We start from the raw sequence: 59352 nt of genomic DNA, 5'->3' as shown, positions 1-59352 counted from the left end.
TTGGTGTAAAAAGGGAATCTGGTTTTTTATTTGCCTTCACTCCTCAGGAAAATAAACATTGTTTGGTTTGATGTTGGATTTCTGTATCTGGCAGATGTGTTCCTCACCTCTTCTTACTCCTCTGCAAATAATTTATGTCCTGCTGTAAAAACAAACTAAGGCACTTAACACAAGGGGACAGCTGAGTTGTGACAACCCCAAAGACCCACAATAATGAATCCCATCCCCTCCTTAGGTTGTCATTTAAGATCAGTAGATCTGAGGATGTACATTTCTTGTGTATTTGGGTCAGTGTGAGCTGGATCCTCACAACCTGCAGGATCCACACTGCAGTTTTGGGTCAGAAACACTGGAATTGTCAATTGGCACAAATAACACCATGATGGGTCCTGTGCAGTTTTTGTTTTACGAAACACCTTCTGTATTTTGTAATTTGATCCATTGTTCAAATGTCTAGTTATTAAAATTACAAAGAATTTTAATAGCTATCCACTTGAACAGTAGATAAAATGTTTACATTATATTATTACATTGAACACTTCTTGTTTACTGTCTTGCAAATTAATGATGTCAGAACAGTAGATTGGAAACAAAATATCCTTTTGTCCCTTTTCTCACACTTTTGTGTTTCTGGATGTTCTGTACAGCAAAGAAAGCATGGGTATTTCTTTCATGAGGACTATGAGATGAAGGCTTGCATTTCCTTTCTAAAGAATTTTTCTGCCCATACCTGCAACTTCTTAATTCGTGTTTGTATTTTGGTTTTGCTTTATGGTGTTTAAATTTGCCTTGATGGAGACAAGTCCTATCCTCACCAAAATTTGTCTTAGCTTGAGTGTGAATTTTGACTAAGGAGTACAAGAATTAAATTACTCTTCGTAGATGAAAGCAATAAAACAACCTAATATCTCCAATGGGAATATAACATAAGTAACTTTGTTAAAGTGATTGAGATGCCTTTCAAAGTCACTTTAAAGAGAAGGGAAAGGCTTTATCCCTAGGTCATTGGTATTTTATATCCCACTTGACCCAGGAAGAAATTAGAGTCATTTCACTCCTAACAATATATGAAACTTGGGAATCCAAGGCAGAAGGAATGCCAGGGTGGAAAAAATTCATTTTGAAAGCAAAATACCTTTGCCAAACTTCTTCAACTTAATGGACAGGTCATACACTGTGCAGGCATAAATACTGGGTTTTATTCTTATGATTTCTGACAGATTTTCTTTTTCCCTGCTCTTTCTGTTGGGGCTTCAGGCCATACAGACCTTGTGCTGTCTTGCTCTTGAGAGGCCTGGATTTATAGTGCTGCTTTGTTGATGAAACTGGCTGGCAATTACACCAGTTTTGGGGATCAGTGGAATTTTACAGCATTTCCTGGTACTGCATCTCCTTGCTGGTTCTAGGTGTTCTGCAAGTGAAAACTTTCTGCTGTGTGTTTCTTGCAGAGTTCTGATGTTCTTTATGTGCAAAATGTCATAGGAAAAAACAAAGTTGAAAGCATAAAATGCTGCCAAATGTGGATGAGGAAGCAAAATAAGAATTTTACTCTTGTTTTAACACCTGGTTTAGGTCTGGGAGCTCTGGGTGTTGCACAGAGCAAGGTGAGAGCTGCCTGGATTTTTCAGTTGAGTTTATTGCAGGCTTTGATTTGGAGAGGTGAGGTTTGAGAGGAGTGCTTCTAGAATTAACTTTAGTGCCATAGCTCCAGGCTAAGACATTCCTGTTGTGAGTGGGAACAGCTGACCTCATGCTCTGACCTCAACAGGACCTAAGTGGATTTATTCATGTGTTTAAAGTCAGCATATGCTTCTGCACATTGCTAAGCCTCAGCCTTGGTGACAAACAACTCCAGATTAATTATATAACAAGGGTGATTACTTTAAGTTAAGGGTGAATAATACCACTTCACTCAGGATATCCAAACTGCTACTATGCAAGGTGCTGGCATGGTGTGAAAATAGCTGGGAAGGATGATCTGAGGTCTTTCCAGTATTATAACTCTGTATTTCCCAATGATGTATTATGCTCTGTATTATTCCAGGTGGGGTAAAACATTTTTTTTTTTAGCATCAACTGTCATAGTCACTTCTTCTGTGGTGTGTTTTTCTTTCTGTGCATACATAAACTCAAGTTGGTGCAATTATAAAATCTATGATGTACAGATTTATTATATCACTACAAAAACCTAAGAGGATTTTTTTAGAGAAGTAACTCCTGCTGTACATACAATAAAAGCCAATTGTCTCTGTGTGGTGTGCTGTCCTACATACCCAGGTGTAACAGATGGTTTTTTACCCTCCCTCACTAGTGTGACCTGTTGCTTAACACAGAGCATTTAGCTGTTTGTTCAGGAGCCGAGTTCTTTCCTGATAACCCCAGCCTATCAGGCAGCCCCTTGGTGCTTGAGAAATCACCTGAAACACAGATTGGGTGGGGAATCTAATGGCAGAAGGAATTGTGGACCTCATTCTGATTACTCAGTATTTTTTTCTCTCAGTTATGTTGTAATATCCTAAATTAGGGGGGAAAGCAGGGGAGTTTTAGGGCCTGGATCCTATGGGAAAGACACCAGTACTAGAATGAGCACAGCCTGGGAATTAGGTTCCCTTGTGATGATTTTACTGAAAAGGTTATGTTATAAATCAGTGCTGCCACAAAGCCCTGTCAGACTGAGGGGAAAAAACCCAACCCCAACATTGAAACTACCACAACAAAAAACCCAACAAACAAATAAAAGACATTCATGTGAAAATAGCCACAGTAATGTTTCTATTTTCCTTCCAAAGGTGAGGGCTGTACTCTCTTTTACAAAGAAATGTTACATTCCCTTACTGGGAGTTACTGCCCACATGTTTATTTCATATCATTGAAGTGCTTAGCTCAAATTTCCTGATAGTCTCCCATTAACAAACCTTCATCCTTTGCCTCCCTGCTCTAATCTGTGGTGAGTTTTTTTTTTACCATGAGCAATGCCATTCCTGTACATTAGCAAAAGTGACAAGGCCTGTCAGAAGGACAGCAGGAATGGGTGTAGCTCCAAGTGTGGCACCACACTCTTCCCTCCAGTTCATCATTCTTAAACAATAAATATAAAGGATATTCAATTTTTCACCTCTCTACTCAGGTGAGCCTGGCATAAGATGCAATTTCACAGTCTGAGGTTAATGCTGAAAAAAATAATTATGGAGCTGCAGGATCCAGACTCACATGCATTGTAAATGTTCAGATAAATATACTGAATTAATTTATACTTATTGTGACAAAGTGAATGCTACTGCAAGTAGGATTAACCCCTCTGGTGTGCTGGATACTGGAGAAAACCAGGCAGAAGTCCATGTGAGTATGCACTGAAATATACAGGGAAAATAAGTAAAAGCAGACTATACAAAAACTACCAGTCAGCTTCAGTCCTTGAAAAAGCAAATAATTTGTACATGCAGTTAGATCCTTACAAAAAAACTCCCCTTACTACTCCTGTAGTCATTTAAACCTTCTGGTGGGTATTTTTGAAAGAAGAAATGGTTCCCCATCCTGAAATGAACACTGTTTTGCCAAGAACAATATTTTGAAAATGCAAATGCTGCATTGTTTCAGTTTCCCACAAGACAGTCAGTATGGCCATGGTGTCCTGGGTACATCAGGAAGAGCATTGCCAGCAAGTCAGGGGTGATCCTGTCCCTGTGCCCAGCCCTGGGGGCACCTCTGGCTGCTGTGCCCAGCTCTGGCTCCTCAGCACAGCAGGGCCAGGAGCTCCTGGGGAGGTACCAGGGGAGGGTGACAAAATAAGGGACTGGAGCATCTCTGCTGTGAGGAAAGGCTGAGGGAGCTGGGGCTGCTCAGTTTAAAGAAGAGAGGGGACCTCATAAATGTGTATAAATAGCTAAAGGGGGATGGCCAGAGGATGGATCCAGGCTCTGCCACAGGATGAGAGGAACAGGCAGAAACTGATGCACAGAAATTTCAGCTGTACATGAGGCAGAAGCTCCCTGTGCAGTGACCAAGCCCTGAATAGATTGTCCAGAGAGGCTGTGGAGTCTCCCCTGCCAGAGTTATTCCAGAACCATCTGGACACAACCCTGTGCTGTGTGCTCTGGGATGGCCCTGCTGGAGCAGGGAGATGTGACCTGGTGACCCACTGTGGTCCCTTCCAGCCTGACCCATTCTCAGAACACTCTTTACACTTCTCTTTTGAAACTGATACTCGGGTTTGTGGGATGGGTAACAACTGAGAAAGGCTCGGGCCATTTCCAGCTGTTAAAGATGTATCCAGATGTGAGAAGAGCACATTCCCAGGAGAAAACAGAGCTGGTGCCATCTTCCCACCACCTTTTGATCTCCAGTGGTGTTCTTACAGTGAAGGCTGAGCAGTCACACCATGGTGGCAGGGAGCACTGCATAAAGCTTTGGGGGGACTCTACTGCAGGCAACACTCCTCAGCAGAGCAAGGAATTGGGTCATCTTGCTTGAATTCAAAAAGCCTGCGTGCTTCCTGCCCTGGCCACTGCCTGGAGTGCTGGAATAACCTGAAGGTTTAAATACTCCTAAATGATTTCTGCTGGCAGGCACAGCAGGGCTGGGTGCTGACAGATGCTGGTAATGCCAGAATGTGAGATTTAGGAATCATAGAACCATTCAGGTTGGAAAACACCCCCAAGGTGATCGTGTCCAACCCTTGACTGATGCCCACCTTGTCCCCAGCCCAGAGCACTGAGTGCCACCTCCAGACACTCCTTGGACACCTCCAGGGTTGGGGACTCCAACATCTCCCTGAGCAGCCCCTGCCAATGTCTAATTATGCTTTATGTGAATAAATTCCTCTTAATGCCCAACCTGAACCTCCCCTGGTGCAAGTTGACACCATGTCCTGTCATCCTGGAGCGCTGAACCTCAGAGAGGCTTGGAAGGGAGGCACGGGCCATGTACATGGCCAGGGCTTGGGCCACCGAGAACTTGATGTGGCTTTTGTCCAGAGAAAGGGAATGAAGCTGGGGAAGGGTCTGGAGCAGAAGCTCTCTGAGGAGTGGCTGAGGGAGCTGGGGGTGCTCAGCCTGTGGAAAAGGCGGCTCAGGGGTGATGTTACTGCTCCCAACAGCTCCCTGACAGGATGGGGCAGCCAGGTGGGAACTGGGCTTTGTTCCCAGGGAACAAGGGATAGAGAAATGGCCTAAGCTGTGCCAGGGCAGGGTCAAGTCGGACATCAGGAAGAATTTCTTCACTGATGTGATTTAACACATCAGTGTTAAATGGGCAACTCAGGGATGTGGTGCAGTCCCCACGCCTGGATGCGCTTAAGGAAACACTGGATGTGGCACTCAGTGCCGTGGTCCAATGGACAGTGTGAAAAACGCCAATCACATGTTTTTAAAATTTTAAGTTTAATAGTAATAAAATGGTTATAAAAATAGTAATACAAGTAATAATAATTTGGACAATCTGAATTAGGACAATATGAGACAATAGAGACTAAAGAGTTACGGACGTCTGGGTACCTTTTTCTGGGCAACAGAAAAAGGACCCACGTTAACAAAGGATTAACCCTTAAAAACAACAGCCTGTTGCATATTCATACACCTCATCCATGATGCATAAATTCCATTCAAACACAGGATTCTGTCTGGTCATCATCAATTCTTCCTCTGGATCCTGACAGCGCCTTTCAGGCAGGAAGAAGTTTGTTTCTTCTGATAAGAGGGCAATAAATTCTTTTTCTCTGAAAGATTCAGGTGTCCTGTGGCTGCTATCTCGCTGAGAGTCCTTTTTTTAAAAAAAGCACCCTACATAGCATAGTTTCTATTTTAACATTTTTTATAACCTAAAACTATATTTAACACACTATTTAAGAGAATTAATACAGCATAACTTTCTAACGCAACACATATAATACTCATTTTAATATTTGAGAAAAGCCAATCATAAAACACGCTTTTTTCACAGACAGGGTGGTGTTGGGTCATAGCTTGCACTGGATGGTCCTGGAGGTCTTTTCCAACCTATCCGATCCTGTGATTCTGTTTCTGCCAGCCCGCTCCCCGGCACTGCCCGTGAGGAGCCGGCAAACGCGGCGAGAGCCACCCGGCTGCTCCGCCACCTTCAGCGCGGCCCCCCCGCCTCCAGCCCGGCCCGGGGAGCCGCCGCCAAGGGCTGCGGGGGCTCAGGGGTGGGGAGGGATCCCGGATGGCGGCACCACGGGCCCTGAGGCCGGGCCATGGCCGGGGACGCGGCCGGGGTCAGGGCCCGCGCCGGCCCCGCCGCACTACACTTCCCGCCCTGCTCCGCGCCCGCCCGCGCCGGCTTCCGCTGGCGCGTGGTTTCCGGAGCGGATCGGAACCCGGAGCGCGGATCCGATCCGGGTCTGGCCATTCCCGGGGCAGGTAACGCCGGCTCCCCGCGCTCCTCCCGCCGCACCCCGCGCCCTCCCCGCCACCCCCGCCCGGGACCCCCCGTGCCCGCCCCGCCGCGGCTCCTCCCGCCGCTCTTCGGGACGCGCGGCGGGGCCGGGGCGGGCGCGGCGGCCGCTCCGAGCGCTCCCGGGGCGGCGGCGGTGGCTGCGGCCCCGCCGCCTCCTCCTCCTCCTCCGCCGCCGCCGCCTCCTCCAGGCCGCCTGTTCTTTGTTACAGCGGCCGGGAGGGCGGTAGCGAAGGGGGCGAGGCGGGTCCGAGGCAAAACCCGGCGGAGCCGCTCCCGGATCCCGGGCCCCGACGGGCTCCGGGCGACAGCGGCGGCGGCGCGGTCCCTGAGGGGAGGGCGCGGAGCGGGCGCGGGGCGATCCCCGCGGGCTCGGCCGGGCCGGGCACGGAGCCGTGGCGGCCACGGGGATGCGGGGCCGGCAGCGGGGAGCGCCTCGGCTTGGCCGCAGGGGGTTGGGGATGGAGGGGGGTGGGAGCTCCCAGGTGCGAGGGCGTGATCCAGAGGGAAGAGGCTGGGAGCGGGAGGAGGAGGGAGGTGCGGGGATGCTGCCCTGCCCCGGTGTGTGCCCTGGGAGAGGGTGCGGTGAGAGCCCGAGGAGACAAAAGGAGCAGAGCCGCGGTCTGCGGGGCTTCGCACACGTGAAATTTCCTGCAGTACGCTCGTTCTCTGCTCAGGGCCATTGAACTTTGCGCGTAGTTTATTCGCACGATCGCGGGAGGTGCTGGGAAGGGCAGGTGGCGCGGACCCCGCCAGCTGCTGTGTTACTCCATACCCCCTGACTGGCCTAGAAATCGTCTCCCTCCTCAACAATAACTGATAGAATGGCCCTAATTTTTTTAAAAAAATACAAGGCCTCGCTGTAGTTCACCAGATGTTCTGCAATTCCTTTGAGTGGTGGCATGAACAAGTTTTACTACATCATGAGGAAAATTGCATTTTTAAGCACATCCTTCCACATATGTATGTGCAGCACCCGTCTGCTTGTGCTCTCAAGTTATTCACTCTCATAGAAGCACATTCCCAGACTGAAGAAAGGGGAATTTTAATTCAACCTTGTTGATCATGAAGTTCAAACACAGATTTTCAGGCATTCCATTAATTTTTCCGACCTACTTTTTTTTTTTTTTTTTTTTTAATCCATTAGCAAGATCAATTTAGCACTTGAGTGTAATTTCTTTCTTCAGAAAGTGTGCTTTTACATCCATTCTTAAATTTTTACAGCTCAGGTCGTTCCCTGACAGTGTTTTTGCACATACTGGGCTGCAAGCAGGTACCTGTGTTGCTGCAGCTCCTCAGTGTCTTAATTTGGGTTCCCTCAAGTTCCAGATGTGCTCCAAGGCTTGTGTTGCAGCTGGAATTTTTGTGCATAGCTGTGTGGCTCTACTCTTAGGCATAAAATCACTCTCATCTAATTAGAAAAGCCAAATAACGTGGTTTTCTGCTCTTTTGCTGCCATCAGAATTAGGCTTTGTACCTGGTCTAGTTTCCTCTGTGTGGCTTTTCTCCTGATTATTGACTGCTGATGATTACTCTCTGTTTTATGTAAAAAATACCTGCAACTCCCAGAAGCTTTGCAAGCCAAGAACGGAATTAGGAGCAGTGGGATGAGTGACTTCATGGAGTATTTTTCTGTTACAAATGTTTGAAAAGAAAAAAAAAAATAGGCCCTGTGGCCCTTAGCAACAGCAGATGAGGGCAAAAACAATCCTGCAGCCTGTGTTCAGTGCCACCATGTGAGTGGCACATCGTGACTCTGTTTACAGCTGGGTGGCATCGTGTTGTGTGGTTTGTTTCAAAACCCCTGGGAAATACAGCTGAGATCAGGGAGGAGGGGCTGTAAAGCCCGTGGGTGAGGGGGGTGTAAATCAGAATTGTAAAGCAGGCAGCAGTGTTTGTTTGGGAGCAGGGGTGAGGCTGGATCAGGAGTGTTGTGAGTGCAGAGCACCCGGAGTCCTTGCTGCAGAGAGGGAGCTGCGCTAATGCAGATCACTGAGGCTGCCTGAGGCACCTGTGAGGGCCCTTCACGCTTCCTCCCCATCACCTTGAACAACGCTGATGATTTCTCCACCCCTTTGTTGCTATTCTCATCTGAAGGCTCCTGTAATGTCACTTGTCCCCAGTCTGTTTGCCAAGGATGCGACAGAGGGACGTCCTGGAGGCTGAATGCCTTTGGTGGTGTGGCTGCACTGAGCTTCTGAACCATTGACCAAGGGCATTGTTTGTTAATTCAGCCACATTTAAAGTTTTGTCAGGACACAAACTATCTAAAAACAGCTGGGCATACCCCTCTTGAAATAGAGCAAAGTATCAAAAAATAGAAGTGTTGGTTAAAAAGCAAAGCAAACCATTTCTGACATCAGCTTACACCACTTGTTTTTGCAGCGTTGTGCTTGGACTCCCCTAAATACCTGTTGCATTATTCAGGAGAAGAGCTTTTGGGGAAATTTCCTGAGTTGCTGTTCCTGCTCAGCATTGGGCTTTTGTATAAATGTTTGTTCTGTTGTTTGAGCTTAGACCCCAAAAACTGCAGCCCAGAAAGGCCCAGCTTGTGCCACGGATGGGGAGTGTTTGCCCCTTAGAGCAGTGAGTGTTGGGGAGGGATCCTGCTGCTATCAGGGGGAGTTGGGGAGGGCAGTGCTTGAAGGGTCCTGATCCTGAGCAGTGCCTGTGCTCCCACATTTCTGGCTTGGCTTTTGTTGCTTTATCTATTTTCAAACAGGGCTCTGCGAGTTTGGTGTGTCATGTTTCCTCTCCCTCTCAGAGATCCAGGCTCTTACTCCTTCCTGTCCTCCTCTTGCTGTTTTGCAGCCTCACCTCTCTCAGACTTGGGTCATAATCTTTGTGTTGCTTTGCCTCTCTGCTGGGGCATTGGCAAAATTGCTTATTTGAGGAGAAGAGCAGGTTTTTTGGGTAGAAAAGGGAAAAACTCTCTTCTAGGTGCTCATGTTGTGGTCTTAGCCATACATAATCAGACTTTGTGCCAACCATAGTTTAATTGTTGAGGGGCAATAGTGTTCATGCAAGTTTTTAATACAAACTGACACTAATGAAGTGAATATAGATTAACCTTATTAACTGTGGAATCAAATTGTTTAGTTACCATTTCATGGAAGGCCGGTGACAGAGACAGGATTTTATTTCCCCAGGTTTTCTGGTGCTCAGTGCCACAATATGCCTCTGGAAGAGATCTGTGACTGTATCTGCAGTTTTTAAGATTGCTGTGTTTATTAAATGAGTTATCTGCCTTTCAGAGATAATTTTTTAAACTGAATAAAATGTTGCAATGTTCAATAAAATGTTGCACCGGGCCTTGTTCCCGCAGTGGTTGCTGCTGACCTGGATTATCCTTTGGCCCTGCATGTTCTGAGGCTCCAGAGGAGCTTTTTAGCAGGGGATGCAGGAGTGGCTGGACGTTTGTCAGAGATGGGGAGCAGCAGGAGACAGCATTTCCTCACAGAGAAATGCCTGAGAACCCACAGACATTGAGGCTTCCTTGGTAGTGATGTCTGCAACACATGTAATGATACAACAGTCTCTGGGGCTTTTTAAAAACTTTAATTTCTTTATTTTCCATTGATACTCCTGCAGGGACATTAATGTGTTTGTGTGGGCTCTGGCTCAGTCAGCACCATTACTTCACAAAGGAATGTTTATATGATACAGAAAGTAAAAGTCAGTTCAGAACTAACTTTATCTTTTGTATTTTGGCAGGTTTAAAATAATGGCTGAAGATGGCAGTGAGGAGATTATGTTTATTTGTAAGTATTAGGAAAAGGATCTAATTCTCACTGTGTGTGACTTGTCTACTCAGAATGCTTGAAATTAAACCAGACTTAAGATTTTATTTAGAAAAATTGCTCTTTGTAAAGGAGGCTCAAACATCTAATAGGTGAATAGAGAGGAGGTTGTGCAATTTAAGCATACACATTCTGATGCTGTTGGCAAACACACAATGAAACCTCTGAATGTGAGCGAGCAGCACAGCTTTTTCATGGCTGAAGTGAGTGAGATTGAAGGTCTAACCCTCGTGTAAGCCCTTTGTTTATACAACCAGCTCTAGCAGCCAGGGGTGTCTGGGGATAACTCTGACCTCTGGCCTGCCTTGGGGATCTGCACCTCCACAGCAGGGGCAGGCAAACTCATAATTCTTTCGGAACAGGTTTGAGATGCACCAGCTGTCCTGGCAGGTTTCACTCATGGCATTCACTGCCTGTGCAGGCTTGGGTGCCACACTAATCCTCTCCTTTGTCAGCAGCCTGGGCATGCAGGACCTGGTGTCACAGTGGAAAAGAGTTAAGGGATGTAGAGTCCTTGTGTGAGCACAGAGGGCCCAGATGTTGTGGATCCAGTCAGGGCAGAGCAGAATGGAGCACATCCTTGGTTTTAGGATCCACAGTATTTTACCTCTGATGGTTCCACAGCTGCATTTATGGCAACTGTCAGAAAGTTGAATTTTCTCCCTCCACCAGCTTCCTTCAAAACTAGTGTTGACTGTTTGCCTTTTTACTGAGATGCAGATACCAACAGTGGATACCTTTTCTTCCCCTTCATAAAAGGATTCTGGTGGACAGCAAAAAGAATGGGGATGTGATACCACTCCTAATTAGATGGAAGGTGTCACACAGCATGATTTTATCCCTTCCAGTGGGGGCTGTGGTCACTGGGCTTTTTCTTGTGCTCTCTGCAATTAGTTTTTCCCATGGAATATGGGGACTGTTTATGTTCTGAAAAAGTGAGTTGCTATAAATGGCACTGTTCACTTCCAATGATAAACACCCTTGAATATGTATTTCATAGACAAGAGAATTTGGGAATTTTTCTTTTTATTAAGTATGTGAATATACTCTCCCTGGGATATTTTTTTAATATCCCCATGCTTGTTTTTGTGTTTTTCCTGTGGCTGTAATCTCTTGCAAGTGTCACATATGGTGGGTGTAACAGCTTTGGCTGCTGTAGGGCATCCCTTGGATATTGAGCTGTGCCACACAATGTCATTGTCATATTCCCCTGGCTTTGCTCATTCCTCTGCAGAGGAGTGAGAGGAATGTGTGGCTTTTTCCTGCCTGTAGCTGTGGCCAGTGCTGTCTGCACCTTTCAGAGGCTTGTCTTTGCAGAAGTGAGGAATGCCCTGATGCAATCAGGAGATGAGGAAAATGACAAAGTGCTTTTTTCTTTGGACAGTAAAGCCTATTGGAGAAGCTGTTAGTCAGGCTATTCCTTCTTGTCCCCTTGGTTATGACAATCCTTTATGGATGACAGTCCATTTCTTTTCAGCAATCAGGTTTACACATTCCTCTGTCATTCCTCTGCCCTCTCTGGTTTGGGAAATCTGCTTTTAGCCCAGATTATTTCAGTAATATTTTCAGTAATATGTCAGCAGTATTATTCAGTAATATTATTTCAGTAATATTTTTCAGTAATAATTTCAGCAGCCTGGGCTACAGGCACACCTGGAATGGTGGAACAGTGAACAGCTGTAGGCTGAGCTTTGGTGCTACTGCTCTGTGAGTAGTACTTGCCCAATTTTCTCTGGTACAGCAAGCCAGGCTGGGAAATTCCTTCTTCTGAAAAATCATGTGAAGAGCTGGTTGTTTCATTCCTTGGCTCAGCAGAAGGCAGCACAAACAGGAGGCAGTGACCAAGCTTGGGGGCTGCACCAGCCACAAATGCTGTTTGTCAAATATATGTATTTTTTCACTACTAAGCTGGTTTTGCTGCCAGAAGAAATGTGAAGCAGTTTGAAATCCCTTGTTTTAGAAATCCTTTTGTTCACTGGGATGGGTAGAATCTTCCAGTTGGGAGCACAAAGTAGCTTTGCCAGAGGGAATATAGCTTGGAATGACTTGGCTTTTGTCATGTCTTCCCAAAAAAGGTGTAGTGACCCTTACATTACACATTTTCAGGGGTTTTCCTGAGTTGCCCTTTAAGCTTGGGGCTCAGATGCAAAAGGCAGCACAGCAATATAACCCCTGTGTGATGATCTCTCCTGAAGCTGTGTCAGCAGCTGACCAGGCAGGGCAGTTTGACAGCTATTTTTTTCACAGCGAAGCAGTGTATAAGCATTTGGAATCCTGTTAAGTTAGCTTATTTTAGAAAGCCTCAAATTATCCTTGTCTGAGAATTGTTTCTTAGGAACCACTCAGTTCTGGGTAATTTACAGCCACTTAAACTGAAAGGTAATTTAGCTAAGCTGACAGTGAATTAGATGGCCAGAGTGTGTTGTGCAGCAGCTGACTTGCCTGGAAAGGCACCAGGAGGTACCTTGGAGGTCTCTGTCCTGCCCTGTGGGTGAGAAGTGTGTGTGGCCAGGCAGAGCTGGCCATGCTGGTGCCCTGCTGAGCCCTGTGCCAGTTCTGCTGCTGGTTCTGGGTTTGTGCCTCCTGTCACTGGAAGAACCACACTACCCAAGCTGTTCAGAACAGCCCAGCTCCTGGGGAAGGCAGTGATGTGGTTTTCTTTAGCTGCTATGTGTTGCAGCACTTTATCTGAAGAATAATGCCATCTTTAAGCAGAATATTTACTGTGGGTGTAAGGCATTTATTTGCCTTTGTGAGAGAATTTAAACAATTGTCTTCTGATGCTGCTGATCACAGTGTGTGTTATCTCACCTACACAGGTGCCAGCTATCCACTCAGTGTTTAATTATTTATGTTCTTCTAAGCAATATAAATAAACATCTGCCTATTTATGTATGTATTTTACCTGGTGCTAGGTTTCTTTTGAAAAAGGGAGGAAACTGTGCTACAAAAGTGTTTTCCACCAACCTTTTCTGTCTGGTTCCTTGCAGGGTGTGAAGACTGTGGGCAGTACCACGATTCAGAGTGTCCTGAGCTGGGCCCAGTGGTGACAGTCAAAGACTCCTTTGTATTGAGCAGGGCAAGGTAAGGAATGTTTGTGTTAATCCTGACTAACTCAACAGCCATATTAGTCCTTTAAAGTATATTTGCTGTTCAGTGGATGTCACGCTGACAGCTGGAAACTGAAGTCCCAGAGGATGACAGAAATCTATGGAAAGCACATGGCCTTGATTAAATAGAAAAATTGATGCACACACTTAAGTGCTGCACTGAATAGAAGCCAAAAAAATAACTTGCTGCTCATCAGGAATCTGTTTCTTTGCTGAGGTTTCTGGCAAGAAGTCAGGGTGGTGCCAGATGGGGTGATGATTTCTGTCATGGTTGAGTACCTGCCCCTTTTATCCCCCTTAGATACACCAGATTCATTTCAGAGAAGTGTGTGAGGATTTCTCATTCATGTGTATGAACTCTCTCATTCTTCCACTTAGAAGCAAAACAAGTTGTTCTCATTATTGTGGGTCTTTGCAAACGATTAGGGGTAATAGTTCTGTCAGCAAATCTGTGACAGCGCAGCAGAAACACTCGTGTTTGCCAAAAGAAACAAATAGACTCAATCTAGTTGGGAGAAAACAACACTGAGTAGTGATTTTTACAGGGAAAGACAATCAGGCACTGTCAGCAAAATTCATATTAAGATGCAGAACGTAAAGCTAAGGAAAAGAACCAACTATTGTGAAGGTGTAGTAGAGATCCAAAAAGGGAAGCGTTCAGATGGCTTTGTGTGTTATATAATGTGTGCAAGGCTTCCATATTTCTTCTTGGGAAGTCACAGGCAGAAAACAGGCACGTGGGCAGCAAGTCTGGCACATCCTGGCTGTGTAGGTTGTGCTGTGTATTCCCAGCATCATTTTTGTAACAAATACTGATGTGCTGGATCTGCCCCCTGGGTGCCATGACCCCTTGGCCAGGGCAGGAGGCTTTTGGTGTCCCAGCAAGTACAGTGGCTGCACCTGTGCAGGAACTGCCCCTGCTTTTCTTGGCCTTCCCAGAGGAGGAATTCCCCTGCAGTTCCTGCCAGGCACTGCCTTCCTGGGGCTGGAAACCTCCCTGGATGATCCCCTGCAGCAGCTGTTAATAGATAACAGCCCTGACACTACAGGTGCTTGAGGGTCATTTAAAAATACCCCTTGGAATAATAGAAGCTGGTGAGGGAGGTGCTTCTATTATATGCAAAAAATGGGAAGTGCAGTAAGTCTCTAGCCTGTACTACACACATTCCATGACAAACTACTATTTCCTACCTTTTTTCTGTTTTTTAACTTGCACTTTCATGTCCAGATGTTCCAACTGGGAATGTTTGCCAGTATGGTGCATGCACTGGTTTTCAATCTCCTTTTGACATGCAAATGCAGAGTTTTCCCTAGTGGAAGTGTGGGCTGCTGGACCACAGACTTGAAAGCAGAATTTTAAATTTACGTTTTTACAGATAAATGTATTTATTTTCCTGAAGAGTTTTCAGCTGAAATCAGGTAAGATAAGGAAAGAAGAAATTTAATTGTAGCCTTTACATGTGGAGAGTAGTAACTGAAAATAAGTTTATCTGAGGTTGAGGCCAAGTTTAACCACAAACTGGATATGAATCTTTTAAAAACAGTCTGCTTGCTTAACCATGTTTGTTGTTCTTCTGTCTTACTGAAAAGATCAAATGGATGTTTTATGGTTAGAAAAAAAGTGCTGAGAAACATCTGCTGAACTTCTCTGTCTCTAACACTGCTTCTTGTATGTTTCAAGCTAAAAGTATTGTTTTCAATTCATTTGCTTATCACTATGATTGCAATCTTTTTGTATTTCTCTTTATCTAGGCAGTAAAGCAGTTCTGCCAGTGTCAACCTCAGGGTAGTCAGTAGCCTGTCTGATTATTTTTAGCTTTTTATCTGTTAGGACAGACCTAAAAAAACAGAATTGCATTTGGTTTGTAAAACCAATACAGTGGGGCCAGTCTAGTGAATTTTTGGGAAGCTGTTCTCTGTGTATTATACATAGTAACACTATTTGCTACATGTAGTTTTCTCAGAAGCTTGTTTGGGAAAAGTGAGAAGCTGGGAGCACAGAAACACTCGTGTTTAATGCTGACTTCTTTCTTCCACGGGTTCCTGCAGTGCATAACTGTTACTGAGCAACGTGGTGTTCAACCAAAGGTTGAACTTGCTGGTCTTGGAAGTCTTTTCCAACCTTATCAGTTCTATGATTTTTAATTTTTTTTCTCAATTCTCTCTTAAATTTTTAGATCATCTCTTCCTTCTAATTTGGAGATAAGACAGCTGGAGGATGGGACTGAGGGAGTGTTTGCTCTGACTCAGCTGGTGAAACGTACACAGTTTGGCCCCTTTGAATGCAAGAGAGTTCTCAAGCTGGAGAAAGAATCAGTTTTTCCCCTGAAGGTAAGACACAGAATTTGTAAAGCAATAAATAGCAAGGAGTCATGTGAGGAATTAATGCTGGCTAACACTATGAAAACAAAGATATGAAGGGGGATTATTTGGAACATCTTTGAGGTGTGCCCTGTAAGAGATGAGCTAAACAAACATTCTCTGGGCAAAGAACAGAAGAACCAAACTAGAAGCTCAGTTCTTTTTATGAGTCTTTTCAATTTGATTGAATTTTCCTAATGAGCCACATATGCATTAGGTTTATGGAACAGGCAGAATAAGTGAGTTTTTTTCTGTCTTGCATTTCTTTTATTCCTCTCTTGACAAGTTTTGGTAGGAAAAATGCTACATTAAGAATGGAATTCAATCTTAGTTTCCATTAATACCTAATGCCTTCAGAAGTAAAGATTTAGAAATGTGCCTTAGGCTGATGACTGTTTGGGTACCCTTCCACTCATGTATGCAGTAATTTTTTGGGAAGCTGGTGGCTATAGCAAGAATTCTTGGGATGATTTTGTTCAGTTTGTTCCTATCTTGCTCCTGGTTGTCTGTCTCATCTGAAGGTGTGACTAAATAAAAGATGCCTGATGCAGGACTTGAGGCTTGCTTCATCCCTGATGCCCATTGAAAAGAAACCACTGCAAAAGCAGAAAATCATGTATTTCCCCTTAACTTTATATCACTTCTCATGGTTTTTATTCTGTGCACATTTTGCTTGGCAGGTGTTCCAGAAGGAAGGGCCCCTGGTGTATTTTGACACCACAAATGAAGATGATTGCAACTGGATGATGATGGTGCGCCCAGCCACCGAGTATGAGCACCAAAACCTCACAGCCTTCCAGCATGACAATGACATTTACTTCACCACCTGCCAGGACATCCCCCCAGGAACTGAGCTGAGAGTGTGGTATGCAGCTTTTTACGCCAAAAAAATGGAAAAGCCAGTGCTGAAGCAGGTCACTAGTGTTGCCAATGGTATGTGTGGGGGCCTTTCTTCCTTCCTAAGGGCCCAGTGCTGGCAGGGACTGATAGTCCCTGCCTGTTGGAGTTGACAGTGCTGTTTATCCACTAGGTTCTTATCCTGCAGAGTCAGGCCAGCCTGCACACGTGGGTGCCCTGCAAGAGGAAAGTGTAGATTCTTCATCATGATACAGCCAGGCTTTTTTTTTAAACAGGTGGCCTATTTAATGATTCAGCCTCTTCAGAGTGGACAGACTGGATAAATAGTCCTTAACTAAAGATTTGGTGTATTAAATCGTTTGTATCAAATAATTTCTGGGTAGAACAGCAAAGGAGCTCAATTATCAGAGAAATCTGTTTACAGATTTGCTAAAGAAGCCAGCCATATTTCAGTTGCATTGAAAATGGTTTGGTTTTGCACAGAACTGTTACAGAGTACTAAAAATCTAGATTTCTATTAAGCAGCCTCACATGGGACCCACTAGAGCAAGATCCACGTGGCTGTGCATTGGAAAGAAGGGCAGCAGATATTTTAGAACCTGAATTAGAATTGCCACAAGTTCCAGTGTTTTCCCCTTTGTTTTCTCCTACTTTTCCATTTCTACAGCTGAAAGGCAAGATCCTTTAGCATTGCAAGGGCGTTTTCTTCCTGCTCTTGAGCTGGGAGTACTCCCTGGATGTTATTACTGCTCTGCTGGGTGTAATTTGGGGTGACAAATTTAGGAGGAAGCCATTGTCACCAGCTTTATAGCTGCCCTTGATCCTAAGCAGAGTCTCAAGTGCTACAGCTAAATCAATGCAGTTGACATGTTTCTGAGCTCTGAGATGCTTCCACTTGGTATTAACTGAGAGGTTTCATATTTTCCCTCTTTAATTTAACCTGTTCATGTTTTTTGGGGGGAGATTATGAGTATTTAAAAATACTGTTGAAATATGCCCTGCATTCTCTGTTCAGCACTTCACGGTTCACTCCAGAATATTTAAGGCACAGTGGGTGAGATTCAGCTATAAGAATGCCCTGGTTAAAATTTTCCATGAGAATGTTATTTGCAGGCCTGTTACAGAATAAAACTTTGACTGTTGTTACTGCCCTCAGCACAGAGCAAGAGTCAAAGGGTCTGGGCAGTAAAGAACATGAACTCTTTTTCCTCTTCACAGATACATCCTTGGTAGCAATGGAGTCTGATAAAGAGGGGAATAATAAAGTCTCTTCAAAACCTTCATCTGCTGTCTTACCCCATAAAAAAAACAAGAAATCCAGCATACTGGCAGCTGATCCAGCAGGTATGCAAAATTACAGTGCTCTTAAGGAAGATAGAGGAGAGATACAGGTGTGCACAGCTGTTAGGTGTAACACTCCTGCGTGTGTATTATGGAAATATAACTTCTGGCAAACACTAATTTAGAGAGGATTTGAATGCTTGATTTTTTCTTTTCATTTTCATGGGCACAGTGCTTAAAGTACATACACAGGTTAAAAAGTGACAGAGGGGGCAATAAACTTTTAGGCAGATTATTTTCATGAAAACCACAAATGCTCCTGACTTTGGAGATGGTTAGTGTTGAGATGGGGGTGATCCCCAAGAAAATCTTCATTCTGCCTGTGCAAAGTGTAGTAAATAATCAGGCCAAGTTCTAGAAGAAAACATTTCAAATATTTGGAAATGACGAGAACATTAGTCATCCCTAAATTACAACAATTCCACAGTATATGCCACTATTAGAGTTCAAACTGTTCTAAATTACAGAAACTCAAATTTCAATAAACTTACAAGCAATACATATCCTCTTGGCAAAGAACACATGGCTGAGGAAATACCTGGTAGTGCCATAGGAACTCTGTCCAAGGATTCATTACAAAGCAGTGCTCCCCTCACCCAGTCTCAGCAAAGTGCAACAGTGAAATTAAGAACCCACTTAACACAAATTTCAAAAATTACACTCAGAGTACACAAGATCAAAAGAAAACCATTCTAGGTGTGCTCTTTGAGAGGTTATTTTCCTAAAGTTTGCTTATTAAAAGTAGCTAGGAGGAAAGGAGAGGAGTTGTTGCAGACGTGTACAGAGCAGTTGATCAGAGGATCCATTTGTCAGCTTGGGTTCTGTCACAGCTAAACTGTGAAGTTGACTAAGAAGTTGTCTTTCAGTTTGGCATTATCGATTTTTCCAGAGGTAAAATGAAGAATTGGAACAGCCCCTCCTATATCCTTCACCCTACTGCCTGAAAGTTCAACTTCAGTAGAAACAAAAAGCTGCCTTTTATATTTTGGGAACCCTGAGGTGTTCCCACTGATTTGGTGCTTCCAAAACAAAATTTTCTTCTTTTGATTTTGTTTGCCTCAAGTCACATACCTCAAGCAGTTGCCAGCTGTCAGATCTGTGGTTCCAAGTCAGCCAGGTTGCCCTGCAGCTGCCCTGGAAGCCTGAGGAAGTGGGAATTTAAGAAGGACCTGTCTCTTCCTGACAAACCAGTACAAGGAGCAGGGGAAGTGCAGAGTCAGGCACAATTAACTTACACAGAATCTTGGTTTGCTGCTTTTGTCCCCCTGGACAGAGCCCTCAAGAAGTTCTTTATGTAGCCTGTGAAGAAGGAATTTTTGTTGCTATATTGCCAAGTGATTTTTTTATTAATTTATTTATTGCAGCATGGATGAGATCACATCTCTGTAGTGTGGAGTGTTGAATGTATCTCCTGTAGCAGGAAACAGCCTCTGCCTCAGAGAATCCTTTATTTTGGTTCAAGAGCCAACACTGAAAAGAAGGAAGAACTTTACTGTCCCTTTACAGATGGGGTCTTCAGACAGAGAGAGATGAGCTGGCATGTAATGACCATCTAGGAAATCTGTGGCAGAAACTGAGGCACAATTTGAATTCCCTGTGCAGCCATTCACTTACCCTGACTTCAGTGTCATCCTCCTCTGCAGAAGGAGTGTTACTCCGCTTTTTGTGTGCCAAAAAAATCTCTGAAATCAGTCCAGATTTATCAGATCCTCTTGACAAATTTAAATATATCATCTAAGGACTGAAATACAAAGGACTGTGAACAGAGTTACTCTTCCTGTTTTATTTTTTTTATTCCAGTTTCATTTTTGCCCTAATTTCTTCACCCTTCTTGAGCTGATGTGTTAATTAAAGTATTAGTATGGTGATTTCATAGCACATCTAATTAATGAAACTGCTGAAACACAGGTTTTCATTGTCCTCACCCTTACTTCCATTAATCCAAACGTTCTTACTCTGCAATGCCCTTCACAGAGGTTTGTCCTGCTTCTGTCCTCAGCTAATCCATAAGAAGACTGGTAACTCTGGTTTTAAAGGTGCTAAAATTTGCTTTATGCCATGCCTTTTATGAACACAGTTCTTTAGAAAGTGATAAAGGAGCCCTCAGGATTTTACAAGGGCACTGATATTCTCTCCTGGCATCATTTTTATCTTCCAGTAGTTCAACTCTTCATGTTTGGAGAATCCTGAAATAGTCCCAGCTGCCCCCAGGGGCCTCTTACTGCTTAAATTATACCTTGTGATACTCAGGGAGTTACTGCAAGTATAAACAAAGCTACAGGGGTTTACCACCTCCCCATTTTCAGAGTATTTCAGTATTTCTTGTTGTGATTTAGTGAACACTCCAGAAGGCAGTGGAACAGCAGAAGCAAAGCCCAACCAGTGGACGTGTAAAGTGTGTTCATCTGCTTTCCAAGAGCCCCAGCTGCTGACAGGTAGGAAGTGCTAGAAATTCATGGGAGAGCACTGAGAATCCTCAGCAGAGTTCTGCTCTCCCATGGCTGTGAAGCCATGCACCACCCATGGTGCAGCAAGATAAAAGTTTTAAATTTTGTGTTCCTTTAAGGAAAGCAGTAGTAGGGAAGGTAGAACAAGGATATTTTGACCATGGCAGTGTTCTGTCTCTGGACAAACAGCTGTAATGTTGAATCTAGAAGAAATAAAACTGTGATCTAGAAGATGATGTGGCTGTCAGGAAAATCAAGGATAGAGAGCTGCATGAGCAGTGTGAAGGTCAGTGATGCCAGGTTATACTTTGTGATATTGTCCATCTGGTGTTTATGGCACAGATGTAGTAAGGGTAATGAAGTACATATTTTTTTCTGCATTTCATTTGCAACTATTTTATGCAGTTTTTCAGAAGAGCTTAAAATTATTTAGAATCTTTGGCCATTTGCTGGATCTTTTTTGAAAAGAGGACTTCGGTCACTAAATAACTTGGGCATTTGGAAAAATGTACTCATTATTAGAAACACAAACTTTTTACTGTGATATCAACAAATCTCCTTAAAAATTCAGTTCTTGTGACTGTTGAATAAACTGTAGGCTTTGATTTTTGAAGGTATTGTGACTGCTTTTGAAATAATTTGAAGTAAGTCACTGCAAAGTGAAATGGACCTGACAGATGGCCTTCAGCAAGTTCCTTGAGTATTTTAAGGATAATTTCCTCCTTACTCTCCTGTTCTTCCTTATCCACCCAGAGCACTTGCTGAGTCACCTGGAACAAGCCAAAGGTGCCTCCCCAAGCAGCCAAAATGATGCTGAGAAAGCAGAGAAAGCAGCAGAGGCTGTGCCAGCAGATCAACCAGTGGCAAGTGATACAGCCAGTGCCAGCACAGACTCGAGGAGAAAGGCCAGGAGGGGAAGAAAAGCCAAAACAGCAAAAGTGGAAACACCTCTTGTAATTGATGAAGAGAAAGATTCTGCAGGTAAAACAGAAATCTAAAAAATGCTAAGCAATATATCTGCTTTTACATCTGTGATGGTGCCTTTGCAGAAAGGCCTAAAAAGCAGCAGAGGCAAGATGGAGGTTTTTAGTTAGATCACTAAAGCTTCCAATTTACAAGTTTTGTTAGTTATTTCTGAGGGCCTTAAAGGCAGCACCTGCAGCCAGTCACCTGCCTTCTTCTGTGATGTTTGTAGAGAGCCCCAGGGAAACACAGGGTATGAGAACTGCAAGAAGGAACAATAGAGGAAGCATCCTTCCCCTTAAGAGGACAAATCTTTCTCTCTTTCCCTTGAGTTTAGAAAGGGCTTTACCCTCCTTGAAGGGATGTTCTAATAGGAAATTTCATGATGCTTGGTCAACTGACCCTGCAGTAAAAGCTTGGAAAGGTAAGAAGTTAGAAGAAGGTGAGATGTCCCTGCCCGTGGCACGGGGTTGGATTTGATTTTTAACAGCCCCTTCCAACCCACACTGTTCTATGATTCTTTGAATTCTTTCCTTGTGGACAATTGATTTGTCCAGTACCACCTCTTATTACAAATCCTGCATTTGAGGTTTTGCTTCCAGCTGTCCACATTACTGCTGTATTTATTTCTTTGGTGTGTGTGCAGTGGAACGTGTGGCTGACGCTGTCCCTGAGGTCCCTCCAGAGGAAGTGGCCCTGCCTCCAGCTCCAGAAGAGAGCATCATGGATCTGGTTTTAGGAAAGATGCCCAGCACCACAAACAGCATCAGCTCAGTGACAAAGTAAGTGTTCTGGGATACACAATTTCCTCTTACTTGTATCTAAGATGATGTAGCATGCAGTAGTTCTGCTCAACTTCTGGGCACACAGATGCTCTTTTTTATCAGCATAAAATTGTGTGATGCTCCTGCTTCAAGAGGTGATTTTGAGTGCCACTTGTACACTGGTAGGATTTTGGAACATAACATAAATGAAGATTTCTTTTTTCATCATGTTACTGCTTTTATTCTGTTTCCAAAAGCCTCCTGCAGCTGCAAGGTGAAATTTACTCCCATTGAATGTTGGTGATAAGACAGGCAAAGAGATGTTTTTCTTTCAGAATATGTTAATCATTTTTATTATTATTCAGTCTTGCTTGTCATCTTAGCTCATGAGCTCATGAATGACTTCATGTTGATTTTGCTGTGATACTCCAGATTTGGAGCAGTAGGAGGGGAAAACTTCAGTATAACAGAACCTCAGGGAGACTTTTAAGTATCACGTGATTAATTTTGATTCTTTGTCTTGGTAACATTGGCATTTTGATTTTTTTTTGTATAATAGAGCACTCAATTTTTATGAATTAGCTAGTAATGGTATATATTGAAGTCCTTAGCAGACACAGAGCCATCAAAAAGTCATTTCAGCAGGTGGTTGTGCTGGGAAATGGCACAGTCCTGCTTGGCACCCTGCTGCCCTCTGCCCAAATACAGCTTTGACGTGGGGGCTGCCAAGCTTCTTAAGCTGAGCTAGTGCTGATGTTTTCAGAGCAGAACAGACCCTTTCTGTTCCTCTGATGGGCCTGCAAAGAGAATCTCTGCTGCTGCTGTTTGCATCATTGGTTCTGGGTGAATAAAATTTGGAATGAGTGACATCTGCAGCTTCCAGGGGGTGGCCAGGGGAGCACCTTGGAGCTGGGGAAGCTCCATCCAGGCCCCCTCCCTCCTGCCAGGAGCTGAGTTTAACACTCCTCTAGTTTTTACTAGCTCTGTTGCAACCTTTGGGCTAGCTTTCAGTCCCTGCCTTTCTCTCTAATCCAGTAGGTTTGCTCATCACCAAAACACCATGTCCCTCAAAAGAAGTTTCATTCTCTCCAGTAGACACGGGATTCGGCGGAAGCTGATAAAGCAGCTGGGGGAGCACAAGAGGGTCTATCAGTGCAGCATCTGCAGTAAGATCTTCCAGAACAGCAGCAACCTCAGCAGGCACATCCGTTCTCATGGTGGGTTGGCTTTTCCCTTGCCTGGGATTGATTTTCTGTCTTGATTTTCATTGATTTTATGTCTTGGTTCCACCTTTGAGTTAAACAGCAGGGCTCGTTTTAGGGATTGGGATATGTATTTATAAGAGCTGGTTTTGATTTTTTTCTTTCTTTTAAGTCTCTATAGGAAACTTAATTTTTCAGACCAAAGCATGAGAAGATATCTATTCTAAGATATAGAAGATATCTATCTATCTAAGTTGCCTATTGCAATAGATAATGTCGAATTGAAGTTGAAAGTATTTAAAATTTGAATTAGGTACATCTTTTAAATGAGGGCAAGGATGTGATATTTTTCCCCAAAGCTTTTATTGCCTTTAAATTGATACATAAATATCACCCCCACCTTCACAGGCACGTGGGTAACATAGCTGTGTAAATGTCAGGTGTTTTTTCCACCTGTGATCTGCAGTTCCAGGGGTTTGTGTTCTATTCTAAGGGTTCCATGAAAAATCATCACTGAAAAAGGGTGGGGGAGCTAAACCAAAATTGCTGGAAATGGTTAAAATCCACTGGTTATATCTGCTGGAATACTAAATTTTTCATCACTAGCCTGTGTGTTTGCAGTTGCTTGTGCTTTGCCTGGAGTTGGTTATTATCAATCACTGACTACTTCCCTTTCATCTTGATTGATCCCCTCAGGTGACAAACTGTTTAAATGTGAGGAATGTGCAAAGCTGTTCAGCAGGAAGGAGAGCTTGAAGCAGCACGTTTCATACAAGCACAGCAGGAATGAAGTGAGTGGAAGGGGCTCTTGCAGGGTTTATGTGCAGAGGCACAGTGAGATTCCAGGTGTGAGCGTGCCCTGCTCATGTGAGCAGGTATCCCATGGGAGTGAGAAAGGACAGAGAGGGGATGGTAACATCTTATCTTAGAAAAATTGACACATTTGAAAAGTGCTTCTTGAGCATGTGCAAACCCTTTTTCTATAGAAAATTGCTTTCAGGCATCAATTCCAGCAAAACAAGCTGGAGTTAGCTGGACCTGCATGATACAGAGGTGTGATCTGATTTGAGTTATGCTGCTAGATAGGGTTGTTCTGTTCTTGTTTGCTTGTCCTGTTTGATTTCTCCCCATTTTTCATTCCTTTAATGTGTGAACTCTGCCTTTAGATGCTGCTGCTATAGAAATATTAAACACACCTGTAGTGGCACCTTATAAGTGAAAATTTCCATTGTTGCTTGGCACCAGGGCCCTTAACTCTCAGATTGCTGCCACCTCTTCTGGAAGATGGGTCAGATCACATCTTGCTTCTCAAATATTCTGTGTCTGTGTTGGACCAGGTATTCCACATCCACACAGGAGCATAATTTTTGGGGATTTTTATAGCTCAGATATAGGAACATGGCAAGATAATACAGCATCAGAATTTTGCACCAGTGTGTAGATAAATGCCCTCTTGAAGGATTAAAGATTGGAAAGGACAGAAAACTGAAGAGGTATTTGAGGTTTAGAATTTCTCTGTCAGTTGTGACTTGGCTTTTCTTGTTTGTGATCCTCAGGTGGACAGTGAGTACAGATACAAGTGCACCACGTGTGAAAAGGCCTTTCGGATAGAGAGTGCACTGGAATTCCACAACTGCAGGACAGGTGAGAATGGATAACTCTTCCTCTGGCATCTCTGCTCCATTCTGGGAAGATGTCCCCAAATCCATCTCAGCAGAGGAACTACAGAAGAAGAGTAGGGATTTAGGTTTTTGTCATCATCATAACAAGCAACCTGGGTTTTTGATGAGAAAAGTGAAATGACCAATAATCTGTAGAGCAACATGTCCACTTAGGAATTGGGTTTTTTACTATCTCCTTCTCACCTGTGTAATATCCTCACTGGTGTTTCCTGTGTTCACAGATAATCTCTGTTTAACTTTTTTCCCTAAAACTAAGTTCCACCTCACTCCTCTGAAACAGAGGAACTAGGTACAGGACCAGTATTAGTGGTAATTTGTAGTTTTTTGGGATTGCAGTTTTCTTCAGCTGTCTCCAGCTTTATACTTGCAGTAGTCTCTAAATATTTTTCCCTTAGTATCACTCCAACCTGTGCTTTTCTCCCACAGCCATCCCTTGTGGTTACTCATATTATTTCTGCTGTGATATTATGCTCACAAAATGCTATCCTGGTTACTTTTATGGCCCCACAATAATGTTCAGTCCAGAATCACACAGGTAATTGCCCTTAGAGCAGAGTGATGGATTCCATGTTTAAAACCCAGATTCAGCAGAGGAACCACCTGTCTCACAAACATACAAAAGCTGTTTTCAGCTCTAAAGAGCTGCATGGTTTCTCTTGCTTACAGATGACAAGACATTCCAGTGTGAGATGTGTTTCAGATTCTTCTCTACAAACAGCAACCTTTCAAAACACAAGAAAAAGCATGGAGATAAGAAGTTTGCATGTGAGATCTGCAATAAGATGTTCTACAGGAAGGATGTCATGCTGGACCATCAGAGGCGGCACTTGGAAGGTAAATTTACTGCAGATCAACCTAATTAATTCTCCTGAAACAGCAGTGCAGGTGGGCAGGTTAGGGAAATCATTAGTGTGCACTAGATCTTCTTGAATGGTGGCTGTCTTTTTATTAATCAGTTACCTGATCAGGAGTTTCAAGTTTCAGAAAAAATTAGTGGCAGCTTCAGTGTCTCGTGGATGGTGGGATTTCATTTATGAAAAATAACAGTAGAGGGTCCAGAGCTGTTAACAGTCTTGTGGAAGCTGCATGGCTTATTATGCAGCAGTTTAGAATGGCTGATTTTAATGATGTATTTTTCTTTCTTTGCATCCTGTTCTTCCTTTTTTAAAACTTGTGTGGTAACTTGAAAATCTGAAGGCAGAGAGTTAACTTGCCATGTACAGCTGAGAGTGACTACTACATAAATACAGTGTCAGCAGTTATCTTTGAAACACTTGAGAATATATGAAAATGAGATTGAGAGTTTGCTGTTCAAAATCTCAAGCATTGAAGGATATTACAGGTACTCAAAGACTGGAAAAAGTTGGTACATTGCTCAACATGTATTAGAATGTGGTTAGTGACTTAGATGATAAAACCAAAAGTGATTTTTTTAAAAAAAGCAGCCAGATTGTTTATTTTGTGTCATGAACCAGAGGACAAGGGGCTGTATGACACTGGCAGTGTCTCATTTTCAGCTGTCACAGAAGAACAGGAGCCCTCTGCCCTCCTGAAAGTAGCAGAGAAAGAGGTCTGGAATCCTCTCTGAGCATTACAGCTGATGCTGGATGGTTGCATCTCTCCTTAGAGATTTCCTCTCCTCTCTTTCTTAGTGAGGGTGAATTTCTGGGCCAGATACCAGATTGAAGTGCCAAGGCCTACTAAATCTGCCTGTTTCCTGATGTTGACAAAAATGTTTTTGCCAAAAGTGTTTTCAGTCACTTTACAGTTGCTTTAGTAACCAATAAGCCATAACACATCACTTTGGCAGACTGCTTCTGTATTCTTAAAACACATTTTAATTTAGAAATCACCCTTTTGTTACCAATTCAACCCTGCATTGAGGCCCTTCGCAGTGTTTCACTCTTCTTCCCAGTCTCTTCGTGAGCAGGCCTGCAGGCTGGAGTGGAAAGCCATGGTTTATTTCTTGTTTTGTTTTTTTTTTGATGGGGACTGCTGTGTTAAGGGGTGAGGCGTGTGAAGAGAGAAGACTTTGAGCACAGCACGGAGAGCATGGTTCGCTACAAGAAGGAGCCCTCGGGCTGCCCTGTGTGTGGGAAGGTAGGAGCTGGTGCCAGTGTGCCATGAGAGGCTCTGCATTGGGGCTCCAGGGTGCTGCAGTTCAGTCCAGACAGGAGAAAACTGAGGGGATCCATCCATCCATCCATCCATTTAAATATCACCAAGGGGTGTCAGAGGATGGTGCCAGACTCTTTTTGGTGGTGCTCAACTGTGGTATTCTCATTCTCTGAACAGAGAGAGACATGATTCTCTCTCCCAGGATTTTGCCTGAAGAAGCACAGAGAGAAGAAGAGAAAACAATTCTTATCTCTATTCTCTCTGTGTTTCTCTAGGCAAAATCCTGGGAGAGAGAATTATGTCTCTCTGTTCAGAGAATGTGAATACCACACTCAGCAATGGCACAAGGAGCAGAGGACATAAAACACAACAAATTCCACCTCAACATGGGGAAGAAATTCCTCACACTGAGTGTGGCAGAGCTCTGGAATAGCTGCCCAAGGAGGGTGTGAAGTCCAGTCAGGACATTCCTCTTCAACCACCTGTAGCTCCATTATTTATCCAAGCCCACCGTGGCCATGGATGGTGGGAGCTGTTAGCACAGAGATGAGAGCAAAAGTGCATTTCAGACCTGAACTTTCCTCAGGACACCCAGCACAATGGAGAGTGTCACACGGCCACTGTGTGTGTCAGTGGAATCTCATGGCTTATGTTACTTAAAATGGAGCTTTTCTGGCTGGTTGTAAACAGCTGGAGTTGATTGTGTGCATTGGGAATCCTCTTTCATGGGGAATAAAAGTGAATTCATGGTGTAGTCATGGCATGGTTGCATTTGGATGTTCAACACTCATGATCATAAGTCACTGTTGTCACAAGGAGTGTGGGTTTAACTTGTCATTTTATAAATGTTTAATGATTCATGGTGCAAAAGGCACTCAAGAACTCTTCAGCTGATGTGTAGACCTCTGATTTTGATGCTTTGGATATGTTTCATACCAGTCAAGGTAAATTTTGTGGCTATAGTTTTTTAGAGATAGACGGAGCATTGGTGATTCAAAAGACACTGTCTAAATGTTTCAAATTCTACTCTGTATAATTCTGCTGCAGCTTTTTTTTGGAATTCCAGCCCTGACAAATGGCTAGTTTCAGTCAGTTCCTTGGAACTCTGCCCCTGGATTTTGCCATGCCAGCAGTTCTGAGGCAGACTGTTAACAGGAGCTTCTGCATGTTTCTGGCCAGAAGGAATAAAAAAAGACAGTAAATGTGACAGTAAATGTGTTCTGTGCTCTCCACTGGATAAGTTTCAAAGAATTGTAGCCCTGCTGGACATGATCCAAAAATCCTTTCTTCCTTCTTTTTTCCTTTTAGGTATTTTCATGTAGGAGCAACATGAACAAACACCTTCTAACACATGGAGACAAGAAATACACCTGTGAGATCTGTGGACGTAAATTTTTCAGGGTGGATGTGCTGAGAGATCATATTCATGTCCATTTTAAGGTATTGTGTTAATAATCAGATTGTTTTGCCAACACTGAATTGTAAGGAATTAAATAAAATTAAAAGGGAATTGTACCACTCAGTGGTGCTGATAAAGATGCTTTTAATGATGTAATACTGTACCAGCTGAGTCTCTTTACATTAAAATTCCTTTTATATGTCAAAAAATTAATATTAGTTGTTTGAATAAGTTATTCCTTATGTGGTCCTAGACAGAGAAGCTCTGGATTGAATGAAGCAGGAGGATATTTTAAATAGATAATATCACAGCAGTTAATGCAAAGCAGTCTACATGGAAGCAAAAGGTGACCAGGCCTTACTTTTTGAAGAAGTTTAATCTATTAAAAGAAAATATTCTTTCCCTTTACTTTACACAGGACATAGCCCTAATGGATGATCACCAGAGGGAAGAGTTCATTGGTAAAATTGGAATCTCATCAGAGGAAAACGATGACAACTCTGATGAAAGTGCAGATTTAGAGCCTCACAAGTATAGCTGCAAAAGGTGCCAGGTAGCTTTAAATACTTTCAAATTAACTTGTTTTGGGATGGGGGAGGGAGTGGAGCAATTTATAAATAATTCAGAATTTTAAATAACATTAAAGGCTCTCAAAGAGAAGGCAAGTTCTCAGGTCTGCTGTCTTCTGCAGTGCTGTTACCTCTGATCTGTGAACTGAGGCTGTTCCATAAGAATTGAGGTGGTGTCCAGTAAGGGGGATGATAAACACTAAAAAAAGGCAAGACAGACACATTCACTTTTTCCTGTGAGGAAGAAAACAAGCAAAAACTGGAGGAAGGATCAATAAAGGAACACTCACATCTCAAACTGCCTTTTAATTATGTGCAACTGGCAGCATTTCTGATTGATAGAGTCCACAAATTGATTAATTTTTTGAGGTCAGAAGGTTTTTTAGTAGATATCCAGTTTGGAGGAGTAAGACTGCTCCTTATGTTCAGAGTGACTGCTTATTTTCACCCTGCTCCATTGCAAACAGGATGGTGTTGGAAGTGCTGCTGGAATGGAGTTCACTCAGCTGAGAGGGGAAGACTTTTTAAACCTCTCACTGTGTGGCTTTTGCCATTTTCTAAAGAAATAATAATGGGTCCTTAAGGACTCTGTGCCCTCCCTGGGTAACCCCACTGTGCTGGGGCAGGTGGGGTGCAAAACCACTCAGTGAGAACAGCAAAACTGACACAGGGACAGGGGATTTTTGGTTGTTCAGCCACTGAATTGATCCTGGAAATCAGAGCTTATTTCACAGCCCACACTTAATGTGGTGAGGTTCTTAATTTACCTTCATTTAAAGACCTGGAGATAATAATATTTCAGTTTTCTTGTCTGGGGAATGGTTTTCAGTGCAAACTGATTTTAATTTTGTGTCAGTAAACATGTGAAGTTGTGGTGTCACAGCAGTTCATCATGTTCTTGCTTTCACTGTGCTGATTTTCCTGCCTGGCACTTCTTGGGTACATAAACAATATAAAATTGTGTGCTTCCAAGTGAGGGCAGTTGGACCATTCAAATCAGAAAGATCTTTTTGGAAATTGGGGGGTTTTTTCGTGCTTTTGCAGGTGTTTGTGAAATAAACAGTTGTGTAAGGGCACAGCTGTGGGAAATGGGATTTGATGTGAGGAGATGGGGGCACTGAACAGCCAAAGGGAGAACAAATACAGATAAGTCTTGGAGAAATCTCTTTTCTGAGCTCTTAAACATCTGGTTTACTTGGTGTCAAAGTACATCTTCACCAAGCCATGCAGTGCTGGTAGAAATGCCCTGACTAGGTCCAGAATTAGAGAAAAAGACCATGTCAGTATGGCACTTCACCCTGGCATGCTGGAGCACATCTAGATGTGCACATCTGGAGCTCAGTAGTGCAGCACCTGTCTGTTGCAGCTGCAGCCCCTCCAGGAGCTGAGCCAGAGTCACTGCCCTGCAGTGCCCGGAAATTCCAGCTCTTCAGGAGCTGCTGCCAAAGCTGCTGGTGCAGGAGCTCACCATGCCCCTAGAGCCCAGCAGGCATTTCCTCCATCTGTGATCTCCTCACTCTTACAGAATCACAGAATAATCTGAGCTGGAAGGGACCCTCAGGGCTCACTGAGTCCGGCTCCTGGCTCTGTGCAGCCCCTGGAATCCCACCATGGGCCTGAGCGCATTGTCCAAACACTCCCTGAGCTCTGTCTTGCTGCAGTGACCAGAACCTGGGGAGCCTGCTCAGTGCCCAACCATCCTCTGGGGGAAGAACCTTTTCCTAATATCCAACCTTAACCTGCCCTGACACAACTTCAGGCCATTGCCCCAAGTCCTGTCAGTGTCAGCACAGAGCACAGATCAGTGCCTGCCCCTCACAAGAAGCTGTGACTGCAGTGAGGTCTCCCCTCAGTCTCTTCTTCAGGCTGAACAGACCAAGTACCCTCAGTGGCTCTCACAAAGCTTCCCCTGCAGACCCTTCACCATCTCTGTAGCTCTCTGGACATTCTCCAGTAGTTTAATATCATCCTTGTGCTGTGGTGACCAAAACTGCTCACTGTAGTCAAGGTGAGCTGGTGCAGGTTAAACCTGGCTGTTCCTCAGTGCACAAACAACTCCAAGGTCCTCTTCTTGTGCAGAAGTGGAGACACCATCTCCATCCAGAGAAATTGAGTCAGTTGTTGTCCTGTAGCAGCATGCTTGTAATATCTAAAGAGTTTGAGGCCTCAACCCAGCTGTCACAGGTTTTTCATCCAGTGGCACACAGGATTTTAATGGTACACAGGATATTTATGTCTGCTCCATGTTACCTGCTCATTGCTGTGCAAGAGGACTTTTTCCCCCTTGCATTCACTATTGGTTCATTCCCCAGCTGACCTTTGGCAGAGGGAAGGAGTACCTGAAGCACATCATGGACGTGCACAAGGAGAAGGGTTATGGCTGCAGCATCTGCAACCGGCGCTTCGCCTTGAAGGCCACATACCACGCGCACATGGTCATCCACAGGGAGAACCTGCCTGACCCCAATGTGCAGAAGTAAGGCTTGTTCCACTGAGAAGAGCTGCCTGCTTGGAGTTCTAATGGTTCTGCCACCTGGGGTGCTCTTAGGGAATTTGGCTGTGCTAAAATATCTGTGAAATTGGGGTTAAAATGTTTATTATGAGCTTGAAATGCGTGTTGTTGGTGATTGGCTTCACACGGATTGATGAGTCAGTAGCCCTCCAGTTTGGGCTTTGCAAAGTGTAAATCGGTGATTTTAATAAATGGTTTTGAAAAAAAAATGAGTGTATAGCAATGCCAGACTGCTCCAAGCTTGCAGTCAACCTGGGGGTTTCTTAAGGCTCATTTAGAAAAACTTGTGCTTCAAGGAACTTTTGGAGTAATTGGTATTAGCAAATGAAATACACTTAGTGACAGAGATGCCTGAGAATCACCTCTGCCTCAAGAGAAGAATCACAGTTTTTGGTCTCTTTGGTTTCAGATACATCCATCCATGTGAAATCTGTGGGAGGATTTTTAACAGTATAGGAAATCTGGAAAGACATAAGCTTATACATACAGGTAAAAATGTTGTTTCTTTATAATTATCAATACCAAAGAGAATTTTCTGTTGCCCATGCCTGCCTTTTTTTTTTTTTGTTTTTTTTTTTTTTTTTTTGCTAGAGGATTTTCACTCTATGTTACAATAAGACAAATAAAATATTTATTCTTCTAGCGTAAGCCAGTTTTCCAAAGCAGGTAATATTTATGAAGAGATTTGATATGGATACACAATCCAAAGTCCTAGTTAATATATTTGCAGGATTCACCTAATTCTGTATTCTGTTCTTCCCCAAATTCTTATCCATGCCACCTTCTCACCATTACACAGGCTGAAACCTGCTATTGCAAAATCATTTTTAACAGCTCATTACTATTTCATGCTATTCAGTCTTCTCCTACCTCAGGCTTTATCTGTTTTTTCTCACACAAAACTCCAGCTTTTCTCTCTCTTCAAAGTCTTCTCATTTACTTTGGGCTACAATATCCATGAAAGGTGTGCTTGTCAGCATAGGTGGGCTGTTGCCTTCTAATTCACCACTTTAATCAATTTTTAGGAGATGCACATTACTCATTAACATTTTTTTTTGTTTATGTTGTCTTTTAAATTTATTTTCAAGGTGTAAAAAGTCATGCTTGTGAGCAATGTGGCAAATCATTTGCTAGAAAAGACATGTTAAAAGAACATATGCGAGTCCATGATAATATCCGAGAATACTTGTGTGCAGAGTGTGGCAAAGGTATGTCTGATGCCTTGTTTTCCATTCATTGTGATACTGAGTAACAGGTGAATATCTGAATTAAAACAACTGCCATACTGAGAACAGTGGCAGTGCCGTAAATCCTGCATTTTTAAGAGGTAAAAAATGTATTAATCAGGAGCATTGTTGTTACGTGAGCTGCCCTAAATTTGTACAGTTTGGTTTCATGGGCTATAACACAACACTAATTTTAGTAGCATTTGTTTCTGTCAAGTTGAGGAATGCCCAATTTGCAGCACAAAAGGGAATGCAAGTTGATTTTTTTCATTCTGGGGTGTCTACAGGCTTAAAAGATAGAGTAATATCTCTCTGTAAGAGCCTGAAGAATCAAAGTCGCTTTGACTTTTTTAATTTCTCATGTTACAACTTGAACAAGTCTGAGCTGGTATTTTAGTAAAAGACAGTAGTAAGTCTGACACCTCTAAGGATGCTTGTCCCTACTGTTTCTCTATTAGTGATTACTCAGATGTTTTCCAGAGCTTTTTTTTCTGGAATTAAATAATAATGATGAAGTGCATTGAAACATAAACAATAAAAAATATGCAACTGTGAACTTGCAGCAAATATAAAATAGAGCTGTTGGTTAACACCATGAGCCTGATTTCTCCCCTGAAGGTGGGAGTGATGGACTAAGTGTCCTGTGCCTTCTGCCTACAGGAATGAAGACAAAACATGCCCTTCGTCACCACATGAAGCTGCACAAGGGGATTAAGGAATACGAGTGCAAGGAATGTCACCGAAAATTTGCACAGAAAGTCAACATGCTGAAACATTACAAGAGACACACAGGTGAGGGCTCCAAAGATGGACAAAAGTTGCACTGAGTCAATTAAATCTTTCCCAAGAGAATTCTTACCTAGAGCAGTCAGACAGTATGACAAAAACTAACAAAATATGCATGTTCTGCTCTTTGAAATGTGAGATTTTGTCCTGTCCTCAGCCAGGACCACTTGTTCTACAAATAAATCAGTTTAGTTGATTTCAAGTTCTGCTTTCTATTTTAGGTTCTTGGTCTAGGGTGGCTCTACAGTGTTGGGTTTGTTTTAAGTTAGTGTTCAGGTTGTGATTTCCCAAAACAAAATTTTACTTCCCATATCAGTTTCTCTGATATTTATTTTCTGCTGGATATAGTGGAATGGTTTAGCTAAAATTAGCTGGTGAAGGTAGGCTTCTGCCTTTATTTTGTCTGTGGTTTTAATTTTTTTAATGTTACTAATAAAAACCTCAGAATTGTCCCAGATTCCTTTAGGCTGCTTTCACAGGTGCCAAATGTGCTTTTCATGCAGGAATCAAAGATTTCATGTGTGAGCTCTGTGGCAAGACGTTCAGCGAGAGAAACACAATGGAGACTCACAAGTTGATTCATACAGGTAAACCCTCTAAAAAGCAGTATCCAGCAAAAATACCTTAATTTTGCTCCTTAATTTTGATTTGGACTGGCCACTCTTGGAACTAACGTTGCACATCCTGTTACCAAACATCAATTATTGCTCTCCTTGAGGCGTTGGCAATCTGATGCTCATCCATTGGGTTTCCTTCCTTCCCTCTGCCACCAGTAGGAAAACAGTGGACGTGTTCAGTGTGTGATAAGAAGTATGTCACTGATTACATGCTGCAGAAGCACATCCAGCTCACCCATGACAAGGTGGAAGCCCAGAGCTGTCAGCTGTGTGGCACAAAGGTTTCTACCAGGGCATCCATGAGTCGACACATGAGGCGTAAACACCCAGAGGTGAGTGAGTTTGAGTGGAATTTTTTAATCTTTTTTTCTTTTAAAAGAATGTTTATGGCCTTTGGTGACTTGAAAGGAATTGCTGTGTTTCCCTCTCTCTTTTTCCTGCTGTTTTGGGCCGAATTTTAAGTAGTATCTGTGAAACATGGACATAACTGAATCAGCCATTTCACTATCTGATTCTCAGTCCCTAAAAATGAAGTTTGATTATTTAAATCTCTTTTCTTTTTCTACCCCGGCTTAAATATATGTTTTTTCATGTTTTGTCTCCATCCATTAGTGAGTATAATGGATTCTTTTTTTCCCATTGTGTTCTCTGTATTCAGAAGTGATCTGAAAGGAGTGGTGAATAGAGAGGTGATGGCAGCATCTGCTGACGATGCAAAATTATTCTCAGTATTAAAGATGAATGCTGACTGGAGAGAATGTGGATTAGAGGGATGTTTTGTCTGACCCCAGCAGGGTTTTTTCTGGGTTCTAAATATTGTGTTTCTTCTCAGCATTTCCTGTTTAGGTTTGATTAAGGCTTGTCTGTTCCCTTTGAGGCTTTTAAAATTTTTTTTTAACTACCAATTTTTCATTAGCATTACTTTGCTGTTTTATCATTATGACTGTGAAGGAAGTCAACAAAATGCTTTGTTTATTGATTCAGGGATTTAAAATGCAGCTACATATCTGAAATCCAGGGGGCAATTTGTTTCTATTCTTTGATGAGCTGAGATGTGTAGATTCATCTGAAAATAATGAAATAGGACACGGTTGATAGGTTTATAAATTGAAATGCTAACATAATACTTTTTTTTTCCAAACATGTTGTTTTCTGTAGAATTCATCATGTCACACAGGGTTATGTTCTGTCTAGAATATGAAAATGTACATGTTCTTTTACTGTGTTTAAATTTTGCTGGATTTCAGCAAGAGGGAAAAGATGATATGCCAAAAGGTTATTTTAAAAAGCCACAGTTAACTCCCTGTATTAATTACTATGTGTAGAGTGTTAGATTACATCACTTTTGCTTGGTGATGGGGTTTACTAGGGAAATGCTGTGCTGTTTGACTGTGGTTTGCAGCTGACACCTCTGTGTGTTCAGATTCTTTCAGTGAGGATTGATGATTTAGAGCCGCTGCCAGAGACAACCACCATTGATGCCTCTTCAATTGGGATTGTTCAGGTGAGCTCCAGGCCTGCTGCAGGGGGAGGTGGGACAGCACTTTTTGGGTACAGAACACAGCTGGGCGTGGGCTGATGGGTGAGGAATGTGCTTTTTTAGAGAGTCAGCCCCAGTGGAACATGTCCAAGCAGCCACAAGCTGCTGATCTGCTTGGTTGTATAACAGAATGTAATTACAGGGTGAGGTCTCAATCCCTGGAGTCAGGATTTTGCTAAAGTTTGTTTCTTTGCTTGAGAACTGACAATAAACCAGCTTCAGGTGATTGTCTCTTACTTGGAACCTCACTAAGCAAAAGGACTTGATGTTTTGTTTGGAAATGTGTTGCTGCAGCCGGAATTAGCCTTGGAACAGGGTGAACTACCAGAAGGGAAGCAGCACATAAAAGCTCCTAAAAGTGGCCAGAAAAGAAAACAAAAGTCAGGTGAGGAGGAAGAAGCTCAAGTGCCTGAGGACCCTGCCTTCAGTGAATACACAGAGAAGGAAGGTGAATTCACAGGGAATGTTGGAGATGAAACCAATTCAGCTGTACAGAGCATCCAGCAGGTGAGCTGCAGGAGGAGGGTGATGGGTGGCATTGCTTAGAGGGATAACCCTTCTTTTCATTAGAAAAACATCACAAAAGAGTGGTTGGAACATTTGGAGGTGACTGGATAAATTGTGGTAACACAAAGATGGGTTTAAAAACCCAAGAAGTTGGACCAGTAAGCTCCTCGTGTTTGTTTTATTCCTTCTGGTGTTAGCATCAGTTTGTTTGCTAGACATCACTGTCTGGCTGAAGCTGGGATTAAAAGAATGAAAGTTAATTTGTCTGTTTGTTCTCAATGCTGCATATCCCTCTCTCCCATCACCATCTTACTTCTGCACTTGGAAGTTGGTACATTCCAAGTTTTCTACTTTCCCATCTGTGTGTGGCTTCTCTTGCTGGCACCATATGAGCCCACCAGCACTTCCCTGGTATTTGGTGGTCACTCAGAATCTCCAAGGCTGAAGTGTTTCTCTTCAGGCAGTGGTCACCCTCAGTGACCTTTGTGTTTGTCCTCAGGTGGTGGTGACGCTCAGTGACCTTTGTGTTTCTCCTCAGGTGGTGGTGACCCTCAGTGACCTTTGTGTTTCTCCTCAGGTGGTGGTCACCCTCAGTGACCTTTGTGTTTGTCCTCAGGTGGTGGTGACACTCAGTGACCTTTGTGTTTGTCCTCAGGTGGTGGTGACGCTCAGCGACCCGAACGTCTCAGCCCCCTCCAGCTCGGTGGGACTCACCAACATCACCGTGACCCCCATCACCACGGCAGCTGGCACCCAGTTCACCAACCTGCAGCCCGTGGCCGTGGGCCACCTGTGTCCCCCAGAGAGGCAGCTGCAGCTGGACAGCTCCATCCTCACCGTCACCTTCGACACCGTCAGCGGCTCGGCCGTGCTGCACAACCGCCAGAGCGACATTCAGCTCCCGCCGCAGCCCGAGGCTCCCAACCCCCAGTCCGTGGCCCATTTCATAAACCTGACCACCCTGGTGAACTCCATTGCTCCCCTGGGGAACCCCCAGATGACAGAACAGCACCCCCTGAGCTGGAGGTCAGTGCCTCAGACTGATGTGCTGCAGCCCCCGGCGCCGGCCGCGCCGCAGCAGCCGGGCCAGCAGCCCGTCCAGACAGAGCAGCAGCAGCAGCAGATGTACAGCTACTAATTTATACTTGGGCATGGACAGTACTCAGAGACACAGAAAAAACACACAGACCTTTGGAAAATTTCTACTAGGATTGTTTGCTGGATACCAAACAAAGATGGGAATTGAATTTCATCGTTTATAGAATGAAATTTAAGCTGAAATTGGCAGATCGCCCTGCAACACCCCGGTCTGAGGTTCTCAAGCTGTCTCTAGACCTTGCACTGTCTTAAAAAATAACAGAAAGGAGAGAAAAAAAAATCTCACCACAAATTTAGCACCCCCTTGCAGTTGTGCACTAAGATTGAGATTTGACAGGTGAATCATCACACACCTTAACCAAAGCAGGGAAATCCTAAATTTTGCAGCACTTGTGATGTACAAAAACCCTTTCAGCCATACCATGACACTTCTTTCCAAGTCTGGAAATGGCATCTGAAGACCTTGTTCACAATGGGTGGAATGTCCTTGTGGTCACCTGGTAGAGACTGAAATGTGAAGACACAAAGGGGCAAAACAGGAATTGTCTTTGTTTCTTATCTTCTTTAGGTCTTGTATCTAACAACATCAGTAAAGTAGGTGGAATTTGGGGTTTTGGGGTGGGCATGAGTGTGGTGTGGAAGAAAATATTACCAATTATTTCCATTTTAGTCATGGGAAAAACCATGTACCCATCAGACAGTGATAGTGCTATTTGAGCCAGAGAGCTAATACTGAAGCAAATTTTTATGGTCTTCTAGCCAAGTTTCAATCAAACCAATTACAAACTGAAAGAAGAATGTGATACAGTTTTATGTAATTTTTAAAACCTCCTCTTTCAATCTTGCTTTTAGCTAATAGGCCTGAAGAGCAATCAGTCCCCTTTGATGAAGTTCAGGATGTGAATTTTTTTCAATTAGACTTATTTCATCCTGTAATAAACATTTGAGAAAGCATTCTTTTTATATATATATACATATATATATATATATATATAGCCTTTGTATTTTACTGTGTGTTCCTGGTGAGTATTTGTGTGAAAAACACTGTTACCAACACAATTCATGAATTCTTTCATCCCCATGTCGCCGCTTCTCATGGGAAAAAAAAAGTATGGATTCTGTTCCTTCTGTTCCCAAAATTTATTTCCAAAGTTCACAGCCACACTCAAGGTTGTGTGAAGTGCAAGAAAAAGCAAAAGGAATGTCTGAAGCATATTCTGTGTCCTGCCACATGGAGTCAGTGTGCCCCAGTGTATAAAGGGCGAGGTTTGCATGACTGCTGGGGATGCAAATCCTGGGCTGGGTCAAACACGTCTGTGCTGACAGAACCCCTTCATTTCATTCTCCATCCATGGATGTGCAGTCTGGACTTTTGCATGTCAAGAAGATAGTGTTATTCCCACAGGGAAAATGAGCTGCTAGCAAAAAGGAATAAACGAAATATATATATATATATATAATATGCATATATATATATATAAAATGTTGTTGTTTAAAATCCTAAAGGGTAAACCCTGCTGTGGCTGAAGAGCAAGGTCCTTTGGGGCAGCAGACTGAGCCACAGAACTGTGCTGAAGGGTTTTTTTTTCCCCTGAGGATAAAGCAGCTGCTGTGTCTGACAGTGAGGATGGATTGGTGGTTGTAAAAATCCTGTCTGTGCTTATTGTATTTATGAAAAATTCTATGTTTTAGGAGAAATATGAGTAGGAATGACTTCAGCTTTGAAAGTCTCTATTAACATGGACTACTTGACCCTTAAAGGTTGCCTTACAATCTCTACAACAAATTCTCCCAAAGTATAAATGTCTGGATATTAAAATTAACCTCCAGTGCTTTTCTTGGTGCCATGGCTGTGTCCAGAGGCTTGGGCTTTGTGTAAAGCTGCAGGACAGGGATAGCAAAGGGGTTTCTGGTGACAGAATTTGTGTGTCAGAGGAGCAGAACTACTTTTGATTAAATATCAACAGGTCTATAAAATACCTGCATGGGAGGGACCAGTGTTTGATAGGACAAGGATGCAGATCAGAAAGAAAAGTACCTTCTAGCAGTGTGGGAAAGAGAATTTTTTCATTCCCTGTTCACTTCTGTCTTCCTTAGGTACTTTTCACACAAATACTGTGAGATCCTGTAATTTTTTTAGCCTCCCAATATCCTGACTACAGTTCCTGGATTATTTCACCACTGGCTTGAGATAGTTCAGTTTCTCCTCAGCTGTCCTGCCAAAAATGCTTCTGTTTCACACCAAACCAATGGGCAAGAGAAAGCCAGGTTTTATTTATGAAATATATTGTTTATGTACTTGAAACTTCTTTTTTTTCCCCTGTATTTGCCTAATTGGTAATGGCACATTATCTTTTGTCAGGTGGAAAAACGGGTAAAAAAGGGAAGGAAAGCAAATTCTGTGATTCTGTGAAGTGGAGAACTCACATGATTCTGTGAAATAGAACTCCTATTACCACAACACTTGAGTTGTTGTGGTAATATAGAATTTTTACACAATCAGATCTTTTTTGAGACACATGTAAATGGTGATTAGGCTTTTAACTGGGGAGGAAGAGGTTTTTTACCTTAGCAGAGTCCATCTTCTCTATGTTGATACTACTGACAGTGGCATTTGTGCTGCATTTAATCAACCTATGTCATTTTAACACATAATTTCCTGCTTGATAAGAGTTGCACTCAGAGGAAATCAACCTTTAGAGACCTCTTTGACTTCACAAAATCTCTATTCTAATGTAATTCCCTGGTTTTCTGTACTCTTACGGGGTTTGGCATCCCTCCCATGCTAGCTGGCCTCAGTAACCTCATCCAGGCAATAGGATCTTCCCTTTCTGGCAGTGGTTGATTCTAGGTGATTCTAGAAGGAATGGTCCCACAGGAAGTGCTTGATTGCTGGTTTTCACATAGAAATGTCCCTCTTCAATCTCTGAGAATCCCCAAAATCATAGAACAGCCCAGGCTGGAAGGCACCTCAAAAGATGATTGATCTGGTCCAGCCTTTTTCTGGGGAAAGGGAGCATAGGTGAGGTGATAGAATCATAAAATCATCATTAACCTGTCTAATTTAATCTTTTAAACCTCCAGTGACACAACTCTGGGAAGGTTGTTCCAGTGGCTGATTGTTCTTCCTGTAAAAATTACCTTAAATAATGTTCAGGAGAGGAAAACAGAACCACTGGAAAGGCTTTGGTTAGGCCAGGCAGTAGAAAGCTCTCTGAATATGATCTTCCCAGAGCACTCCTATGAGACAGGATTGTGAGTTTCTCCACAACCCTTGCTGTGGTGCCTCATCATCATCTCCCAGCATGATTTTATTATTATTCCTGTTTTTAACATCCCTGTGAGAAAACAACTGTATCTTGGGTGTGCTTCACCATGGGAAAAAAAAATCCAGAACAAATTATTCTGTTTGCTTTTTGTTTCAAATGGTTTTGTTTGGAGATGTTGGAAATTGCTGCCTTTTCAGACAGAGCTTCCCTTGGACAAGCAGTGACTGCTCTCCCAGCTAAGCCTTTTCCAGGTGAATACCAAAGTTGTACTGATGCTATTTTCAAACTGCACAAGAAATAAAACCACTCCACAAGGGATGTGCAATCTAAATTTCCTCTGCCAATTTGTTCCCTGCCTTTTCAGCTGTAGGATGTGAAGGCTTTCTTGTTTTGCATAGCAGCTGTTCAGTCACAAACTGGAATTACTTTGAGCCAAAGGAGTGATGTTGTGTGGTGTTCTGTGTATTGTCATTGTTTATTGCTGAGACTATTATTTAATTGAATGCTGTCTGTGGCACACTGGGCTCTGAAGTAAAGGAGCATCAAGGTACAGAACCCTTTCTCTGCCAGTGTTATTCTTTACTGTTCCTTAATTAAGATATCAAACATTTTTTTTCCTTCAAATCTCTTAGATTTGCCCCAAAAGCAATAAGATTAACTCTCAGCCCGTGGAACTTTGTACATCCCAAATTAGAGAAACATGGGGTAGCATTCTAAAATATTTATTCTGTAGCTTGTTATTGGTAATAAGAGAAAGCAAAAGAGATGGAATCTTTCATGGTTTCTGTGCTGAGTTCTCTCAGGAGAATTGGCTGTATCAAGTGTTACTATGCTTTAGAAAACTAATTTTTTTTAAACTATGAAAAATGAGTATATTTGCAGAAACCCACTAGCCAGTCTCCTGCCAGTCTAATCAGCCACATTTCTGTACTCTTCTATTGTTCCAGAGATTGCCTGAAGTTAACATCCAGGTAACAGCTGGATTTATTTCGAGAGCTGAATTCCCTGCCAGGTTGTCAGTGATTAGTTCTGCATACACAAAGATGTCTCAATTTCTCTTCTGGAAAACCAGGAATGGAATAAATACCACACATCCAGGTGACAGATATATCCAAATTCTAGGTACCCTATGCAAATATTCACAAATACCTTTGTGAAATCTTGGCCAGTGATGAGATTTCCTTGTGCTGTTTACAGTAATAATAATGTCACCCCTGATTCCTTTTAGCCTGACATTTATTTCTGATTTGGGTGTAAACCAAATGTTTACATTTGGAAACTTTTTGTAACTCTTTAACCCTTGTATTCTTGGCCCTCTCATGGTTGGCCTCATCTGTAAAAGGAGATGAACATTGGAGGAGGATCTGCTCATCCTCACCATGATGCACAGCAAAGCTCTGCTTGAAAAGCACTTTTGGAGACAAACATGCAGCCAAATGACTTGAATTTCTGAAATTACCAAGGCTTCTTTCCAAACAGGGGCTTTTGCCTTACAACAAACTCAAAGTCTCATGGTGGCAGCAAGATAAAGGAAAAAAAAATTCTATCATGTTTCTCATCGACTTGATTGTCTTGAGTATTGATTCTGCAGTGTTCATGGCAGGAAGCTGCTAAAAAAATCAGTGCAGCCATGGTTGGAAAGGATCTTTCTTGCCCTAGGATGCTTTGAGAAAGCTTTTCTGGGTTTATTTTCCCTCCTGGATGCTGCAGGGCTGTTCTGCCTCTGTACTGCTGCCATCTCACTTCAGACAGGATTCTGCTGTAGAATCTTAAATCACAGAATGGCTCTGTTTGGCAAGGGCCTTAAAAATCACCCAGTGCCACCCCTGCCATGGCAGGGACACCTTCCACTGTCCCAGGCTGCTCCCAGCCCCAGTGTCCAACCTGGCCTTGGGCACTGCCAGGGATCCAGGGGCAGCCCCAGCTGCTCTGGGCACCCTGTGCCCCTCACAAAGAATTTCTTCTTAATACCAAACCTAACCCTACTTTCTTTCAGCTTAGAGCCATCCTCCCTGGTCCTGTCACCACATACCTATAAAAAATCCCTTTCCATCTCTCCTGGGCAGCTGGTGATGGCTGAAACATTGGATCACTCATCCAAAGAGTCTAAGCTTGCTAAATTCCCAATATCTGAGCAGAAAGTGTCCTGGAGATTTCAGTGTCACCCCCAGAGTCAGAATTCCATCAACATTTGGGGTGTAATGCCCTTGTATTCCTGCTTTATCCAGGAGCTGTGTTGGTCAGGTACAGTGCCTGGTTAGTTGCTGACACTTTTAAAAAGCTGATTATTGGGTGCAACATGTGTAGAGCAGCTGATATGAAAAGCAAGAAAAACTACTGGGTTTGAAGGTTCATTTTATTTAAAGTTGAATTTTTCCATCCTAATATCTTTGCTGTCACTTGAGTGCTTTCCTGTGTTTTTCTGTTTACTTGCAGGTTTCGATTCTAGAAGATTTTTGAGGTAAAAAAAAAAAAGAAAAAAGAAAAAAAAAAGTAGTAATGGCAGAATGAGGAGTTAAAATTAGGAGAAACAAGTGATGCTCATTTTCTGCAGATTCCCACCCTTCTGCTGCCCAGCTGAGCCTTAGATGAGCTGTGCTGGGTGATGGAGGCTGAAGGAAGGAGGCAGCACAAGCTCTGGCTCGTTTGGCAGAGCTGTGGCATGGGGATTGAGGTGCAGGGTGTTGTTAGTGAGAGCAGGAGCTCTGCCTGCCTTCCCTCAGTGCAGGGTGTTGTTAGTGAGAGCAGCAGCTCTGCCTGCCTTCCCTCAGTGCAGGGTGTTGTGGTGAGAGCAGCAGCTCTGCCTGCCTTCCCTCAGTGCAGGGTGTTGTTAGTGAGAGCAGCAGCTCTGCCTGCCTTCCCTCAGTGCAGGGTGTTGGTGATGAGAGCAGCAGCTCTGCCTGCCTTCCCTCAGTGCAGGGTGTTGGTGATGAGAGCAGCAGCTCTGCCTGCCTTCCCTCAGTGCAGGGTGTTGGTGATGAGAGCAGCAGCTCTGCCTGCCTTCCCTCAGTGCAGGTGTTGTTAGTGAGAGCAGCAGCTCTGCCTGCCTTCCCCTCAAGCCACGTGCTCATGTCAGTGCCTCTCCCAGCACAGAGCTCAGGGGAACCTCACAGTCTCCAGGATTCGTGTGTTTCATTGTTATAAATAAGAAGCTTGACTAGGCCAATATTCAAGCAGCAATCAATTTATTATTTAATATGGTAAAGTATGAGCAATACAGCGCTGGGTACAGTGGGGGAAGTTTTCCCTCCAACTGCACACCGATAATTGAGGATTACAGGTATTTATAGGGGTACTCATCAGTTTTTTTCAGCAGTTTCTATTTCTAATCTTTTTATTCATCAGCAATATTTACTCCAAATTATTACATCACAATTCTATACACTATTGCGATTTAGTTTTTCTCAGGATGTGTTTTTAAAGGAGTATCCCCAGATGGTGGTGGTCCAGTTTCCAACAGAAGGAAGACAAATCCCATCTGGTGCAGTCCAGCTCCCCAGATGTGGGTCCACCTTTTAATTGCAGACACTATAAATCTAATAACAGTGATGTCCAGCTTCCCTTGGTCGGAACCATAAATCCTTGAAGGGTGTTCATCTTCATTTCTCAAGCTGTTTTTCTTTTCTTCAATAGGGTATGAGATAATCATATTTCCTTTATATATATTCCAAAGCTATAGTTTCAAGGATACAAGTAATATTCTAAAATTATACTTCAAAAGGTTATTGTTGCAGAGCTCTTTATGGATTAGCTATAAGCAAAAAGCTACATCTTTAATGCTTGAATTCCAATGCTCCTAAATCAACTAGGGTTAATTTCAAAGGCCTTTTTCCATGCTTCATTTTCCTCAGTTATTATTAGAATTCACAGCTCTCCCACTGTCGGTGCACTCACAAATACACACGTCACCTGTTTGTACCTGACACGAAACACAGCTTTGTATTTCACATCATGTACAGTGAATGTAAAATCAGAATCCTTTTAGGCTGGGAAAGACCTCTGAGATCATCAAGTCCAAACTGTGACCAATCCTCACCTTGTCCCCAGCCCAGAGCACTGAGTGTCACCTCCAGGCCTTCCTTGGACTCCAAACCTCCCTGGGCAGCTCTTCCAATTCCTGACCACCCTTTCTGGGAAGGAATTCTTCCTGATGTCCAACCTGAGCCTTCCCTGGCACAGCCTGAGGCTTTTTGTCCTCTTCCTGGTTATCATGGAATGGTTTGGGCTGAAAGAGTCCTTCAAAATCATCCAGTCCCATGGGCAGGGACACCTGCCACTATCTCAGGTTGCTCAAAGCTTCATCCAACCTGGCCTTGGACACTTCCAGTGATGCAGGGGCAGCCACAGCTTGTCTGTGCCAGGGCCTCCCCACCCTCTCAGGGAAGAATTCCTTCCTAATATCTAAACTAAACCTACTTTCTTTCAATTTGTACCCATTCCCCCTTCTCCTGTCACTCCAGCTCCTCAGGAATTGTCCCTCTCTGGTTTCCCTGCAGCCCCTTCAGGCACTGGAAGCTGCTCTGAGGTCTCCACACAACTTCTCCTCCCCAGGCTGAACAGCCCCAACATTCCCAGCATCAAGAAATGGATTCAAAACCAGGGGAAAGAGGGGCCTGAGGGGCACAAGGCACATTGGAAATACAGCTAAAAACATGAGAGAGGAGACAAGCTGAGCCTGCTGTGCTGAACTGATGGCAGGCTGTGGCTGGCTGCAGGGCTGCTCACTAATTAGTGATTATTGCACAGAATCTGTGTTCTGTTACTAGGGCTGCTCACTAATCAGTGATTATTGCACAGAATCTGTGTTCTGTTACCAGGGCTGCTCGCTAATTAGTGATTTTTGCACAGAATCTGTGTTCTGTTACCAGGGCTGCTCACTAATTAGTGATTTTTGCACAGAATCTGTGTTCTGTTACCAAGACTGTTCACTAATTAGTGATTATTGCACAGAATCTGTGTTCTGTTACCAGGGCTGCTCACTAATTAGTGATTATTGCACAGAATCTGTGTTCTGTTACCAGGGCTGTTCACTAATTAGTGATTATTGCACAGAATCTGTGTTCTGTTACCTGGACAGGGAAAAGGGTTGATGCTCAGTGTGTGAATTTGCCATAAATGAAACCCAAAATTTTGGACTCACACACTCTGTGTGTTATGTGCAGCAACATGCAGAAAGCCAGCAGGGAGATGCTCAGTGATAAGAGAATGAAGAAGAAGCCCCACATTTCGTGGCTTTTGGGAATTGTGGAGGTGAGGCTGTGAGCAGAGTTTTCTCAAGGGTGATTGTCCTTCCTCATGCACAGAATAAACCTCTGTGCTGCCTGCATGCAAGTCAGGCACAGGAGAGTTCTCAAGGGGGTGACACTGGAGGAAAGGGGGGCTTTACAATTAAAAAACCTCTAAAAAAATCAAATCAGCTTGTTAGAGGAAAGGATGGGGAAGTACTAATCCTAGATCCTTGCTCTGCCAAGGAAAATACAAAAAAGAATGGCTCTCAGTCTGTTACACTGGCTGGTAGATAAAAAAATTAAATAATCTGCATGCTCACACTCCTTTTCCCTTCTCTCCACACCAATGCCCCGACCCTCATCAGAGCTTTCAAAGAAATAAATGCCTTTGTCTGGCCAACATAGACATGGCACTTGTGCCCTTGTTAGGATGTAAAATTCAGGATTGCTGAGCTGCAAACATGGGTGCATAGGCTGGGGGTGTTTGGGCAGGAGCGGGTTCCTCTTGGGGCTGTGTGTGTCTTTAAAAGTGAATAACAGCTGCTTTATTGCCCTCCTGTGAAGTCCATGCTGATGCAAACAGATTTTTGCTGAAGAGACTGGAATCAGTGACAAAGCAACATTTTTAAAGACTAAGAAAAAAAAAAAAGAAAAAAAAAATCTTATATTGCATAACCAAAGAGAAAAAATTGGAAACTCTGTCCTGAAGGCAAATGCACCTCTTTCTCATTCACTCTCCTCCCTTTTTCACTACTTTTTTTCCCATGAAATACATGCAAATCCCAACATGCACTAAGTTTTCCTGCAGGCATGATATACTTGTGTGGTTATTTAAGTAAGAAGTGGGTTGAATAGAGAGATGAGGTGTTCCCAGCAGAAAGAGCCTGCAAAAGAGAGCTCAGTTTACTGCTGCTGTTCTAGAGTCATGCACTTGCCCCTGAGAGCATTTGTAGGTAGTAAAGGGGATAGCTGTCATTCTAATTATACAAAACACACATTTCCTTCTTAATTTACTTTGTCTTCTCACAGTGCAGCCGCTGTTTCTGAGTCTGCCTACTTGGAAAGGTGTCTAGAAATTAAGTTACAACTTAATTTCTAGACATTAGCACTTAATTTCTAGACATCTAGCCTTTTATCAAAATGAAGAGTGGTTGAAGGAGTAATTCAAGCAGAGCAAGAACTTGCTGTTATCAATTAATGCCTGAAAGAAATCACTATTTCTGGTTGCACAGGACACTTATCAGTCTGGAAGCAGCAAATCAATGTGTGTGGTCTGTGCTTGGCTGCAAATCCTTCCAGGATCCTTCCAGCTCTCCATTGCCTTCAAAAGTGCCTGTGTTTGGGGTGAGGGATATTGAAAAAAGTGGGGGTGAGCCTAAGCTAACAGAAGGATTAGAGGGTGGATGGGGTGCAGAGGGAAGGGGGGAGAGTTGTGGGTGTTCAGGTGGGATGTGGGAGACAAGGAAAGGGCAATGTGGGAGGTTCAAATAAAATATAAAAACCAGGAAAGGGGATGTGAGAGGTTCAGGTGGGATGAGAGACAAGGAAAGGGGTTATGGACATACAGGTGGAGACAAGGAAAGGGCAATGTGGGAGATTCAAATAAAATATAAAAACTAGAAAAGGGGATGTGGATGTTCAGGTGGGATGGGAGACAAGGAAAGGGGATATGGACATTCAGGTGGGATGTAGAAACAAAGAAAGGCAATGTGGGAAGTTTAAATAAAATATAAAAACCAGGAAAGGGGATGTGGAAGTTCAGGTGGGATGTAGAAACAAAGAAAGGGCAATATGGGAAGTTTAAATAAAATATAAAAACCATGAAGGCGATGTGAGAGGTTCGGATGGGATGGGAGACAAGGAAAGGGCAATATGGGAAGTTTAAATAAAATATAAAAACCATGAAGGGGATGTGAGAGGTTCGGGTGGGATGTGGGTGCTCAGGTGGGATGTACAGACAAAGGGAGGCTGTGCCATTATGGACAGGAGGATTTCAAAGTTTCTCCCACAGTTTTCCCTCTGGTGGTTTTTGCCTCTGGACCTTGGGATATTGTGGATACTGGTGTTGGTCAATTAGAATAATTATAACTTGAGATATTTTCTTCCAGTGGTATTAAATCCGTGGCTGGAATAACTTTAATAAAGCTCCTTGACCACGGATTATTTAATGTCCTGCATAAACACTGCTCTTCCTGCCTTTCCCTCTGTCTTTAGGGATGCCAGGGGTTCCTGTTTCAGGGAAAAGGTTGGTTGTAGAAGTTTGGATTGAATGTCACAATGTGAAGAGAGTCCCAGTTTGAATACCAGACCATCATTTCTCTGGGAAGCTCTCCAGTATTTCCCCTTCTGGTAGGAGAACACTTCCAGAGGAGTAATTTTAGCAGCTGGGAGTACAAAGAGCACAAAGCCAGTCGTGTGGATGGTGCCTGTCTGACACCATGGAGCTGGCACGGAGATTCCTGCACGTTTTCCCACTTTCCCACTGGCTCTTTTTCAGCCTGGAATGATGTCAGCACCCACGGGTTTTAATCAGTGGGATCAGCATGAGCATTAGGGAAGGCACAGTCAGGCTTTTCCACGGATGCTCGAGGCTACTGGGCAGAGTTTGTCTTCCAGGTCTGGATGAGAAAGTGCAGCAGCTCCTCCCAGCTGCTGTTGCCATCCTCCTCCCAAAGTCTGCCTGAGATCCCTCAGCTGATCTGCTCCTGGAGCCCTAAAATCTCCCCCAGCGTGCTGGCAGGAGGCAAGGCAGGGAGCGGCTCTCAGAGCAGCTGATCTGGCAGATCTCTGCTAACACAGGGAAGAGGAGGGAGGCGGAAAACCTGGAGAATGGGCCAGAAGAATTGTTTAATGAAGTTTGCTGTTGCATCTGTTCAGAGCAACAAAAAGCCACTGGAACTATTTCTCATTGGCTTTTACACTCCTGTGGCTTCCTTTATTACTAACGTGCATCTGGTTGAGAAGAAAATTGAATTCTCTTCATATCATTCCCCCCCAAGAATCACCTCTATCAGCTGCAAATCCCTTTTTTTATCTTTCTATCAATTTTCCCATCAATTTAGCAGCTGTGGCAATTCCAGAGCTGCATCCTGAGAAGACCAAGAAAATGGAACCAGCCCAGTTCAGTGGGATCCCACTCTGGTGTCAGTGACTGGAATTGCACTCCCGGTGATGGTGGCTTTGGCTCTCTGTGTGGAAAGAGGTTTTACAGCCCTGCCATGCAGTTAAATTATAAGAAAGGTGAAGCAGATGTGGTTGTGCACCCTCAGCAGATATTTGGGATGGCGATCACAGGACTCTTACAATGTGGCTGTGATGAAAAGGTTACAACTGTGGCTTCTGGCAAAGTGTAAATGTTTGCAAAGTATGGCTTTAGATACTTAAAATAAGGTAGCCAGTGATTAAAAAAACCCCAAAAAACAAAACAAAACAAAACCCCAAAAAAACCCAAACAAAAAAAAAAACCACCAAAAAACCCAAACAAACAAAAATAACCCCACAAAAACAAAACAAAAAACCCCAAAACAAAAACCTAAAAAAAATAATGTCATTGGGGAGACTCTAATCTTGACTATGATTTTTCCAAGAGAAACTGACAGAAATGTAATATAACTAAAACTTTCAGGCAATGGCCCCAGGAAGCAAATTTGAGAGCACTGGATTGATGATGCCACGTGTGAATGCTGCTTTGTAGGGAGATGCATGGAGGGAATTTTGCAATCACACTGGGGAAGGAGCTCCCACAGCTGGGAGCAGCAGATCACTCCTACCTCACCTTCCACAGAGATTCTGGGGGAGAATATTCCAAGATTAGAAGGTAATTCTGACTTCAGTTTACCTGGAAAATAACACTGATTTCAGTTTACCTGCACCTGAGCTTTGCTAAGCCCCACCTGCCTGAAGCCCTTCAACACGGCCTTATACTTGGTTTTTTTCCTTTCATTCCTCGTTATTCTGGATTTTTCTTTGTATTGACAACTATTACTAATATGGAAAGACAGTGAAGAGGTGATGTCATGAGAACTTCTGCTGAGGTTTTTTTTTTTCCTAAGATCAGGGCCTCAGCAGGTGCAGATTTTAACAAATTGTTTTTAAAGGCAGGGTTTTCTTTCCTTTCAGGGATAAAAATTTTAAGTTTAAATTAGGATTTGTATGAATCTTTATGGGAAAAGGGAAACTTTTATTGTTTCTAGGGTGTTTTCCTTAATACGCTGGTGTTATCATGATGGTTATTGTATTTTACAGTTTTTAAATCGTATTACATGTACTCAAAAAGAAAACAAAAAAAATCCCATTCTGCAGAAAATTACAGGCAGAGTCTGTGGATATAATAGCAATAATATACCAGACTTTTTAATATAGCTGGTTTGGCTCTTGTGTATCCTGCTCTTTATTCTTAACGCTGTAATCAAGTGTAATTACAGGTGTAGACATTTTAATTAAAGGTGAATGAGTTTTAATTAAAGGTGAAAAAAGTAGAATTGGACCAACATTAACAATGTCTCTGTGACCTAAGCTGAAGAATGTCATAGTATATACCTAAGAAAATACTGATTTGGACAAAATTTTCCTGTTGAATCTATGAAACGCCTTTGTGCATAAAGTTTTTGACAGAGATGCAACTTTTGTCGTGTTGTAAGAGCATATGTGAAAAACTTTATTAACCCAGTTCAGTGATAAACTTGTAGCGTGTAGCCAGATCTAGAGTGTTTATTGTTGGTCTGAAAAAAAGGCAACAAAATCTGTTTCCTTGGTTAGTTGGAAATGTTTGGGAGTTTTTCTTTGCTTAAAGAGAAATCAGACATTTACACCAAGCTCTTCATGTAACTTTGATTGCCAAGATCAGTTTCAGCTAAAAATGGTTTGTACCTTGACCACTTTTAATATCCTGTGTTAAATAAAACCATTTATCCATTCTGTGCTGTTTCTGTACCAAGCAAACCAAGACAAGAGCAGCTGCTATATTTTTATTAACAATGTTAATAAATAAATAGCATAAATACTGATGCCTATATAATTTTTTTTTGCATCTGGAGGGTGTTCACTCCTGATCAGAAGTAGCTTTCTATTGATATGACATTATGGGGAATGTCATATAATTTCCTTTCCATCTCCTTTGGTGTAACTCTTGAGCAAGACAGTTCTTAGAGAAAAAAATAGTGCAGGAAAAATTTTTATCTGGTCCACAATAATTTTTTTCACGAGTTTTGCTCTTTCATTTAAGTGATATAACTGAGAAAATAATGGTAAAAAAGAAACAATTAAATTGAGTTACTGGAAAACTGGGAAGCTAAACAGTTTTGCAAACCTCACGTGGACAAATCTGATGTTGGTTTTGATATAGTGAATTAATCAATAATAAATAATCAATACCAAAATAATCAATCAAGAATAATCAATACAAAAATTTCATTTTTCAGAAACCTTTGATCATTTTTTCTTTATGTCTTTCTATGTCTTTCAAAGATTCATAGCTTATCATCCTTAAATCCCATTTTCTATCATCTATGATTTTTTTCATATCAAAGTTTGTGATAATATTAATGACATAAACTATCTTTTTGAGGTTAAGAACAAACACTAATGAGGACGAAAATATTTCCATGCAAGGCAATGTCGGACCAAAGGGTGGTGCTTTACAAAGATATTTTATTTCTCATGTGTGTCATACTAGAATTACAATCAGTGTGATATTGGAGTATTTGTTATCAGTATTTATTGGAATAAATACACTGCAGTGATGGAGCAAAGTCAGTTCTGTTTTCTGATGGTGCCTGCAGTCCATGCTTTGCTTTGCTGAACTTTGCCTTTCTGGGTCTATAATAATTTCCAGTTTCCTCTTAACATTTCCCATATGATGTTTAAAAATATCCTTTTGACCCTAAATTTAGAATATCTATATTCACATAATGTTCTGATACCTCTCTTTTATTAATTTTTCCTCAAATGAAATAAGGAATGACATACAAATTCTGTTTACAGAGAGAGGTAGTTCTGTTGTTAAATCAATCCGTGAGAACCTCTAAATAAAAATTTTAATTTACAAGTGGATTACACATGTAGGACCCCATTGTCATATTTTTAAAGCTATAAGCATATAATACAGATAATTGATGATACCTTTTGGATTGGCTGAATAATTTGATTACAAACTATTGCTACAAACAAACCTTGTTGCTGTTATGTCTGATATCTTACAGGAATCATATTTCTTCCAGGAGTTATTTTTGATACTGATGGCCTTTAATGCACACCAATCAGCCTTTACTCACATACTGCCATGGTTGGTCTATTTATTTTTAAAAATGAGGAAGGTTCAGAAAAAGTTCAAAGCCCTCCGAATTTTGCTTCGCTGCCTCTGTCACTGAGAGCAGTCTTTACTTGAAAAACAGAATTAAACCCCAGCTAATTGATTTAATATTCCATTTTTTTTCTATTTGTTAGTGGGCAGTCCGGGCTGGTGGAACCCTTGAGTCCACAGCATTCTGCAAAATCTTTTTCCTACGTGTTTTTTCAAGTCCCAGCTATGCAGTGAATTTTATTAATTAGAAGAATGTTTCCCAACCTAGTAGGCACCAGCCCCAGGAGGTGGGGTAGGGCACACTGTGAAAGAGGAGAACTTTGAGGGCAGGGAGAGCTGCTCACCTTTCCCATCCACCTGCACATGTGTTCCCACATATGTTAGAATGTTATAATTCCCTTGTTAAAATCACCCATGCAGCTTCCCCTGCCACTTGTGGCGCCTCTCGCTGCGTCAGGCTCCGTTCCCCCACACCCGAATCTCCTGACTCAAAAACTCCTCCCCTCTCCCGTTTGCACGCAAGAATATTTAAGAAAGTTCCACAGAAACGCTCCAGGTTCTGTTGCCAACCAGAATTGAAATGAGTTTGAGCCCCACAAGGTTGCTCTGATTAAGAGGTGAAGCGGTTTTCCATCTGTCTAGCTCAATATTTCAGTTGACTCACCTTTATGTGCCTCTGTGTTTCCATACACACAGGACCTTGGATTTCTCAGATCCTGTTTCAAGCCCTTCCGAGGAAATAAGGGCTTGTCTGCCTCAGGGAGCTGTTGTGAAATACTCTGGAGTGTGAATCTAAAATGCAGCACTCTGCCTGCATTAACTCTTTGTGGGAATGCTCTGCTCTGCACACTGAATGCTCAGCAGCTTCATCTAATCCACTCTGCTAAGATTAGAATGACTAAAACCAGGTAATCCTATATAAAATAGGATATATAAAATGTAAAATATGTTTAAATTGATGTATTTTTCTTTAAACAACCTGGATGACATTTACATTTTAATCAGCTGTTATCATCCTAAGGAGTTTCACCCACTCCCATTTCCTGTCCCTGGTACTTGATTTTCCTTGCCCCAAATTCAGTGTGTAGCCTTACAAAGTTGTGCCATCACAGAAGAGAGGCTGAGGGTCAAATAGCTGGGACCTGAGGGGTGCAATTTGAGTTTGGGGTGCTGCTGAATGGCACCCTGTTTCACACTGCAGAAATGCAATATACAGCCACTTTCACTCGCAGGTGTGGGGTGTTTGTGGACTGGATAATTAAGGTTTAGTTCCCCCCTTGTCACACAAATCCTGACTTGTGGGATGCTGCATCCCGACCAAATATAAACCCATATAAACCAAATTTATTTTAATCACTGTGCAGCCCTCCCATTTCTGCTGGAATTACCTGCACTGCCCTCATAAATCCTGAGTAGGAGCAGAGAGAAGTGAAGGGAGGGGACAAGGTAAAAATATACAGAGAAATAAACCAACAGAAATGCATGAGCAGGCACAGCCCTGCTCAAAAGAATGAGGAGCATTCACCCAATTAGTCTGGACAGATTTTTCCACTCAGGGATGGTGGGTGAGAATGCAGGACCTGGTTTGTGTTGTGGATACTGCAAAATTTTCTGCATTTTTGTAGTTGATGTAATTGTCTCTGTGTTGGAGTGAGTTAATTAAATGTTACTGCAATATTTACTGGTGTCTGTTTGGTTTTTAAAAACACTTAATTCTATGTTCCTGTCAGTTGATTTTCTGCCAAAACCATCTTGTCTTCTCCATGATTCTATTTTGGTTTATGCTACCTTCAGTAACCCAGTGTGGTTTTATGAACATGTTGCTCTTCATGCCTCTGATAAGGAGGAAGAAACTGTTACAAACTAAAAAAAAAAGTTGTTTACTGTCACTAGAAAGGTAGTTCATTGAGAAATTAAAACATACTATCTCAAAAACTATTTCACATATAAATGTTTTTTATAAAATTCACTTAGTGCTCTATGTGCATAGGAACTTGTGAAAGATCTTTGATATTTTTTTCACCTATCTGAAATAGTTGCAGGAACATTTCTATTTTATGGGCACTATGGTTTTAAGTAGGATAGTTCCTGTCATCCATGGTCGGAGTAACTGGGAGTTGAACAGGGTTGGGTTTCCTCATGATTCTGCTTGTGGGTGACAGTGCATAAACCATTCCAGCAGATTTTTGATTTATTTCTACCAGCCAGGACCAGGGCTGTCTCCCTCAGGTTAATATTTCATGGTGAGCTCCCTCCTGTCCACCCGACCCTTTCAAATCAAAGGAAACACACCCACCTCCTGCTGCCCCAGTTTTTCTCAGCTCTGTGGTAAGAAAGAGCATTTTTAATGCATTCTCTATATTGCAAGCCACCTCTTGTGTTAAAATTATTGTCGTGGCTTCAAAGGTGATGTCCTGCCCGTGGCTGTGCTGGAGCCACATTCCAGGGACAGCCTTTCATAGCAGATGCCTGGATTGTTTGAGTAAGGGCTAAACTATGGGCTGCATCTGCCGTGCATGCCATTCAGCTGGCCAGAGCAGGAGCAGAGCCTCTCCAGATGAAAAGCTGGAGGATAATAAGGCAATTTGTGGGACTCTGCTCCTGGAACAGGTCGTTCTCTGCTTGCTCTGAAGGAATCAGTTCGGCTTTGTTTTGTGAGATGTGGCAGCAGAGCCCACGTTGCATTGGAATCCTCTTGGTGAAGCCACAAGCTGGGTGTCTCTTCAATTTATGGGCTGAAGGTTGCTTTTTGGGGTAGCTATTAATGACAAAATCCCATCAGTGGAGGCAAGGCAACACAAATGGGTTCATTCTCCCTCTGGAGATCAGCTGACAGATGCACTATTGTTTGTCTGAAGAACTCAACTCACTCCAGTGACCTGAGAGTGTAAAATTTCTAGTCCTTAAGAGGAGCAAAAATCACACATCATTGGGATTAAAGCTTTAGAAAATAAAGCCCATTAGGACAGATGGAGGGACTCCTCTGGCTGTATAGCCTAAATGTGGGAATGAGGAAAAGTCAGATGTAGAAGAAAAGAAATATGGTTTGTCTTCAAAGATGTTTAGGAACAGGGAAACTATTTGATCTCCATGTCTGTGCTAGAACAGATGAGAAGTAATGAGCATCAGTTACAAGAGAGGTGCAAGATCTATTGTAGACAAGGTTTCAAGATTTCCTGTCTTTTAATAAAGATTTGAAGGTTCTTACCCTTTAGTAAGTACATGAATCTGTAGCTCAGAGCTCTTGCCAGGAAATTGCCTGTATTCCATGCACTGGAGTGGATTTGGGCTGTGATCGAGGTTTTACAGTTTTGTTCTTCTTGAGAGAACTTCCTGATGAAGAGCAGAAATGGACTCACTCTGCACCCACTTGGTTACATGAGGCAATTCCTTTGTGGTAAATTAATTCTATGTATTCATTTCTGAGACCTAAAGATATCCCAAAGTGTCATTTTAATTCTTATCATGAAGAATATTTTCTTTCCCTGCCTCCTGTTTTTGAATTCGCTTTTAGTCCTCTTGATTCCTAAGTCTTTGCTTGGGTGCAGGCTGTGATGTCACCTTTCTAAAAAGGGAGATTTCTGCATAGCTGTCACCTTTGTTAGGCAGATGAGAGACACTTGCATGAGATGATAGGATTCCTTTACACTTGTCTGAAGTTTTCTCCTGAATGTAGTTTTTTAGCTCTATTTACACCTAAACACAAAATCACTTGGGATTTTCCCCTTGTCACATGTCAGCAGTCAGAACTTTCTACTTCTGCTGTTAAAATTGCATTGTGTCCTCAGTATCAGAGAGTTCCTGAGCTCAGGAGATCAGAGGACAGAGCTTTTCAAATGCAAACATTGTTTGGTGGCTTGCTGATTGCTTGTGGTTAACCACGACGTGAATTTAAATATAAAGACAGAAACTGCAAAGATTTAAACAAAAACAGTCAGTAAGTGGAGTTCTGGAGATGAACAGCTGACATTTATTCCCTGTCCCATCATCCTGATCCTCCAGGGACTATGAAGACTGGAGATATTCCAGAACAGTCTGGACACAACCCTGCGCCATGGACATTTGCAGGGTTAAATGTCCTGTGGTGTTTGCAACACTGCTAACATGATTTTTATTTTTTTAAAGAAGCAGTTTGTGTATTTCTAAAAATATAACAGACGTAAGTATGCAATCTCTTCTTCTGCTTCTGCATAAGAAAGCACAGTCCTCATGTGCAGCTTTTTTATTTTTGGTTGGTTGGTTCAGGTTGTTCAGGTGTATTTACAGGAAGGTGTGGGGTTAGCTGTAGTATTTTTATCATGTACAGAATTAAGTTTCAGAAAACAACACGGGGTTATGCTCTCATTTCTGTTTATATTTTTAAGATTTTCATTTAATGTGCATGTGTAATTTAATAAATATTTCTACTTGCATAGAAGTCAATTGCATGAGAGCAGAGTTTGCTCCTGGAAGGTTGTAGTGTTCATGAAGCACAGAAATTCTCTTGCCTCTTTGTGTTAGGTAAGTATTTTCTTCACCAGAACTCTCCCTACCTCAACTGTGTTTTACATTGTGTGCTTTCCTGCAAGCTGAAAAGGAAGGGACAGGTGGTGGTTTTGCTCTGGTTTTAAATGCTTGGAATATATTTATGATTTGTGGATGTTTTGCTGATGGAAAGTGGGTGCATTGACAGAAGATCACAAATTTAAAATTTGTTATTTTTTTGAACAGGTTATTATTCTGTTTAGGATTTTACTCACTGACAAACAATCCTCTTCATTCAGCCTAAACTAAATTTGTAGTGAAAAAAGAATATTGAAGCTGTCTCAATGCTATATGACTGTATCAACAAAACTGGCAGCTTAATTAATAACAAGTTATTAATTAATAAATCTTTCAAAAGTTATTTGTATTGCCACTAAACAGTTCCGGTTTAAATTCAGAAAAAATATTTGCTCGACAGAACGGTCGGAAACATTCTGCCAATGAAAGGCTGCTGGGAGATAACATGAGAAAACATGGTTAAGTTAGAACTTCCTAAAATAAAACATACTTTTCTCAAGGTTAGATAAACTGCAGGTCAGATAAACTACAGAGCTATAAGCATTGTTATATCAGCTAAGAAAATTGATATAGGTAACACAGGTCAGCTGTGTTACAAATGCTGGAAAAGTAAGAACTGCCTGTGCCTCTGAGGCATGGAAATTCCATTCTTTGTGCCTTCAAACCCAAGAGTTCAAGGGGCTTTTCTCTTTTGCAGTGGCTCCCGTGCAGATGTTTATTCTCCTCTTGCACCTCTGTTTATTTGCTCTCAGGAGGCAGGGCTGGGTGAAAGCCCAAGGTGTGTTCCAGCTGGGGCTGCAGCACATTCTCAGCCTCACTCACACAGCCCAGTCCTTCCCTGACCTAACCACAACCTCCCTCGGGTCCCAGAGATTCCCACAAGTCAGCGATGACTTGCTGGGAAAGAATCCTGGTGCATCTGAGCAGGAGGAAAGCTGAGCTATTGCTGTGGGACACACAGGAAATGCAGGGAGCAGGGTGGGTCTGTGCCTTGGGAACGGGAATATTCCAGCCATGCAGCCAGACCTGGGAACGTTCAGGTTCTATAAACACACAGAGAGCTTTGTGCAGACTTGCTCAGTCGGGGCACATTCTGCTTTCCAGCGGCATTCTTAAGGAAACATGATTTCTTTCACTGACTACAACTCCACGCACACACTGATGCTAAGACACTGCGTTTCATTAGATTAGACTCAAGGTGCTTTTGGAAAGAGATTGGAAATAAATCCAAATTGAGATTTTTTTTTTTGTTTTGTTTTATTGACTAATGAAGCTGTTTAAATACGCTGTTTGTTTTTGGGTTTTTTTTTGTTTTATTTTTTTTATTACAGAATCACAAAATAATGAGGTTGGAAGAGACCTCTAAGATCATCGAGTCCAACCTATGCCCTAACAATTAAGGCACAACACATTAAGATAGATCTAATATATTAAATAAAGCGCATGGCTAACTGAACTGTTTGTATCTGGGTACTCTGGCAGTGATTAAAACTTTGTGAACTGTACAATGTGCCTGGCTGTCCTTGTCCCCTGATAATTTGGCTGTGTTCTGCTTGCACAGGCAGGGAAAATCTCAAGGTGGCTGGAGTAGGAGCAAGGCTGATGTGAACCTGTGTCACATCCCAGTGAGTGAACTTGGCTGAGGGAGCTGGGAGGCATCCCAGGGTCCCAGCTGCTCAGGCACAACCTAAATCCATTCAGATTCTGAAGGCAGCCGCATCCCTGGGTCATGATTCAGCTTTCTTTAGCAATTCTGGCAGCACACACGTCTGCATGTTGGTGCAGAGTGCCAGTGCAGACATGACATTCCCATATTCCTGCCCTGCTGTATTGCATAACAGCTTGCTGATAAATATTGAAATTCACTGTTAAAGAGCTTGCTTACCTATAGGAAATTATTCTGAAATAAGCCATGGTGTGAATGCAAATGTTGTAGATATTCTGAAACTGCTCCCTACGTGGACATATTTACATGGCAGACAACTAAGTAAACTTGGATGCTCCCATTCCAAGAGCCTGCTAAATTCACTGACACAGTTTTGCAGATTAAGTTGTTCCAGACAGGTTCTCCACACGAAGCTATTTACGTTAGGGAGAAAAGCAAAACAAAATTCCTGGCCTGAGACAAACTATGAGGAAAAATACCTGTGCAGGGAGTGATTCTGGAATATTACCATGCATTATTGTGGTATCCACGTTCTCTGAAAAAATTCCTTCACCTGGGAGTTTTCTCCTGGGAAGCTGAGAAGCCTCAGAGAAAAGGGAAACAATTCTTATCTCATTTGCTTCTCCTGTGTTGTGCTCATGTGGAATGTGTTTGGAGATTGTTTACCCACAGGTGATTGTTTCATTGGATTCTGCTGTGAGTTGTTTTCACTCTTTGGCCAATTGGGGCCAAGCTGTGTTGGGACTCTGGAGAGAGTCACGAGTTTTCATTATTATCTTTTTAGCATTCAGTAAGTATCTCTTCTGTATTCTTTAGTATAATATAATAATATTCTTTAATATGATATAATATTATAAATTAATAAATCAGCCTTCTGAGAACATGCAGTCAGATTCATCATTCCTGCCTTCGTCGGGACACTCCCTGCAAATAAAATACATTCTATTTACTTTTTTCTTTTTTTTTGAGACAACATGGCTGTTTTTCTCTGGACATCTGTAAATCAGTGGGCTGATTATAAAACAATGAAAGGTTTCA

General features: G+C 42.6%; 1 protein-coding gene across 6 annotated transcripts; it reads left to right on the top strand.

Moving 5' to 3' along the window:
* The first annotated feature begins 6163 nt into the window (after positions 1–6163).
* PRDM15 (PR/SET domain 15) lies at positions 6164–41275 on the top strand. Of its 6 annotated transcripts, none has more exons than XM_030949607.1 (25): positions 6164–6374; positions 10123–10169; positions 13199–13292; positions 15496–15649; positions 16360–16612; positions 17756–17881; positions 20215–20313; positions 21079–21306; positions 21935–22070; positions 23088–23269; positions 23951–24045; positions 24811–24898; positions 25603–25770; positions 26942–27036; positions 28363–28494; positions 28872–29006; positions 31335–31498; positions 31944–32023; positions 32623–32742; positions 33421–33552; positions 34050–34133; positions 34323–34495; positions 35587–35667; positions 35998–36210; positions 36866–41275. In XM_030949607.1, exons 1-25 carry the CDS (start codon positions 6178–6180, stop codon positions 37346–37348), a joined length of 3759 nt encoding a protein of 1252 aa, XP_030805467.1. In that variant the 5' UTR covers positions 6164–6177; the 3' UTR covers positions 37349–41275. The 6 variants fall into 6 exon arrangements, with proteins under 6 accessions (XP_030805467.1, XP_030805447.1, XP_030805476.1 ...); XM_030949587.1 differs by having other exon boundaries at positions 34320–34495; XM_030949616.1 differs by having other exon boundaries at positions 23145–23269; positions 34320–34495; positions 36866–37348.
* Positions 41276–59352: the final 18077 nt, after the last annotated feature.

The sequence above is a fragment of the Camarhynchus parvulus genome, chromosome 1 (genome assembly GCF_901933205.1).
Source record: "Camarhynchus parvulus chromosome 1, STF_HiC, whole genome shotgun sequence".
Classification (NCBI taxonomy): domain Eukaryota; kingdom Metazoa; phylum Chordata; class Aves; order Passeriformes; family Thraupidae; genus Camarhynchus; species Camarhynchus parvulus.
This window is presented reverse-complemented; position numbering and strand designations above follow the sequence as displayed.

What these genes read in the sequence shown, in the direction of transcription:
- PRDM15 (XM_030949587.1), top strand. Translation starts at nt 6,178, where the DNA reads ATGGCGGCACCACGGGCCCTGAGGCCGGGCCATGGCCGGGGACGCGGC. An exon ending in GGTCACTAGTGTTGCCAATG is followed by an intron (nt 16,613 to 17,755) that starts GTATGTGTGGGG and finishes TCCTCTTCACAG; the next exon opens with ATACATCCTTGGTAGCAATG. An exon ending in GTGTGCAGAGTGTGGCAAAG is followed by an intron (nt 32,743 to 33,420) that starts GTATGTCTGATG and finishes TTCTGCCTACAG; the next exon opens with GAATGAAGACAAAACATGCC.